The sequence below is a fragment of the Cucurbita pepo genome, chromosome 11 (genome assembly GCF_057944985.1).
Source record: "Cucurbita pepo subsp. pepo isolate OVF chromosome 11, ASM5794498v1, whole genome shotgun sequence".
In the NCBI taxonomy this organism is placed as follows: Eukaryota; Viridiplantae; Streptophyta; class Magnoliopsida; order Cucurbitales; family Cucurbitaceae; genus Cucurbita; species Cucurbita pepo.
Genome location: NC_141808.1, coordinates 9,324,675 through 9,396,763, shown reverse-complemented (window position 1 = coordinate 9,396,763; position 72,089 = coordinate 9,324,675).

Below are 72,089 nucleotides of genomic sequence, written 5' to 3'. Positions count from 1 at the left end.
CGAAAACCGAGTCACGGTCGACGTTTCTCGAAACTCTTGTGGGGAATGATTAGTCTTGAAGATCTAGAATAGAATTTCGAATAAACGGGGTGCTTCAAATAGAACCCTAATTCGGAATCCCTAATCTGGGACGTCTGAAGTACGTGCTTCGAAAACCGAGTCACGATCGACGTTTCTCGAAACTCTTTTGGGGAATGATTAGTCTTGAAGATCTAGAATAGAATTTCGAAGAAACGGGGTGCTTCAAATCGAACCCTAATTCGGAATCCATAATCTGGGACTTTTGAAGTACGTGCTTCGAAAACCGAGTCACGGTCGACGTTTCTCGAAACTCTTCTGGGGAATGATTAGTCTTGTAGATCTAGAATAGAATTTCGAAGAAACGGGGTGCTTCAAATCGAACCCTAATTCGGAATCCCTAATCTGGTACGTTTGAAGTACGTGCTTCGAAAACCGAGTCACGGTGGACGTTTCTCGAAACTCTTGTGGGGAATGATTAGTCTTGAAAATCTAGAATAGAATTTCGAAGAAACGGGGTGCTTCAAATCGAACCCTAATTCGGAATCCCTAATCTGGGACGTTTGAAGTACGTGCTTCGAAAACCGAGTCACGGTCGACGTTTCTCGAAACTCTTGTGGGGAATGATTAGTCTTGAAGATCTAGAATAGAATTTCGATGAAACGGGGTGCTTCAAATCGAACCCTAATTCGGAATCCCTAATCTGGGACGTTTGAAGTACGTGCTTCGAAAACCGAGTCACGATCGACGTTTCTCGAAACTCTTGTGGGGAATGATTAGTCTTGAAGATCTAGAATAGAATTTCGAAGAAACGAGGTGCTTGAAATCGAACCCTAATTCGGAATCCCTAATCTGGGACGTTTGAAGTACGTTCTTCGAAAACCGAGTCACGGTCGACGTTTCTCGAAACTCTTGTGGGGAATGATTAGTCTTGAAGATCTAGAATAGAATTTCGAATAAACGGGGTGCTTCAAATCGAACCCTAATTCGGAATCCATAATCTGGGACGTTTGAAGTACGTGCTTCGAAAACTGAGTCACGGTCGACGTTTCTCGAAACTCTTGTGGGGAATGATTAGTCTGAAAGATCTAGAATAGAATTTCGAAGAAATGGGGTGCTTCAAATCGAACCCTAATTCGGAATCCCTAATCTGGGACGTTTGAAGTACGTGCTTCGAAAACCGAGTCACGGTCGACGTTTCTCGAAACTCTTGTGGGGAATGATTAGTCTTGAAGATCTAGAATAGAATTTCGAAGAAACGAGGTGCTTGAAATCGAACCCTAATTCGGAATCCCTAATCTGGGACGTTTGAAGTACGTTCTTCGAAAACCGAGTCACGGTCGACGTTTCTCGAAACTCTTGTGGGGAATGATTAGTCTTGAAGATCTAGAATAGAATTTCGAATAAACGGGGTGCTTCAAATCGAACCCTAATTCGGAATCCATAATCTGGGACTTTTGAAGTACGTGCTTCGAAAACCGAGTCACGGTCGACGTTTCTCGAAACTCTTCTGGGGAATGATTAGTCTTGTAGATCTAGAATAGAATTTCGAAGAAACGGGGTGCTTCAAATCGAACCCTAATTCGGAATCCCTAATCTGGTACGTTTGAAGTACGTGCTTCGAAAACCGAGTCACGGTGGACGTTTCTCGAAACTCTTGTGGGGAATGATTAGTCTTGAAAATCTAGAATAGAATTTCGAAGAAACGGGGTGCTTCAAATCGAACCCTAATTCGGAATCCCTAATCTGGGACGTTTGAAGTACGTGCTTCGAAAACCGAGTCACGGTCGACGTTTCTCGAAACTCTTGTGGGGAATGATTAGTCTTGAAGATCTAGAATAGAATTTCGATGAAACGGGGTGCTTCAAATCGAACCCTAATTCGGAATCCCTAATCTGGGACGTTTGAAGTACGTGCTTCGAAAACCGAGTCACGATCGACGTTTCTCGAAACTCTTGTGGGGAATGATTAGTCTTGAAGATCTAGAATAGAATTTCGAAGAAACGAGGTGCTTGAAATCGAACCCTAATTCGGAATCCCTAATCTGGGACGTTTGAAGTACGTTCTTCGAAAACCGAGTCACGGTCGACGTTTCTCGAAACTCTTGTGGGGAATGATTAGTCTTGAAGATCTAGAATAGAATTTCGAATAAACGGGGTGCTTCAAATCGAACCCTAATTCGGAATCCATAATCTGGGACGTTTGAAGTACGTTCTTCGAAAACCGAGTCAGGGTCGACGTTTCTCGAAACTCTTGTGGGGAATGATTAGTCTTGAAGATCTAGAATAGAATTTCGAATAAACGGGGTGCTTCAAATAGAACCCTAATTCGGAATCCCTAATCTGGGACGTCTGAAGTACGTGCTTCGAAAACCGAGTCACGATCGACGTTTCTCGAAACTCTTTTGGGGAATGATTAGTCTTGAAGATCTAGAATAGAATTTCGAAGAAACGGGGTGATTCAAATCGAACCCTAATTCGAAATCCCTAATCTGGGATGTTTGAAGTACGTGCTTCGAAAACCGAGTCACGGTCGACGTTTCTCGAAACTCTTGTGGGGAATGATTAGTCTTGAAGATCTAGAATAGAATTTCGAATAAACGGGGTGCTTCAAATCGAACCCTAATTCGGAATCCATAATCTGGGACTTTTGAAGTACGTGCTTCGAAAACCGAGTCACGGTCGACGTTTCTCGAAACTCTTCTGGGGAATGATTAGTCTTGTAGATCTAGAATAGAATTTCGAAGAAACGGGGTGCTTCAAATCGAACCCTAATTCGGAATCCCTAATCTGGTACGTTTGAAGTACGTGCTTCGAAAACCGAGTCACGGTGGACGTTTCTCGAAACTCTTGTGGGGAATGATTAGTCTTGAAAATCTAGAATAGAATTTCGAAGAAACGGGGTGCTTCAAATCGAACCCTAATTCGGAATCCCTAATCTGGGACGTTTGAAGTACGTGCTTCGAAAACCGAGTCACGGTCGACGTTTCTCGAAACTCTTGTGGGGAATGATTAGTCTTGAAGATCTAGAATAGAATTTCGATGAAACGGGGTGCTTCAAATCGAACCCTAATTCGGAATCCCTAATCTGGGACGTTTGAAGTACGTGCTTCGAAAACCGAGTCACGATCGACGTTTCTCGAAACTCTTGTGGGGAATGATTAGTCTTGAAGATCTAGAATAGAATTTCGAAGAAACGAGGTGCTTGAAATCGAACCCTAATTCGGAATCCCTAATCTGGGACGTTTGAAGTACGTTCTTCGAAAACCGAGTCACGGTCGACGTTTCTCGAAACTCTTGTGGGGAATGATTAGTCTTGAAGATCTAGAATAGAATTTCGAATAAACGGGGTGCTTCAAATCGAACCCTAATTCGGAATCCATAATCTGGGACGTTTGAAGTACGTGCTTCGAAAACTGAGTCACGGTCGACGTTTCTCGAAACTCTTGTGGGGAATGATTAGTCTGAAAGATCTAGAATAGAATTTCGAAGAAATGGGGTGCTTCAAATCGAACCCTAATTCGGAATCCCTAATCTGGGACGTTTGAAGTACGTGCTTCGAAAACCGAGTCACGGTCGACGTTTCTCGAAACTCTTGTGGGGAATGATTAGTCTTGAAGATCTAGAATAGAATTTCGAAGAAACGGGGTGCTTCAAATCGAACCCTAATTCGGAATCCATAATCTGGGACGTTTGAAGTACGTGATTCGAAAACCGAGTCACGGTCGACGTTTTTCGAATTTCTTGTGGGGAATGATTAGTCTTGAAGATCTAGAATAGAATTTCGAAGAAACGAGGTGATATGAACCAAGAGACATCATTCATATAATATACTTCAATGAAGATGTGAAGAAAATGTTGTCAAAATTATCAAAAGAGGTTGCAATTCATGTCACATTGAAGAGGAATGAAGTTTGATGGTTATAAATTTTGGGTGGGTTGCAATATAGAGTAATTTAGAGTTATTGTATTTTAAGACTTGTTATTTAATTTCGGTTACATTTACATAATGGCTAATTATGGCCATAAAGTAGGAATGTTACAACTCTTGGAATACCTTGAGTAGTTTCATTTTTTAGGCTATATAAAGCCATGTATGTTGTATTTGTAAGGTAGACTTGGAAAATATATAGAAAGAAGCATTTGTGCTCTTCTTTAGCCAATGGCTAAGTTTCTTTGCAATTCTATGTAGTTTAGATTGCATGTAGAATCATTCGAGCTCGACATGATCAATCTTGCTTGTGGAGTGATTCGAATCTCAAACAAGTGTTTGAGATATTTGATCAACAAGAATCATTGAAGCTAGACATGATCGATCTTGCTTCTGGAGTGATTCGAATCTCAAACAAAGTGTTCTTGGCTTGAGATATTCGATCAACAAGGTAATCCGAATCTTATTCCCCTTGTATTGATTCCTTATCTTATCATTTGGTATCAGAGCTTCAGGCTCAAGATCGGATATATGTTTCCTTTGCATTTTTTTTTTCAATTTGATTTTTATTTACTTTCATGTTTTTAGATTTTAGTCGACCCAAAGTTCAAAATTCAATCTTTGCTCTATTCAAAATTTTGGGAGGTGAGATTGAGAGCTTCATTTGTGTAAATGAGTGCAAACAGAGTGGCCTAAAAAAAATCCTTGAGTGTATACACATGAGAGATTGTTGTGAGGGCCTTTGTATTTTCATATCTTATGTTTTGCAGCAAAGTTTCACAAATAGATTCGAGGACGAATCCTCTTGAAGAAGTGGAGAATGATATGAACCAAGAGACATCATTCATATAATATACTTCAATGAAGATGTGAAGAAAATGTTGTCAAAATTATCAAAAGAGGTTGCAATTCATGTCACATTGAAGAGGAATGAAGTTTGATGGTTATAAATTTTGGGTGGGTTGCAATATAGAGTAATTTAGAGTTATTGTATTTTAAGACTTGTTATTTAATTTCGGTTACATTTACATAATGGCTAATTATGGCCATAAAGTAGGAATGTTACAACTCTTGGAATACCTTGAGTAGTTTCATTTTTTAGGCTATATAAAGCCATGTATGTTGTATTTGTAAGGTAGACTTGGAAAATATATAGAAAGAAGCATTTGTGCTCTTCTTTAGCCAATGGCTAAGTTTCTTTGCAATTCTATGTAGTTTAGATTGCATGTAGAATCATTCGAGCTCGACATGATCAATCTTGCTTGTGGAGTGATTCGAATCTCAAACAAGTGTTTGAGATATTTGATCAACAAGAATCATTGAAGCTAGACATGATCGATCTTGCTTCTGGAGTGATTCGAATCTCAAACAAAGTGTTCTTGGCTTGAGATATTCGATCAACAAGGTAATCCGAATCTTATTCCCCTTGTATTGATTCCTTATCTTATCACGAGGTGCTTGAAATCGAACCCTAATTCGGAATCCATAATCTGGGACGTTTGAAGTACGTGCTTCGAAAACCGAGTCACGGTCGACGTTTCTCGAAACTCTTGTGGGGAATGATTAGTCTGGAAGATCTAGAATAGAATTTCGAAGAAACGGGGTGCTTCAAATCGAACCTTAATTCGGAATCCCTAATCTGGGACGTTTGAAGTACGTGATTCGAAAACCGAGTCTCGGTCGATGTTTTTCGAATATCTTGTGGGGAATGATTAGTCTTGAAGATCTAGAATAGAATTTCGAAGAAACGGGGTGCTTCAAATCGAACCCTAATTAAGAATCCATAATCTGGGACGTTTGAAGTACGTGCTTCGAAAACCGAGTCACGGTCAACGTTTCTCGAAACTCTTGTGGGGGATGATTAGTCTTGAAGATCTAGAATAGAATTTCGAAGAAACGGGGTGCTTCAAATCGAACCCTAATTCGGAATCCCTAATCTGGGACGTTTGAAGTACGTTCTTCGAAAACCGCGTCACGTTCGACGTTTCTCGAAACTCTTGTGGGGAATGATTAATCTTTAAGATCTAGAATAGAATTTCGAAGAAACAGGGTGCTTCAAATCGAACCATAATTCGAAATCCCTAATCTGGGACGTTTGAAGTACATTCTTCGAAAACCGCGTCACGGTCGACGTTTCTCGAAACTCTTGTGGGGAATGATTAGTCTTGAAGATCTAGAATAGAATTTCGAAGAAACGGGGTGCTTCAAATCGAACCCTAATTCGGAATCCCTAATCTGGGACGTTTGAAGTACATTCTTCGAAAACCGCGTCACGGTCGACGTTTCTCGAAACTCTTGTGGGGAATTATTAGTCTTGAAGATCTAGAATAGAATTTCGAAGAAACGGGGTGCTTCAAATCGAACCCTAATTCGGAAGCCCTAATCTGGGACGTTTGAAGTACGTGCTTCGAAAACCGAGTCACGGTCGACGTTTCTCGAAACTCTTGTGGGGAATGATTAGTCTTGAAGATCTAGAATAGAATTTCGAAGAAACGGGGTGCTTCAAATCGAACCCTAATTCGGAATCCCTAATCTGGGACGTTTGAAGTACGTGCTTCGAAAACCGAGTCACGGTCGACGTTTCTCGAAACTCTTGTGGGAAATGATTAGTCTTGTAGATCTAGAATAGAATTTCGAAGAAACGAAGTGCTTCAAATCGAACCCTAATTCGGAATCCATAATCTGGGACGTTTGAAGTACGTGCTTCGAAAACCGAGTCACGGTCGAAGTTTCTCGAAACTCTTGTGGGAAATGATTAGTCTTGTAGATCTAGAATAGAATTTCGAAGAAACGAAGTGCTTCAAATCGAACCCTAATTCGGAATCCATAATCTTGGACGTTTGAAGTACGTGCTTCGAAAACCGAGTCACGGTCGACGTTTCTCGAAACTCTTGTGGGGAATGATTAGTCTAGAAGATCTAGAATAGAATTTCGAAGAAACGCGGTGCTTGAAATCGAACCCTAATTCGGAATCCCTAATCTGGGACGTTTGAAGTACGTTCTTCGAAAACCGAGTCACGGTCGAAGTTTCTCGAAACTCTTGTGGGAAATGATTAGTCTTGTAGATCTAGAATAGAATTTCGAAGAAACGAAGTGCTTCAAATCGAACCCTAATTCGGAATCCATAATCTTGGACGTTTGAAGTACGTGCTTCGAAAACCGAGTCACGGTCGACGTTTCTCGAAACTCTTGTGGGGAATGATTAGTCTAGAAGATATAGAATAGAATTTCGAAGAAACGCGGTGCTTGAAATCGAACCCTAATTCGGAATCCCTAATCTGGGACGTTTGAATTACGTTCTTCGAAAACCGAGTCACGGTCGACGTTTCTCGAAACTCTTGTGGGGAATGATTAGTCTTGAAGATCTAGAATAGAATTTCGAATAAACGGGGTGCTTCAAATCGAACCCTAATTCGGAATCCATAATCTGGGACGTTTGAAGTACGTGCTTCGAAAACTGAGTCACGGTCGACGTTTCTCGAAACTCTTGTGGGGAATGATTAGTCTGGAAGATCTAGAATAGAATTTCGAAGAAACGGGGTGCTTCAAATCGAACCCTAATTCGGAATCCCTAATCTGGGACGTTTGAAGTACATTCTTCGAAAACCGCGTCACGGTCGACGTTTCTCGAAACTCTTGTGGGGAATTATTAGTCTTGAAGATCTAGAATAGAATTTCGAAGAAACGGGGTGCTTCAAATCGAACCCTAATTCGGAATCCCTAATCTGGGACGTTTGAAGTACGTGCTTCAAAAACCGAGTCACGGTCGACGTTTCTCGAAACTCTTGTGGGGAATGATTAGTCTTGAAGATCTAGAATAGAATTTCGAAGAAACGGGTTGCTTATAATCGAACCTTAAGTCGGAATCCCTAATCTGGGACGTTTGAAGTACGTGCTTCGAAAACCGAGTCACGGTCAACGTTTCTCGAAACTCTTGTGGGGGATGATTAGTCTTGAAGATCTAGAATAGAATTTCGAAGAAACGGGGTGCTTCAAATCGAACCCTAATTCGGAATCCCTAATCTGGGACGTTTGAAGTACGTTCTTCGAAAACCGCGTCACGGTCGACGTTTCTCAAAACTCTTGTGGGGAATGATTAATCTTGAAGATCTAGAATAGAATTTCGAAGAAACGGGGTGCTTCAAATCGAACCCTAATTCGGAATCCCTAATCTGGGACGTTTGAAGTACATTCTTCGAAAACCGAGTCACGGTCGACGTTTCTCGAAACTCTTGTGGGGAATGATTAGTCTTGAAGATCTAGAATAGAATTTCGAAGAAACGGGGTGCTTGAAATCGAACCCTAATTCGGAATCCCTAATCTGGGACGTTTTCAGTACGTGCTTCGAAAACCGAGTCACGGTCGACGTTTCTCGAAACTCTTGTGGGGAATGATTAGTCTTGAAGAACTAGAATAGAATTTCGAATAAACGGGGTGCTTCAAATCGAACCCTAATTCGGAATCCATAATCTGGGACGTTTGAAGTACGTGCTTTGAAAACCGAGTCACGGTCGACGTTTCTCGAAACTCTCGTGGGGAATGATTAGTCTTGAAGTTCTAGAATAGAATTTCGAAGAAACGGGGTGCTTGAAATCGAACCCTAATTCGGAATCCCTAATCTGGGACTTTTGAAGTACGTTCTTCGAAAACCGAGTCAGGGTCGACGTTTCTCGAAACTCCTGTGGGGAATGATTAGTCTTGAAGATCTAGAATAGAATTTCGAAGAAACGGGGTGCTTCAAATCGAACCGTAATTCGGAATCCCTAATCTGGGACGTTTAAAGTACGTGTTTCGAAAACCGAGTCACGGTCGACGTTTCTCGAAACTCTTGTGGGGAATGATTAGTCTTGAAGATCTACAATAGAATTTCGAAGAAACGGGGTGCTTCAAATCGAACCCTAATTCGGAATCCCTAATCTGGGACGTTTCAAGTACGTGCTTCGAAAACCGAGTCACGGTCGACGTGTCTCGAAACTCTTGTGGGAAATGATTAGTCTTGTAGATCTAGAATAGAATTTCGAAGAAACGAAGTGCTTAAAATAGAACCCTAATTCGGAATCCATAATCTGGGACGTTTGAAGTACGTGCTTCGAAAACCGAGTCACGGTCGACGTTTCTCGAAACTCTTGTGGGGAATGATTAGTCTTGAAGATCTAGAATAGAATTTCGAATAAACGGGGTGCTTCAAATCGAACCCTAATTCGGAATCCATAAACTGGGACGTTTAAAGTACGTGCTTCGAAAACCGAGTCACGGTCGACGTTTCTCGAAACTCTTGTGGGGAATGATTAGTCTTGAAGATCTAGAATAGAATTTCGAAGAAACGGGGTGCTTCAAATCGAACCCTAATTCGGAATCCCTAATCTGGGACGTTTGAAGTACGTGCTTCGAAAACCGAGTCACGGTCGACGTTTCTCGAAACTCTTGTGGGAAATGATTAGTCTTGTAGATCTAGAATAGAATTTCGAAGAAACGAAGTGCTTCAAATCGAACCCTAATTCGGAATCCATAATCTGGGACGTTTGAAGTACGTGCTTCGAAAACCGAGTCACGGTCGACGTTTCTCGAAACTATTGTGGGGAATGATTAGTCTTGAAGATCTAGAATAGAATTTCGAAGAAACGGGGTGCTTCAAATCGAACCGTAATTTGGAATCCCTAATCTGGGACGTTTGAAGTACGTGCTTCGAAAACCAAGTCACGGTCGACGTTTTTTGAATTTCTTGTAGGGAATGATTAGTCTTGAAGATCTAGAATAGAATTTCGAAGAAACGGGGTGCTTCAAATCGAACCCTAATTCGAAATCCCTAATCTGGGACGTTTGACGTACGTGCTTCGAAAACCGAGTCACGGTCGACGTTTCTCGAAACTCTTGTGGGGAATGATTAGTCTTGAAGATCTAGAATAGAATTTCGAAGAAACGGGGTGCTTCAAATCGAACCGTAATTCGGAATCCCTAATCTGGGACGTTTGAAGTACGTGCTTCGAAAACCAAGTCACGGTCGACGTTTTTTGAATTTCTTGTGGGGAATGATTAGTCTTGAAGATCTAGAATAGAATTTCGAAGAAACGGGGTGCTTCAAATCGAAGCCTAATTCGAAATCCCTAATCTGGGACGTTTGACGTACGTGCTTCAAAAACCGAGTCACGGTCGACGTTTCTCGAAACTCTTGTGGGGAATGATTAGTCTTGAAGATCTAGAATAGCATTTCGAAGAAACGGGGTGCTTCAAATCGAACCGTAATTCGGAATCCCTAATCTGGGACGTTTGAAGTACGTGCTTCGAAAACCAAGTCACGGTCGACGTTTTTTGAATTTCTTGTGGGGAATGATTAGTCTTGAAGATCTAGAATAGAATTTCGAAGAAACGAAGTGCTTCAAATCGAACCCTAATTCGAAATCCCTAATCTGGGACGTTTGACGTACGTGCTTCGAAAACCGAGTCACGGTCGACGTTTCTCGAAACTCTTGTGGGGAATGATTAGTCTTGAAGATCTGGAATAGAATTTCGAAGAAACGGGGTGCTTCAAATCGAACCCTAATTCGGAATCCCTAATCTGGGACGTTTGAAGTACGTGCTTCGAAAACCGAGTCACGGTCGACGTTTCTCGAAACTCTTGTGGGAAATGATTAGTCTTGTAGATCTAGGATAGAATTTCGAAGAAACGAAGTGCTTCAAATCGAACCCTAATTCGGAATCCATAATCTGGGACGTTTGAAGTACGTGCTTCGAAAACCGAGTCACGGTCGACGTTTCTCGAAACTATTGTGGGGAATGATTAGTCTTGAAGATCTAGAAAAGAATTTCGAAGAAACGGGGTGCTTCAAATAGAACCCTAATTCGGAATCCCTAATCTGTGACGTCTGAAGTACGTGCTTCGAAAATCGAGTCACGGTGGACGTTTCTCGAAACTCTTGTGGGGAATGATTAGTCTTGAAGATCTAGAATAGAATTTCGAAGAAACGGGGTGCTTCAAATCGAACCCTAATTCGGAATCCCTAATCTGGGACGTTTGAAGTACGTGCTTCGAAAACCGAGTCTCGGTCGACGTTTTTCGAATAACTTGTGGGGAATGATTAGTCTTGAAGATCTAGAATAGAATTTCGAAGAAACGGGGTTCTTCAAATCGAACCCTAATTCGGAATCCCTAATCTGGGACGTTTGAAGTACGTGCTTCGAAAACCGAGTCACGGTCGACGTTTCTTGAAACTCTTGTGGGGAATGATTAGTCTAGAAGATCTAGAATAGAATTTCGAAGAAACGGGGTGCTTCAAATCGAACCTTAATTCGGAATCCCTAATCTGGGACGTTTGAAGTACGTGCTTCGAAAACCAAGTCACGGTCGACGTTTTTTGAATTTCTTGTGGGGAATGATTAGTCTTGAAGATCTAGAATAGAATTTCGAAGAAACAGGGTGCTTGAAATCGAACCCTAATTCGGAATCCCTAATCTGGGACGTTTGAAGTACGTTCTTCGAAAACCGAGTCACGGTCGACATTTTTCGAATTTCTTGTGGGGAATGATTAGTCTTGAAGATCTAGAATAGAATTTCGAAGAAACGGGGTGCTTCAAATCGAACCCGAATTCGGAATCCCTATACTGGGACGTTTAAAGTACGTGCTTCGAAAACCGAGTCACGGTCGACGTTTCTCGAAACTCTTGTGGGGAATGATTAGTCTTGAAGATCTAGAATAGAATTTCGAATAAACGGGGTGCTTCAAATCGAACCCTAATTCGGAATCCCTAATCTGGGACGTTTCAAGTACGTGCTTCGAAAACCGAGTCACGGTCGACGTGTCTCGAAACTCTTGTGGGAAATGATTAGTCTTGTAGATCTAGAATAGAATTTCGAAGAAACGAAGTGCTTCAAATAGAACCCTAATTCGGAATCCATAATCTGGGACGTTTGAAGTACGTGCTTCGAAAACCGAGTCACGGTCGACGTTTCTCGAAACTCTTGTGGCGAATGATTAGTCTTGAAGATCTAGAATAGAATTTCGAAGAAACGGGGTGCTTCAAATCGAACCCTAATTCGGAATCCATAAACTGGGTTGTTTAAAGTACGTGCTTCGAAAACCGAGTCACGGTCGACGTTTCTCGAAACTCTTGTGGGGAATGATTAGTCTTGAAGATCTAGAATAGAATTTCGAAGAAACGGGGTGCTTCAAATCGAACCCTACCTCGGAATCCCTAATCTGGGACGTTTAAAGTACGTGTTTCGAAAACCGAGTCACGGTCGACGTTTCTCGAAACTCTTGTGGGGAATGATTAGTCTTGAAGATCTAGAATAGAATTTCGAAGAAACGGGGTGCTTCAAATCGAACCCTAATTCGGAATCACTAATCTGGGACGTTTCAAGTACGTGTTTCGAAAATCGAGTCACGGTCGACGTTTCTCGAAACTCTTGTGTGGAATGATTAGTCTTGAAGATCTAGAATAGAATTTCGAAGAAACGGGGTGCTTCAAATCGAACCCTAATTCGGAATCCCTAATCTGGGACGTTTGAAGTACGTGCTTCGAAAACCGAGTCACGGTCGACGTTTCTCGAAACTCTTGTGGGGAATGATTAGTCTTGAAGATCTAGAATAGAATTTCGAAGAAACGGGGTGCTTCAAATCGAAGCCTAATTCGAAATCCCTAATCTGGGACGTTTGACGTACGTGCTTCGAAAACCGAGTCACGGTCGACGTTTCTAGAAACTCTTGTGGGGAATGATTAGTCTTGAAGATCTAGAATAGAATTTCGAAGAAACGGGGTGCTTCAAATCGAACCCTAATTCGGAATCCCTAATCTGGGACGTCTGAAGTACGTGCTTCGAAAACCGAGTCACGGTGGACGTTTCTCGAAACTCTTGTGGGGAATGATTAGTCTTGAAGATCTAGAATAGAATTTCGAAGAAACGAGGTGCTTCAAATAGAACCCTAATTCGGAATCCCTAATCTGGGACGTCTGAAGTACGTGCTTCGAAAATCGAGTCACGGTCGACGTTTCTCGAAACTCTTGTGGGGAATGATTAGTCTTGAAGATCTAGAATAGAATTTCGAAGAAACGGGGTGCTTCAAATAGAACCCTAATTCGGAATCCCTAATCTGGGACGTCTGAAGTACGTGCTTCGAAAACCGAGTCACGGTCGACGTTTCTCGAAACTCTTGTGGCGAATGATTAGTCTTGAAGATCTAGAATAGAATTTCGAAGAAACGGGGAGCTTCAAATCGAACCCTAATTTGGAATCCATAATCTGGGACGGTTGAAGTACGTGCTTCGAAAACCGAGTCACGGTCGACGTTTCTCGAAACTCTTGTGGGGAATGATTAGTCTTGAAGATCTAGAATAGAATTTCGAAGAAACGGGGTGCTTCAAATCGAACCCTAATTCGGAATCCCTAATCTGGGACGTTTGAAGTACGTGCTTCGAAAACCGAGTCACGGTCGACGTTTCTCGAAACTCTTGTGGGGAATGATTAGTCTTGAAGATCAAGAATAGAATTTCGAAGAAACGGGGTGCTTCAAATCGAACCCTAATTCGGAATCCCTAATCTGGGACGTTTTCAGTACGTGCTTCGAAAACCGAGTCACGGTCGACGTTTCTCGAAACTCTTGTGGGGAATGATTAGTCTTGAAGAACTAGAATAGAATTTCGAATAAACGGGGTGCTTCAAATCGAACCCTAATTCGGAATCCATAATCTGGGACGTTTGAAGTACGTGCTTTGAAAACCGAGTGACGGTCGACGTTTCTCGAAACTATCGTGGGGAATGATTAGTCTTGAAGATTTAGAATAGAATTTCGAAGAAACGGGGTGTTTGAAATCGAACCCTAATTCGGAATCCCTAATCTGGAACGTTTGAAGTACGTTCTTCGAAAACCGAGTCAGGGTCTACGTTTCTTGAAACTCTTGTGGGGAATGATTAGTCTTGAAGATCTAGAATAGAATTTCGAAGAAACGGGGTGCTTCAAATCGAACCCTAATTCGGAATCCCTAATCTGGGACGTTTAAAGTACGTGTTTCGAAAATCGAGTCACGGTCGACGTTTCTCGAAACTCTTGTGTGGAATGATTAGTCTTGAAGATCTAGAATAGAATTTCGAAGAAACGGGGTGCTTCAAATCGAACCCTAATTCGGAATCCCTAATCTGGGACGTTTGAAGTACGTGCTTCGAAAACCGAGTCACGGTCGACGTTTCTCGAAACTCTTGTGGGGAATGATTAGTCTTGAAGATCTAGAATAGAATTTCGAAGAAACGGGGTGCTTCAAATCGAAGCCTAATTCGAAATCCCTAATCTGGGACGTTTGACGTACGTGCTTCGAAAACCGAGTCACGGTCGACGTTTCTAGAAACTCTTGTGGGGAATGATTAGTCTTGAAGATCTAGAATAGAATTTCGAAGAAACGGGGTGCTTCAAATCGAACCCTAATTCGGAATCCCTAATCTGGGACGTCTGAAGTACGTGCTTCGAAAACCGAGTCACGGTGGACGTTTCTCGAAACTCTTGTGGGGAATGATTAGTCTTGAAGATCTAGAATAGAATTTCGAAGAAACGGGGTGCTTCAAATAGAACCCTAATTCGGAATCCCTAATCTGGGACGTCTGAAGTACGTGCTTCGAAAATCGAGTCACGGTCGACGTTTCTCGAAACTCTTGTGGGCAATGATTAGTCTTGAAGATCTAGAATAGAATTTCGAAGAAACGGGGTGCTTCAAATAGAACCCTAATTCGGAATCCCTAATCTGGGACGTCTGAAGTACGTGCTTCGAAAACCGAGTCACGGTCGACGTTTCTCGAAACTCTTGTGGCGAATGATTAGTCTTGAAGATCTAGAATAGAATTTCGAAGAAACGGGGAGCTTCAAATCGAACCCTAATTTGGAATCCATAATCTGGGACGTTTGAAGTACGTGCTTCGAAAACCGAGTCACGGTCGACATTTCTCGAAACTCTTGTGGGGAATGATTAGTCTTGAAGATCTAGAATAGAATTTCGAAGAAACGGGGTGCTTCAAATCGAACCCTAATTCGGAATCCCTAATCTGGGATGTCTGAAGTACGTGCTTCGAAAACCGAGTCACGGTCGACGTTTCTCTAAACTCTTGTGGGGAATGATTAGTCTTGAAGATCTAGAATAGAATTTCGAAGAAACGGGGTGCTTCAAATCGAACCCTAATTCGGAATCCCTAATCTGGGATGTCTGAAGTACGTGCTTCGAAAACCGAGTCACGGTCGACGTTTCTCTAAACTCTTGTGGGGAATGATTAGTCTTGAAGATCTAGAATAGAATTTCGAAGAAACGGGGTGCTTCAAATCGAACCCTAATTCGGAATCCCTAATCTGTGATGTCTGAAGTACGTGCTTCGAAAACCGAGTCACGGTCGACGTTTCTCTAAACTCTTGTGGGGAATGATTAGTCTTGAAGATCTAGAATAGAATTTCGAAGAAACGGGGTGCTTCAAATCGAACCCTAATTCGGAATCCCTAATCTGGGACGTTTGAAGTACGTTCTTCGAAAACCGAGTCACGGTCGACGTTTCTCGAAACTCTTGTGGGGAATGATTAGTCTTGAAGATCTAGAATAGAATTTCGAATAAACGGGGTTCTTCAAATCGAACCCTAATTCGGAATCCATAATCTGGGACGTTTGAAGTACGTGCTTCGAAAACCAATCACGGTCGACGTTTATAGAAACTCTTGTGGGGAATGATTAGTCTTGAAGATCTAGAATAGAATTTCGAAGAAACGGGGTGCTTCAAATCGAACCCTAATTCGGAATCCCTAATCTGGAACGTTTGAAGTACGTGCTTCGATAACTGAGTCACGGTCGACGTTTCTCGAAACTCTTGTGGGGAATGATTAGTCTTGAAGATCTAGAATAGAATTTCGAAGAAACGGGGTGCTTCAAATCGAACCCTAATTCGGAATCCCTAATCTGGGACGTTTAAAGTACGTGTTTCGAAAACCGAGTCACGGTCGACGTTTCGCGAAACTCTTGTGGGGAATGATTAGTCTTGAAGATCTAGAATAGAATTTCGAAGAAACGGGGTGCTTCAAATCGAACCCTAATTCGGAATCCCTAATCTGGGACGTTTGAAGTACGTGCTTCGAAAACCGAGTCACGGTCGACGTTTCTCGAAACTCTTGTGGGGAATGATTAGTCTTGAAGATCTAGAATAGAATTTCGAAGAAACGGGGTGCTTCAAATCGAACCCTAATTCGGAATCCCTAATCTGGGACGTTTGAAGTACGTGTTTCGAAAACCGAGTCACGGTCGACGTTTCTCGAAACTCTTGTGGGGAATGATTAGTCTTGAAGATCTAGAATAGAATTTCGAAGAAACGGGGTGCTTCAAATCGAACCCTAATTTGGAATCCCTAATCTGGATCGTTTGAAGTACGTGCTTCGAAAACCGAGTCACGGTCGACGTTTCTAGAAACTCTTGTGGGGAATGATTAGTCTTGAAGATCTAGAATAGAATTTCGAAGAAACGGGGTGCTTCAAATCGAACCCTAATTCGGAATCCCTAATCTGGGACGTTTGAAGTACGTGCTTCGAAAACCGAGTCACGGTCGACGTTTCTTGAAACTCTTGTGGGGAATGATTAGTCTTGAAGATCTAGAATAGAATTTCGAAGAAACGGGGTGCTTCAAATCGAACCCTAATTCGGAATCCCTAATCTGGGACGTTTGAAGTACGTGCTTTGAAAACCGAGTCACGGTCGACGTTTCTCGAAACTCTTGTGGGGAATGATTAGTCTTGAAGATCTAGAATAGAATTTCGAAGAAACGGGGTGCTTCAAATCGAACCCTAATTCGGAATCCCTAATCTGGGACGTTTGAAGTACGTGCTTCGAAAACCGAGTCACGGTCGACGTTTTTCGAATTTCTTGTGGGGAATGATTAGTCTTGAAGATCTAGAATAGAATTTCGAAGAAACGGGGTGCTTCAAATCGAAGCCTAATTCGAAATCCCTAATCTGGGACGTTTGAAGTACGTGCTTTGAAAACCGAGTCACGGTCGACGTTTCTCGAAACTCTTGTGGGGAATGATCAGTCTAGAAGATCTAGAATAGAATTTCGAAGAAACGGGGTGCTTCAAATCGAACCCTAATTCGGAATCCCTAATCTGGGACGTTTGAAGTACGTGCTTCGAAAACCGAGTCACGGTCGACGTTTCTCGAAACTCTTGTGGGGAATGATTAGTCTTGAAGATCTAGAATAGAATTTCGAAGAAATGGGGTGCTTCAAATCGAACCCTAATTCGGAATCCCTAATCTGGGACGTTTGAAGTACGTGCTTCGAAAACTGAGTCATGGTCGACGTTTTTCGAATTTCTTGTGGGGAATGATTAGTCTTGAAGATCTAGAATAGAATTTCGAAGAAACGGGGTGCTTCAAATCGAAGCCTAATTCGAAATCCCTAATCTGGGACGTTTGACGTACGTGCTTCGAAAACCGAGTCACGGTCGACGTTTCTCGAAACTCTTGTGGGGAATGATTAGTCTTGAAGATCTAGAATAGAATTTCGAAGAAACGGGGTGCTTCAAATCGAACCCTAATTCGGAATCCCTAATCTGGGACGTTTGAAGTACGTGCTTCGAAAACCGAGTCACGGTCGACGTTTTTCGAATTTCTTGTGGGGAATGATTAGTCTTGAAGATCTAGAATAGAATTTCGAAGAAACGGGGTTCTTCAAATCGAACCCTAATTCGGAATCCCTAATCTGGGACGTTTGAAGTACGTGCTTCGAAAACCGTGTCACGGTCGACGTTTCTCGAAACTCTTGTGGGGAATGATTAGTCTAGAAGATCTAGAATAGAATTTCGAAGAAACGGGGTGCTTCAAATCGAACCCTAATTCGAAATCCCTAATCTGGGACGTTTAAAGTACGTGTTTCGAAAACCGAGTCACGGTCGACGTTACGCGAAACTCTTGTGGGGAATGATTAGTCTTGAAGATCTAGAATAGAATTTCGAAGAAACGGGGTGCTTCAAATCGAACCCTAATTCGGAATCCCTAATCTGGGACGTTTGAAGTACGTGCTTCGAAAATCGAGTCACGGTCGACGTTTCTCGAAACTCTTGTGGGGAATGATTAGTCTTGAAGATCTAGAATAGAATTTCGAAGAAACGGGGTGCTTCAAATCGAACCCTAATTCGGAATCCCTAATCTGGGACGTTTGAAGTACGTGCTTCGAAAACTGAGTAACGGTCGACGTTTTTCGAATTTCTTGTGGGGAATGATTAGTCTTGAAGATCTAGAATAGAATTTCGAAGAAACGGGGTGCTTCAAATCGAAGCCTAATTCGAAATCCCTAATCTGGGACGTTTGACGTACGTGCTTCGAAAATCGAGTCACGGTCGACGTTTCTCGAAACTCTTGTGGGGAATGATTAGTCTTGAAGATCTAGAATAGAATTTCGAAGAAACGGGGTGCTTCAAATCGAACCGTAATTCGGAATCCCTAATCTGGGACGTTTGAAGTACGTGCTTCGAAAACCAAGTCACGGTCGACGTTTTTTGAATTTCTTGTGGGGAATGATTAGTCTTGAAGATCTAGAATAGAATTTCGAAGAAACGGGGTGCTTCAAATAGAACCCTAATTCGGAATCCCTAATCTGGGACGTCTGAAGTACGTGCTTCGAAAACCGAGTCACGGTCGACGTTTCTCGAAACTCTTGTGGCGAATGATTAGTCTTGAAGATCTAGAATAGAATTTCGAAGAAACGGGGAGCTTCAAATCGAACCCTAATTCGGAATCCATAATCTGGGACGTTTGAAGTACGTGCTTCGAAAACCGAGTCACGGTCGACGTTTCTCGAAACTCTTGAGGGGAATGATTAGTCTTGAAGATCTAGAATAGAATTTCGAAGAAACGGGGTGCTTCAAATCGAACCCTAATTCGGAATCCCTAATCTGGGACGTTTAAAGTACGTGTTTCGAAAACCGAGTCACGGTCGACGTTTCTCGAAACTCTTGTGGGGAATGATTAGTCTTGAAGATCTAGAATAGAATTTCGAAGAAACGGGGTGCTTCAAATCGAACCCTAATTCGGAATCCCTAATCTGGGACGTTTAAAGTACGTGTTTCGAAAACCGAGTCACGGTCGACGTTTCTCGAAACTCTTGTGGGGAATGATTAGTCTTGAAGATCTAGAATAGAATTTCGAAGAAACGGGGTGCTTCAAATCGAACCCTAATTCGGAATCCCTAATCTGGGATTTCTGAAGTACGTGCTTCGAAAACCGAGTCACGGTCGACGTTTCTCGAAACTCTTGTGGGGAATGATTAGTCTTGAAGATCTAGAATAGAATTTCGAAGAAACGGGGTGCTTCAAATCGAACCCTAATTCGGAATCCCTAATCTGGGACGTTTGAAGTACGTGCTTCGAAAACCGAGTCACGGTCGACATTTCTCGAGACTCTTGTGGGGAATTTTTAGTCTTGAAGATCTAGAATAGAATTTCGAAGAAACGGGGTTCTTGAAATCGAACCCTAATTCGGAATCGCTAATCTGGGACGTTTGAAGTACGTTCTTCGAAAACCGAGTCAGGGTCGACGTTTCTCGAAACTCTTGTGGGGAATGATTAGTCTTGAAGATCTAGAATAGAATTTCGAAGAAACGGGGTGCTTCAAATCGAAGCCTAATTCGAAATCCCTAATCTGGGACGTTTGACGTACGTGCTTCGAAAACCGAGTCACGGTCGACGTTTCTCGAAACTCTTGTGGGGAATGATTAGTCTTGAAGATCTAGAATAGAATTTCGAAGAAACGGGGTGCTTCAAATCGAACCGTAATTCGGAATCCCTAATCTGGGACGTTTGAAGTACGTGCTTCGAAAACCAAGTCACGGTCGACGTTTTTTGAATTTCTTGTGGGGAATGATTAGTCTTGAAGATCTAGAATAGAATTTCGAAGAAACGGGGTGCTTCAAATAGAACCCTAATTCGGAATCCCTAATCTGGGACGTCTGAAGTACGTGCTTCGAAAACCGAGTCACGGTCGACGTTTCTCGAAACTCTTGTGGCGAATGATTAGTCTTGAAGATCTAGAATAGAATTTCGAAGAAACGGGGAGCTTCAAATCGAACCCTAATTCGGAATCCATAATCTGGGACGTTTGAAGTACGTGCTTCGAAAACCGAGTCACGGTCGACGTTTCTCGAAACTCTTGTGGGGAATGATTAGTCTTGAAGATCTAGAATAGAATTTCGAAGAAACGGGGTGCTTCAAATCGAACCCTAATTCGGAATCCCTAATCTGGGACGTTTAAAGTACGTGTTTCGAAAACCGAGTCACGGTCGACGTTTCTCGAAACTCTTGTGGGGAATGATTAGTCTTGAAGATCTAGAATAGAATTTCGAAGAAACGGGGTGCTTCAAATCGAACCCTAATTCGGAATCCCTAATCTGGGACGTTTCAAGTACGTGCTTCGAAAACCGAGTCACGGTCGAAGTTTCTCGAAACTCTTGTGGGAAATGATTAGTCTTGTAGATCTAGAGTAGAATTTCGAAGAAACGAAGTGCTTCAAATAGAACCCTAATTCGGAATCCATAATCTGGGACGTTTGAAGTACGTGCTTCGAAAACCGAGTCACGGTCGACGTTTCTCGAAACTCTTGTGGCGAATGATTAGTCTTGAAGATCTAGAATAGAATTTCGAAGAAACGGGGTGCTTCAAATCGAACCCTAATTCGGAATCCATAAACTGGGACGTTTAAAGTACGTGCTTCGAAAACCGAGTCACGGTCGACGTTTCTCGAAACTCTTGTGGGGAATGATTAGTCTTGAAGATCTAGAATAGAATTTCGAAGAAACGGGGTGCTTCAAATCGAACCCTAATTCGGAATCCCTAATCTGGGACGTTTTCAGTACGTGCTTCGAAAACCGAGTCACGGTCGACGTTTCTTGAAACTCTTGTGGGGAATGATTAGTCTTGAAGAACTAGAATAGAATTTCGAATAAACGGGGTGCTTCAAATCGAACCCTAATTCGGAATCCATAATCTGGGACGTTTGAAGTACGTGCTTTGAAAACCGAGTGACGGTCGACGTTTCTCGAAACTATCGTGGGGAATGATTAGTCTTGAAGATTTAGAATAGAATTTCGAAGAAACGGGGTGCTTGAAATCGAACCCTAATTCGGAATCCCTAATCTGGAACGTTTGAAGTACGTTCTTCGAAAACCGAGTCAGGGTCTACGTTTCTTGAAACTCTTGTGGGGAATGATTAGTCTTGAAGATCTAGAATAGAATTTCGAAGAAACGGGGTGCTTCAAATCGAACCCTAATTCGGAATCCCTAATCTGGGACGTTTAAAGTACGTGTTTCGAAAATCGAGTCACGGTCGACGTTTCTCGAAACTCTTGTGGGGAATGATTAGTCTTGAAGATCTAGAATAGAATTTCGAAGAAACGGGGTGCTTCAAATCGAACCGTAATTCGGAATCCCTAATCTGGGACGTTTGAAGTACGTGCTTCGAAAACCAAGTCACGGTCGACGTTTTTTGAATTTCTTGTGGGGAATGATTAGTCTTGAAGATCTAGAATAGAATTTCGAAGAAACGGGGTGCTTCAAATAGAACCCTAATTCGGAATCCCTAATCTGGGACGTCTGAAGTACGTGCTTCGAAAACCGAGTCACGGTCGACGTTTCTCGAAACTCTTGTGGCGAATGATTAGTCTTGAAGATCTAGAATAGAATTTCGAAGAAACGGGGAGCTTCAAATCGAACCCTAATTTGGAATCCATTATCTGGGACGTTTGAAGTACGTGCTTCGAAAACCGAGTCACGGTCGACGTTTCTCGAAACTCTTGTGGGGAATGATTAGTCTTGAAGATCTAGAATAGAATTTCGAAGAAACGGGGTGCTTCAAATCGAACCCTAATTCGGAATCCCTAATATGGGACGTTTAAAGTACGTGTTTCGAAAACCGAGTCACGGTCGACGTTTCTCGAAACTCTTGTGGGGAATGATTAGTCTTGAAGATCTAGAATAGAATTTCGAAGAAACGGGGTGCTTCAAATCGAACCCTAATTCGAAATCCCTAATCTGGGACGTTTGACGTACGTGCTTCGAAAACCGAGTCACGGTCGACGTTTCTCGAAACTCTTGTGGGGAATGATTAGTCTTGAAGATCTAGAATAGAATTTCGAAGAAACGGGGTGCTTCAAATCGAACCGTAATTCGGAATCCCTAATTTGGGACGTTTGAAGTACGTGCTTCGAAAACCGAGTCACGGTCGACGTTTTTCGAATTTCTTGTGGGGAATGATTAGTCTTGAAGATCTAGAATAGAATTTCGAAGAAACGGGGTGCTTCAAATCGAACCGTAATTCGGAATCCCAAATCTGGGACGTTCGAAGTACGTGCTTCGAAAACCGAGTCACGGTCGACGTTTTTCGAATTTCTTGTGGGGAATGATTAGTCCTGAAGATCTAGAATAGAATTTCGAAGAAACGGGGTGCTTCACATCGAAGCCTAATTCGAAATCCCTAATCTGGGACGTTTGACGTACGTGCTTCGAAAACCGAGTCACGGTCGACGTTTCTCGAAACTCTTGTGGGGAATGATTAGTCTTGAAGATCTAGAATAGAATTTCGAAGAAACGGGGTGCTTCAAATCGAACCCTAATTCGGAATCCCTAATCTGGGACGTTTGAAGTACGTGCTTCGAAAACCGAGTCACGGTCGACGTTTCTCGAAACTCTTGTGGGGAATGATTAGTCTTGAAGATCTAGAATGGAATTTCGAATAAACGGGGTGCTTCAAATCGAACCCTAATTCGAAATCCATAATCTGGGACGTTTGAAGTACGTGCTTCGAAAACCGAGTCACGGTCGACGTTTTTTGAAACTCTCGTGGGGAATGATTAGTCTTGAAGATCTAGAATAGAATTTCGAATAAACGGGGTGCTTCAAATCGAACCCTAATTCGGAATCCCTAATCTGGGACGTTTGAAGTACGTTCTTCGAAAACCGAGTCACGGTCGACATTTCTCGAAACTCTTGTGGGGAATGATTAGTCTTGAAGATCTAGAATGGAATTTCGAATAAACGGGGTGCTTCAAATCCAACCCTAATTCGGAATCCCTAATCTGGGACGTTTGAAGTACGTGCTTCGAAATCCGAGTCACGGTCGACGTTTCTCGAAACTCTAGTGGGGAATGATTAGTCTTGAAGATCTAGAATAGAATTTCGAAGAAACGGGGTGCTTCAAATCGAACCCTAATTCGGAATCCCTAATCTGGGACGTTTAAAGTACGTGCTTCGAAAACCGAGTCACGGTCGACGTTTCTCGAAACTCTTGTGGGGAATGATTAGTCTTGAAGATCTAGAATAGAATTTCGAAGAAACGGGGTGCTTCAAATCGAACCCTAATTCGGAATCCCTAATCTGGGACGTTTGAAGTACGTGCTTCGAAAACCGAGTCACGGTCGACGTTTCTCGAAACTCTTGTGGGGAATGATTAGTCTTGAAGATCTAGTATAGAATTTCGAAGAAACGGGGTGCTTCAAATCGAACCCTAATTCGGAATCCCTAATCTGGGACGTTTGAAGTACGTGCTTCGAAAACCGAGTCACGGTAGACGTTTCTCAAAACTCTTGTGGGGAATGATTAGTCTTGAAGATCTAGAATAGAATTTCGAAGAAACGGGGTGCTTCAAATCGAGCCCTAATTCGGAATCCCTAATCTCGGACGTTTGAAGTACGTGCTTCGAAAACCGAGTCACGGTCGACGTTTTTCGAATTTATTGTGGGGAATGATTAGTCTTGAAGATCTAGAATAGATTTTCGAAGAAACGGGGTGCTTCAAATCGAACCTTAATTCGGAATCCATAATCTGGGACGTTTGAAGTACGTGTTTCGAAAATCGAGTCACGGTCGACGTTTCTCGAAACTCTTGTGGGGAATGATTAGTCTTGAAGAACTAGAATAGAATTTCGAATAAACGGGGTGCTTCAAATCGAACCCTAATTCGGAATCCCTAATCTGGGACGTTTGAAGTACGTGCTTCGAAAACCGAGTCACGGTCGACGTTTCTCGAAACTCTTGTGGGGAATGATTAGTCTTGAAGATCTAGAATAGAATTTCGAATAAACGGGGTGCTTCAAATCGAACCCTATTTCAGAATCCATAATCTGGGACGTTTGAAGTACGTGCTTCGAAAACCGAGTCACGGTCGACGTTTCTCGAAACTCTTGTGGGGAATGATTAGTCTTGAAGATCTAGAATAGAATTTCGAAGAAACGGGGTGCTTCAAATCGAACCCTAATTCGGAATCCCTAATCTGGGACGTTTGAAGTACGTGCTTCGAAAACCGAGTCACGGTCGACGTTTCTCGAAACTCTTGTGGGGAATGATTAGTCTTGAAGATCTAGAATAGAATTTCGAAGAGACGGGGTGCTTCAAATCGAACCGTAATTCGGAATCCCTAATCTGGGACGTTTGAAGTACGTGCTTCGAAAACCGAGTCACGGACGACGTTTCTTGAAACTCGTGTGGGAAATGATTAGTCTTGTAGATCTAGAATAGAATTTCGAAGAAACGAAGTGCTTCAAATCGAACCCTAATTCAGAATCCATAATCTTGGACGTTTGAAGTACGTGCTTCGAAAACCGAGTCACGGTCGACGTTTCTCGAAACTCTTGTGGGGAATGATTAGTCTAGAAGATCTAGAATAGAATTTCGAAGAAACGGGGTGCTTCAAATCGAACCTTAATTCGGAATCCCTAATCTGGGACGTTTGAAGTACGTGCTTCGACAACCGAGTCACGGTCGACATTTTTCGAATTTCTTGTGGGGAATGATTAGTCTTGAAGATCTAGAATAGAATTTCGAAGAAACGGGGTGCTTCAAATCGAACTCTAATTCGGAATCCCTAAACTGGGACGTTTAAAGTACGTGCTTCGAAAACCGAGTCACGGTCGACGTTTCTCGAAACTCTTGTGGGGAATGATTAGTCTTGAAGATCTAGAATAGAATTTCGAATAAACGGGGTGCTTCAAATCGAACCCTAATTCAGAATCCATAATCTAGGACATTTGAAGTACGTGCTTCGAAAACCGAGTCACGGTCGACGTTTCTCGAAACTCTTGTGGGGAATGATTAGTCTTGAACATCTAGAATAGAATTTCGAAGAAACGGGGTGCTTCAAATCGAACCTTAATTCGGAATCCCGAATCTTGGACGTTTGAAGTACGTGCTTCGAAAACCGAGTCACGGTCGACGTTTCTCGAAACTCTTGTGGGGAATGATTAGTCTTGAAGATCTAGAATAGAATTTCGAATAAACGGGGTGCTTCAAATAGAACCCTAATTCGGAATCCCTAATCTGGGACGTTTGAAGTACGTTCTTCGAAAACCGAGTCAGGGTCGACGTTTCTCGAAACTCTTTTGGGGAATGATTAGTCTTGAAGATCTAGAATAGAATTTCAAATAAACGGGGTTCTTCAAATCGAACCCTAATTCGGAATCCATAATCTGGGACGTTTGTAGTACGTGCTTCGAAAACTGAGTCACGGTCGACGTTTCTCGAAACTCTTGTGGGGAATGATTAGTCTTGAAGATCTAGAATAGAATTTCGAATAAACGGGGTGCTTCAAATAGAACCCTAATTTGGAATCCCTAATCTGGGACGTCTGAAGTACGTGCTTCGAAAACCGAGTCACGGTCAACGTTTCTCGAAACTCTTGTGGGGAATGATTAGTCTTGAAGATCTAGAATAGAATTTCGAAGAAACGGGGTGCTTCAAATCGAACCCTAATTCGGAATCCCTAATCTGGGACGTTTGAAGTACGTTCTTCGAAAACCGAGTCACGGTCGACGTTTCTCGAAACTCTTGTGGGGAATGATTAGTCTTGAAGATCTAGAATAGAATTTCGAAGAAACGGGGTGCTTCAAATCGAACCCTAATTCGGAATCCCTAATCTGGGACGTTTGAAGTACGTGCTTCGAAAACCGAGTCACGGTCGACGTTTTTCGAATTTCTTGTGGGGAATGATTAGTCTTGAAGATCTAGAATAGATTTTCGAAGAAACGGGGTGCTTCAAATCGAACCTTAATTCGGAATCCATAATTTGGGACGTTTGAAGTACGTGTTTCGAAAACCAAGTCACGGTCGACGTTTCTCGAAACTCTTGTGGGAAATGATTAGTCTTGAAGATCTAGAATAGAATTTCGAATAAACGGGGTGCTTCAAATCGAACCCTAATTCGGAATCCCTAATCTGGGACGTTTGAAGTACGTTCTTCGAAAACCGAGTCACGGTCGACGTTTCTCGAAACTCTTGTGGGGAATGATTAGTCTTGAAGATCTAGAATGAAATTTCGAATAAACGGGGTGCTTCAAATCGAACCCTAATTCGGAATCCATAATCTGGGACGTTTGAAGTACGTGCTTCGAAAACCGAGTCACGGTCGACGTTTCTCGAAACTCTTGTGGGGAATGATTAGTCTTGAAGAACTAGAATAGAATTTCGAATAAACGGGGTGCTTCAAATCGAACCCTAATTCGAAATCCCTAATCTGGGACGTCTGAAGTACGTGCTTCGAAAACCGAGTCCCGGTCGACGTTTCTCGAAACTCTTGTGGGGAATGATTAGTCTTGAAGATCTAGAATAGAATTTCGAAGAAACGGGGTGCTTCAAATCGAACCGTAATTCGGAATCCCTAATCTGGGACGTTTGAAGTACGTGCTTCGAAAACCGAGTCACGGTCGACGTTTTTCGAATTTCTTGTGGGGAATGATTAGTCTTGAAGATCTAGAATAGAATTTCGAAGAAACGGGGTGCTTCACATCGAAGCCTAATTCAAAATCCCTAATCTGGGACGTTTGACGTACGTGCTTCGAAAACCGAGTCACGGTCGACGTTTCTCGAAACTCTTGTGGGGAATGATTAGTCTTGAAGATCTAGAATAGAATTTCGAAGAAACGGGGTGCTTCAAATCGAACCCTAATTCGGAATCCCTAATCTGGGACGTTTGAAGTACGTGCTTCGAAAACCGAGTCACGGTCGACGTTTCTCGAAACTCTTGTGGGAAATGATTAGTCTTGTAGATCTAGAATAGAATTTCGAAGAAACGAAGTGCTTCAAATCGAACCCTAATTCGGAATCCATAATCTGGGACGTTTGAAGTACGTGCTTCGAAAACCGAGTCACGGTCGACGTTTCTCGAAACTCTTGTGGGGAATGATTAGTCTTGAAGATCTAGAATAGAATTTCGAAGAAACGGGGTGCTTCAAATAGAACCCTAATTCGGAATCCCTAATCTGGGACGTCTGAAGTACGTGCTTCGAAAACCGAGTCACGGTGGACGTTTCTCGAAACTCTTGTGGGGAATGATTAGTCTTGAAGATCTAGAATAGAATTTCGAATAAACGGGGTGCTTCAAATCGAACCGTAATTCGGAATCCCTAATCTGGGACGTTTGAAGTACGTGCTTCGAAAACCGAGTCACGGTCAACGTTTTTCGAATTTCTTGTGGGGAATGATTAGTCTTGAAGATCTAGAATAGAATTTCGAAGAAACGGGGTGCTTCAAATCGAAGCCTAATTCGAAATCCCTAATCTGGGACGTTTGACGTACGTGCTTCGAAAACCGAGTCACGGTCGACGTTTCTCGAAACTCTTGTGGGGAATGATTAGTCTTGAAGATCTAGAATAGAATTTCGAAGAAACGGGGTGCTTCAAATCGAACCCTAATTCGGAATCCCTAATCTGGGACGTTTGAAGTACGTGCTTCGAAAACCGAGTCACGGTCGACGTTTCTCGAAACTCTTGTGGGGAATGATTAGTCTTGAAGATCTAGAATAGAATTTCGAATAAACGGGGTGCTTCAAATCGAACCCTAATTCGGAATCCCTAATCTGGGACGTTTGAAGTACGTGCTTCGAAAACCGAGTCACGGTCGACGTTTCTCGAAACTCTTGTGGGGAATGATTAGTCTTGAAGATCTAGAATAGAATTTCGAATAAACGGGGTGCTTCAAATCGAACCCTAATTCGGAATCCCTAATCTGGGACGTTTGAAGTACGTGCTTCGAAAATCAAGTCACGGTCGACGTTTTTTGAATTTCTTGTGGGGAATGATTAGTCTTGAAGATCTAGAATAGAATTTCGAAGAAACGGGGTGCTTCAAATCGAACCCTAATTCGAAATCCCTAATCTGGGACGTCTGAAGTACGTGCTTCGAAAACCGAGTCCCGGTCGACGTTTCTCGAAACTCTTGTGGGGAATGATTAGTCTTGAAGATCTAGAATAGAATTTCGAAGAAACGGGGTGCTTCAAATCGAACCGTAATTCGGAATCCCTAATCTGGGACGTTTGAAGTACGTGCTTCGAAAACCGAGTCACGGTCGACGTTTTTCGAATTTCTTGTGGGGAATGATTAGTCTTGAAGATCTAGAATAGAATTTCGAAGAAACGGGGTGCTTCACATCGAAGCCTAATTCAAAATCCCTAATCTGGGACGTTTGACGTACGTGCTTCGAAAACCGAGTCACGGTCGACGTTTCTCGAAACTCTTGTGGGGAATGATTAGTCTTGAAGATCTAGAATAGAATTTCGAAGAAACGGGGTGCTTCAAATCGAACCCTAATTCGGAATCCCTAATCTGGGACGTTTGAAGTACGTGCTTCGAAAACCGAGTCACGGTCGACGTTTCTCGAAACTCTTGTGGGGAATGATTAGTCTAGAAGATCTAGAATAGAATTTCGAATAAACGGGGTGCTTCAAATCGAACCCTAATTCGGAATCCCTAATCTGGGACGTTTGAAGTACGTGCTTCGAAAATCAAGTCACGGTCGACGTTTTTTGAATTTCTTGTGGGGAATGATTAGTCTTGAAGATCTAGAATAGAATTTCGAAGAAACGGGGTGCTTCAAATCGAAGCCTAATTCGAAATCCCTAATCTGGGACGTTTGACGTACGTGCTTCGAAAACCGAGTCACGGTCGACGTTTCTCGAAAATCTTGTGGGGAATGATTAGTCTTGAAGAACTAGAATAGAATTTCGAATAAACGGGGTGCTTCAAATCGAACCCTAATTCGGAATCCCTAATCTGGGACGTTTGAACGTGCTTCGAAAACCGAGTCACGGTCGACGTTTCTCGAAACTCTTGTGGGGAATGATTAGTCTTGAAGATCTAGAATAGAATTTCGAAGAAACGGGGTGCTTCAAATCGAACCCTAATTCGAAATCCCTAATCTGGGACGTCTGAAGTACGTGCTTCGAAAACCGAGTCCCGGTCGACGTTTCTCGAAACTCTTGTGGGGAATGATTAGTCTTGAAGATCTAGAATAGAATTTCGAAGAAACGGGGTGCTTCAAATAGAACCCTAATTCGGAATCCCTAATCTGGGACGTTTGACGTACGTGCTTCGAAAACCGAGTCACGGTCGACGTTTCTCGAAACTCTTGTGGGGAATGATTAGTCTTGAAGATCTAGAATAGAATTTCGAAGAAACGGGGTGCTTCAAATCGAACCCTAATTCGAAATCCCTAATCTGGGACGTCTGAAGTACGTGCTTCGAAAACCGAGTCCCGGTCGACGTTTCTCGAAACTCTTGTGGGGAATGATTAGTCTTGAAGATCTAGAATAGAATTTCGAAGAAACGGGGTGCTTCAAATCGAACCCTAATTCAGAATCCATAATCTAGGACATTTGAAGTACGTGCTTCGAAAACCGAGTCACGGTCGACGTTTCTCGAAACTCTTGTGGGGAATGATTAGTCTTGAACATCTAGAATAGAATTTCGAAGAAACGGGGTGCTTCAAATCGAACCCTAATTCGGAATCCCTAATCTGGGACGTTTGAACGTGCTTCGAAAACTGAGTCACGGTCGACGTTTCTCGAAACTCTTGTGGGGAATGATTAGTCTTGAAGATCTAGAATAGAATTTCGAAGAAACGGGGTGCTTCAAATCGAACCCTAATTCGAAATCCCTAATCTGGGACGTCTGAAGTACGTGCTTCGAAAACCGAGTCCCGGTCGACGTTTCTCGAAACTCTTGTGGGGAATGATTAGTCTTGAAGATCTAGAATAGAATTTCGAAGAAACGGGGTGCTTCAAATCGAACCGTAATTCGGAATCCCTAATCTGGGACGTTTGAAGTACGTGCTTCGAAAACCGAGTCACGGTCGACGTTTCTCGAAACTCTTGTGGGAAATGATTAGTCTTGTAGATCTAGAATAGAATTTCGAAGAAACGAAGTGCTTCAAATCGAACCCTAATTCGGAATCCATAATCTGGGACGTTTGAAGTACGTGCTTCGAAAACCGAGTCACGGTCGACGTTTCTCGAAACTCTTGTGGGGAATGATTAGTCTTGAAGATCTAGAATAGAATTTCGAAGAAACGGGGTGCTTCAAATCGAACCCTAATTCGAAATCCCTAATCTGGGACGTCTGAAGTACGTGCTTCGAAAACCGAGTCCCGGTCGACGTTTCTCGAAACTCTTGTGGGGAATGATTAGTCTTGAAGATCTAGAATAGAATTTCGAAGAAACGGGGTGCTTCAAATCGAACCCTAATTCGGAATCCCTAATCTGGGACGTTTGACGTACGTGCTTCGAAAACCGAGTCACGGTCGACATTTCTCGAAACTCTTGTGGGGAATGATTAGTCTTGAAGAACTAGAATAGAATTTCGAATAAACGGGGTGCTTCAAATCGAACCCTAATTCGGAATCCCTAATCTGGGACGTTTGAACGTGCTTCGAAAACCGAGTCACGGTCGACGTTTCTCGAAACTCTTGTGGGGAATGATTAGTCTTGAAGATCTAGAATAGAATTTCGAAGAAACGGGGTGCTTCAAATCGAACCCTAATTCGAAATCCCTAATCTGGGACGTCTGAAGTACGTGCTTCGAAAACCGAGTCACGGTCGACGTTTCTCGAAACTCTTGTGGGGAATGATTAGTCTTGAAGATCTAGAATAGAATTTCGAAGAAACGGGGTGCTTCAAATCGAACCCCAATTCGAAATCCATAATCTGGGACGTTTGAAGTACGTATTTCGAAAACCGAGTCACGGTCGACGTTTCTCGAAACTCTTGTGGGGAATGATTAGTCTTGAAGATCTAGAATAGAATTTCGAAGAAACGGGGTGCTTCAAATCGAACCCTAATTCAGAATCCCTAATCTGGGACGTTTGAAGTACGTGCTTCGAAAACCGAGTCACGGTCGACGTTTCTCGAAACTCTTGTGGGGAATGATTAGTCTTGAAGATCTAGAATAGAATTTCGAAGAAACGGGGTGCTTCAAATCGAACCCTAATTCGAAATCCCTAATCTGGGACGTCTGAAGTACGTGCTTCGAAAACCGAGTCCCGGTCGACGTTTCTCGAAACTCTTGTGGGGAATGATTAGTCTTGAAGATCTAGAATAGAATTTCGAAGAAACGGGGTGCTTCAAATCGAACCCTAATTCAGAATCCATAATCTAGGACATTTGAAGTACGTGCTTCGAAAACCGAGTCACGGTCGACGTTTCTCGAAACTCTTGTGGGGAATGATTAGTCTTGAACATCTAGAATAGAATTTCGAAGAAACGGGGTGCTTCAAATCGAACCCTAATTCGGAATCCCTAATCTGGGACGTTTGAACGTGCTTCGAAAACTGAGTCACGGTCGACGTTTCTCGAAACTCTTGTGGGGAATGATTAGTCTTGAAGATCTAGAATAGAATTTCGAAGAAACGGGGTGCTTCAAATCGAACCCTAATTCGAAATCCCTAATCTGGGACGTCTGAAGTACATGCTTCGAAAACCGAGTCCCGGTCGACGTTTCTCGAAACTCTTGTGGGGAATGATTAGTCTTGAAGATCTAGAATAGAATTTCGAAGAAACGGGGTGCTTCAAATCGAACCGTAATTCGGAATCCCTAATCTGGGACGTTTGAAGTACGTGCTTCGAAAACCGAGTCACGGTCGACGTTTCTCGAAACTCTTGTGGGAAATGATTAGTCTTGTAGATCTAGAATAGAATTTCGAAGAAACGAAGTGCTTCAAATCGAACCCTAATTCGGAATCCATAATCTGGGACGTTTGAAGTACGTGCTTCGAAAACCGAGTCACGGTCGACGTTTCTCGAAACTCTTGTGGGGAATGATTAGTCTTGAAGATCTAGAATAGAATTTCGAAGAAACGGGGTGCTTCAAATCGAACCCTAATTCGAAATCCCTAATCTGGGACGTCTGAAGTACGTGCTTCGAAAACCGAGTCCCGGTCGACGTTTCTCGAAACTCTTGTGGGGAATGATTAGTCTTGAAGATCTAGAATAGAATTTCGAAGAAACGGGGTGCTTCAAATCGAACCCTAATTCGGAATCCCTAATCTGGGACGTTTGACGTACGTGCTTCGAAAACCGAGTCACGGTCGACGTTTCTCGAAACTCTTGTGGGGAATGATTAGTCTTGAAGAACTAGAATAGAATTTCGAATAAACGGGGTGCTTCAAATCGAACCCTAATTCGGAATCCCTAATCTGGGACGTTTGAACGTGCTTCGAAAACCGAGTCACGGTCGACGTTTCTCGAAACTCTTGTGGGGAATGATTAGTCTTGAAGATCTAGAATAGAATTTCGAAGAAACGGGGTGCTTCAAATCGAACCCTAATTCGAAATCCCTAATCTGGGACGTCTGAAGTACGTGCTTCGAAAACCGAGTCCCGGTCGACGTTTCTCGAAACTCTTGTGGGGAATGATTAGTCTTGAAGATCTAGAATAGAATTTCGAAGAAACGGGGTGCTTCAAATCGAAGCCTAATTCGAAATCCCTAATCTGGGACGTTTGAAGTACGTGCTTTGAAAACCGAGTCACGGTCGACGTTTCTCGAAACTCTTGTGGGGAATGATCAGTCTAGAAGATCTAGAATAGAATTTCGAAGAAACGGGGTGCTTCAAATCGAACCCTAATTCGGAATCCCTAATCTGGGACGTTTGAAGTACGTGCTTCGAAAACCGAGTCACGGTCGACGTTTCTCGAAACTCTTGTGGGGAATGATTAGTCTTGAAGATCTAGAATAGAATTTCGAAGAAACGGGGTGCTTCAAATCGAACCCTAATTCGGAATCCCTAATCTGGGACGTTTGAAGTACGTGCTTCGAAAACTGAGTCATGGTCGACGTTTTTCGAATTTCTTGTGGGGAATGATTAGTCTTGAAGATCTAGAATAGAATTTCGAAGAAACGGGGTGCTTCAAATCGAAGCCTAATTCGAAATCCCTAATCTGGGACGTTTGACGTACGTGCTTCGAAAACCGAGTCACGGTCGACGTTTCTCGAAACTCTTGTGGGGAATGATTAGTCTTGAAGATCTAGAATAGAATTTCGAAGAAACGGGGTGCTTCAAATCGAACCCTAATTCGGAATCCCTAATCTGGGACGTTTGAAGTACGTGCTTCGAAAACCGAGTCACGGTCGACGTTTCTCGAAACTCTTGTGGGAAATGATTAGTCTTGTAGATCTAGAATAGAATTTCGAAGAAACGAAGTGCTTCAAATCGAACCCTAATTCGGAATCCATAATCTGGGACGTTTGAAGTACGTGCTTCGAAAACCGAGTCACGGTCGACGTTTCTCGAAACTCTTGTGGGGAATGATTAGTCTTGAAGATCTAGAATAGAATTTCGAAGAAACGGGGTGCTTCAAATCGAACCCTAATTCGGAATCCCTAATCTGGGACGTTTGAAGTACGTGCTTCGAAAACCGAGTCACGGTCGACGTTTCTCGAAACTCTTGTGGGGAATGATTAGTCTAGAAGATCTAGAATAGAATTTCGAATAAACGGGGTGCTTCAAATCGAACCCTAATTCGGAATCCCTAATCTGGGACGTTTGAAGTACGTGCTTCGAAAATCAAGTCACGGTCGACGTTTTTTGAATTTCTTGTGGGGAATGATTAGTCTTGAAGATCTAGAATAGAATTTCGAAGAAACGGGGTGCTTCAAATCGAAGCCTAATTCGAAATCCCTAATCTGGGACGTTTGACGTACGTGCTTCGAAAACCGAGTCACGGTCGACGTTTCTCGAAAATCTTGTGGGGAATGATTAGTCTTGAAGAACTAGAATAGAATTTCGAATAAACGGGGTGCTTCAAATCGAACCCTAATTCGGAATCCCTAATCTGGGACGTTTGAACGTGCTTCGAAAACCGAGTCACGGTCGACGTTTCTCGAAACTCTTGTGGGGAATGATTAGTCTTGAAGATCTAGAATAGAATTTCGAAGAAACGGGGTGCTTCAAATCGAACCCTAATTCGAAATCCCTAATCTGGGACGTCTGAAGTACGTGCTTCGAAAACCGAGTCCCGGTCGACGTTTCTCGAAACTCTTGTGGGGAATGATTAGTCTTGAAGATCTAGAATAGAATTTCGAAGAAACGGGGTGCTTCAAATAGAACCCTAATTCGGAATCCCTAATCTGGGACGTTTGACGTACGTGCTTCGAAAACCGAGTCACGGTCGACGTTTCTCGAAACTCTTGTGGGGAATGATTAGTCTTGAAGAACTAGAATAGAATTTCGAATAAACGGGGTGCTTCAAATCGAACCCTAATTCGGAATCCCTAATCTGGGACGTTTGAACGTGCTTCGAAAACTGAGTCACGGTCGACGTTTCTCGAAACTCTTGTGGGGAATGATTAGTCTTGAAGATCTAGAATAGAATTTCGAAGAAACGGGGTGCTTCAAATCGAACCCTAATTCGGAATCCCTAATCTGGGACGTTTGAAGTACGTTCTTCGAAAACCGAGTCAGGGTCGACGTTTCTCGAAACTCTTGTGGGGAATGATTAGTCTTGAAGATCTAGAATAGAATTTCGAATAAACGGGGTGCTTCAAATCGAACCGTAATTCGGAATCCCTAATCTGGGACGTTTGAAGTACGTGCTTCGAAAACCGAGTCACGGTCGTCGTTTCTCGAATTTCTTGTGGGGAATGACGGGGTGCTTCAAATCGAACCCTAATTCGGAATCCATAATCTGGGACGTTTGAAGTACGTGCTTTGAAAACCGAGTCACGGTCGACGTTTCTCGAAACTCTCGTGGGGAATGATTAGTCTTGAAGATCTAGAATAGAATTCCGAAGAAACGGGGTGCTTGAAATCGAACCCTAATTCGGAATCCCTAATCTGGGAAGTTTGAAGTACGTTCTTCGAAAACCGAGTCAGGGTCGACGTTTCTCGAAACTCTTGTGGGGAATGATTAGTCTTGAAGATCTAGAATAGAATTTCGAATAAACGGGGTGCTTCAAATCGAACCGTAATTCGGAATCCCTAATCTGGGACGTTTGAAGTACGTGCTTCGAAAACCGAGTCACGGTCGTCGTTTCTCGAATTTCTTGTGGGGAATGATTAGTCTTGAAGATCTAGAATAGAATTTCGAAGAAACGGGGTGCTTCAAATCGAAGCCTAATTCGAAATCCCTAATCTGGGACGTTTGACGTACGTGCTTCGAAAACCGAGTCACGGTCGACGTTTCTCGAAACTCTTGTGGGGAATGATTAGTCTTGAAGATCTAGAATAGAATTTCGAAGAAACGGGGTGCTTCAGATCGAACCCTAATTCGGAATCCATAATCTGGGACGTTTAAAGTACGTGCTTCGAAAACCGAGTCACGGTCGACGTTTCTCGAAACTCTTGTGGGGAATGATTAGTCTTGAAGATCTAGAATAGAATTTCGAAGAAACGGGGTGCTTCAAATCGCACCCTAATTCGGAATCCCTAATCTGGGACGTTTAAAGTACGTGTTTCGAAAACCGAGTCACGGTCGACGTTTCGCGAAACTCTTGTGGGGAGTGATTAGTCTTGAAGATCTAGAATAGAATTTCGAAGAAACGGGGTGCTTCAAATCGAACCTTAATTCGGAATCCCTAATCTGGGACGTTTGAAGTACGTGCTTCGAAAACCGAGTCACGGTCGACGTTTCTCGAAACTCTTGTGGGGAATGATTAGTCTTGAAGATCTAGAATAGAATTTCGAAGAAACGGGGTGCTTCAAATCGAACCCTAATTCGGAATCCCTAATCTGGGACGTTTGAAGTACGTGCTTCGAAAACCGAGTCACAGTCGACGTTTCTCGAAACTCTTGTGGGGAATGATTAGTCTTGAAGATCTAGAATAGAATTTCGAAGAAACGGGGTGCTTCAAATCGATACTTAATTCGGAATCCATAATCTGGGACGTTTAAAGTACGTGATTCGAAAACCGAGTCACGGTCGACGTTTCTCGAAACTCTTGTGGGGAATGATTAGTCTTGAAGATCTAGAATAGAATTTCGAAGAAACGGGGTGCTTCAAATCGAACCCTAATTCGGAATCCCTAATCTGGGACGTTTGAAGTACGTGCTTCGAAAACCGAGTCACGGTCGACGTTTCTCGAAACTCTTGTGGGGAATGATTAGTCTTGAAGATCTAGAATAGAATTTCGAAGAAACGGGGTGCTTCAGATCGAACCCTAATTCGGAATCCATAATCTGGGACGTTTAAAGTACGTGCTTCGAAAACCGAGTCACGGTCGACGTCTCTCGAAACTCTTGTGGGGAATGATTAGTCTTGAAGATCTAGAATAGAATTTCGAATAAACGGGGTGCTTCAAATCGAACCCTAATTCAGAATCCATAATCTGGGACGTTTGAAGTACGTTCTTCGAAAACCGAGTCAGGGTCGACGTTTCTCGAAACTCTTGTGGGGAGTGATTAGTCTTGAAGATCTAGAATAGAATTTCGAAGAAACGGGGTGCTTCAAATCGAACCCTAATTCGGAATCCCTAATCTGGGACGTTTAAAGTACGTGCTTCGAAAACCGAGTCACGGTCGACGTTTCTCGAAACTCTTGTGGGGAATGATTAGTCTTGAAGATCTAGAATAGAATTTCGAAGAAACGGGGTGCTTCAAATCGAACCCTAATTCGGAATCCCTAATCTGGGACGTTTGAAGTACGTGATTCGAAAACCGAGTCACGGTCGACGCTTTTCGAATTTCTTTGTGGGGAATGATTAGTCTTGAAGATCTAGAATAGAATTTCGAAGAAACGGGGTGCTTCAAATCGAACCCTAATTCGGAATCCCTAATCTGGAACGTTTGAAGTACGTGCTTCGAAAACCGAGTCACGGTCGACGTTTCTCGAAACTCTTGTGGGGAATGATTAGTCTTGAAGATCTAGAATATAATTTCGAAGAAACGGGGTGCTTCAAATCGAACCCTAATTCGGAATCCCTAATCTGGGACGTTTGAAGTACGTGCTTCGAAAACCGAGTCACAGTCGACGTTTCTCGAAACTCTTGTGGGGAATGATTAGTCTTGAAGATCTAGAATAGAATTTCGAAGAAACGGGGTGCTTCAAATCGATCCTTAATTCGGAATCCCTAATCTGGGACGTTTGAAGTACGTGATTCGAAAACCGAGTCACGGTCGACGCTTTTCGAATTTCTTTGTGGGGAATGATTAGTCTTGAAGATCTAGAATAGAATTTCGAAGAAACGGGGTGCTTCAAATCGAACCCTAATTCGGAATCCCTAATCTGGAACGTTTGAAGTACGTGCTTCGAAAACCGAGTCACGGTCGACGTTTCTCGAAACTCTTGTGGGGAATGATTAGTCTTGAAGATCTAGATTAGAATTTCGAAGAAACGGGGTGCTTCAAATCGAACCCTAATTCGGAATCCCTAATCTGGGACGTTTGAAGTACGTGCTTCGAAAACCGAGTCACGGTCGACGTTTCTTGAAACTCTTGTGGGGAATGATTATTCTTGAAGATCTAGAAAAGAATTTCGAGAAACGGGGTGCTTCAAATCGAACCCTAATTCGGAATCCATAATCTGGGACGTTTAAAGTACGTGCTTCGAAAACCGAGTCACGGTCGACGTTTCTCGAAACTCTGGTGGGGAATGATTAGTCTTGAAGATCTAGAATAGAATTTCGAAGAAACGGGGTGCTTCAAATCGAACCCTAATTCGAAATCCCTAATCTTGGACGTCTGAAGTACGTGCTTCGAAAACCGAGTCCCGGTCGACGTTTCTCGAAACTCTTGTGGGGAATGATTAGTCTTGAAGATCTAGAATAGAATTTCGAAGAAACGGGGTGCTTCACATCGAAGCCTAATTCGAAATCCCTAATCTGGGACGTTTGACGTACGTGCTTCGAAAACCGAGTCACGGTCGACGTTTCTCGAAACTCTTGTGGGGAATGATTAGTCTTGAAGATCTAGAATAGAATTTCGAAGAAACGGGGTGCTTGAAATCGAACCCTAATTCGGAATCCCTAATCTGGGAGGTTTGAAGTACGTGCTTCGAAAACCGAGTCACGGTCGACGTTTCTCGAAACTCTTGTGGGGAATGACGGGGTGCTTCAAATCGAACCCTAATTCGGAATCCCTAATCTGGGACGTTTGAAGTACGTGCTTCGAAAATCAAGTCACGGTCGACGTTTTTTGAATTTCTTGTGGGGAATGATTAGTCTTGAAGATCTAGAATAGAATTTCGAAGAAACGGGGTGCTTCAAATCGAAGCCTAATTCGAAATCCCTAATCTGGTACGTTTGACGTACGTGCTTCGAAAACCGAGTCACGGTCGACGTTTCTCGAAACTCTTGTGGGGAATGATTAGTCTTGAAGAACTAGAATAGAATTTCGAATAAACGGGGTGCTTCAAATCGAACCCTAATTCGGAATCCCTAATCTGGGACGTTTGAACGTGCTTCGAAAACCGAGTCACGGTCGACGTTTCTCGAAACTCTTGTGGGGAATGATTAGTCTTGAAGATCTAGAATAGAATTTCGAAGAAACGGGGTGCTTCAAATCGAACCCTAATTCGGAATCCCTAATCTGGGACGTCTGAAGTACGTGCTTCGAAAACCGAGTCCCGGTCGACGTTTCTCGAAACTCTTGTGGGGAATGATTAGTCTTGAAGATCTAGAATAGAATTTCGAAGAAACGGGGTGCTTCAAATCGAACCGTAATTCGGAATCCCTAATCTGGGACGTTTGAAGTACGTGCTTCGAAAACCGAGTCACGGTCGACGTTTTTCGAATTTCTTGTGGGGAATGAGTAGTCTTGAAGATCTAGAATAGAATTTCGAAGAAACGGGGTGCTTCACATCGAAGCCTAATTCGAAATCCCTAATCTGGGACGTTTGACGTACGTGCTTCGAAAACCGAGTCACGGTCGACGTTTCTCGAAACTCTTGTGGGGAATGATTAGTCTTGAAGAACTAGAATAGAATTTCGAATAAACGGGGTGCTTCAAATCGAACCCTAATTCGGAATCCCTAATCTGGGACGTTTGAACGTGCTTCGAAAACCGAGTCACGGTCGACGTTTCTCGAAACTCTTGTGGGGAATGATTAGTCTTGAAGATCTAGAATAGAATTTCGAAGAAACGGGGTGCTTCAAATCGAACCCTAATTCGAAATCCCTAATCTGGGACGTCTGAAGTACGTGCTTCGAAAACCGAGTCCCGGTCGACGTTTCTCGAAACTCTTGTGGGGAATGATTAGTCTTGAAGATCTAGAATAGAATTTCGAAGAAACGGGGTGCTTCAAATCGAACCGTAATTCGGAATCCCTAATCTGGGACGTTTGAAGTACGTGCTTCGAAAACCGAGTCACGGTCGACGTTTTTCGAATTTCTTGTGGGGAATGATTAGTCTTGAAGATCTAGAATAGAATTTCGAAGAAACGGGGTGCTTCACATCGAAGCCTAATTCGAAATCCCTAATCTGGGACGTTTGACGTACGTGCTTCGAAAACCGAGTCACGGTCGACGTTTCTCGAAACTCTTGTGGGGAATGATTAGTCTTGAAGAACTAGAATAGAATTTCGAATAAACGGGGTGCTTCAAATCGAACCCTAATTCGGAATCCCTAATCTGGGACGTTTGAACGTGCTTCGAAAACCGAGTCACGGTCGACGTTTCTCGAAACTCTTGTGGGGAATGATTAGTCTTGAAGATCTAGAATAGAATTTCGAAGAAACGGGGTGCTTCAAATCGAACCCTAATTCGAAATCCCTAATCTGGGACGTCTGAAGTACGTGCTTCGAAAACCGAGTTCCGGTCGACGTTTCTCGAAACTCTTGTGGGGAATGATTAGTCTTGAAGATCTAGAATAGAATTTCGAAGAAACGGGGTGCTTCAAATCGAACCGTAATTCGGAATCCCTAATCTGGGACGTTTGAAGTACGTGCTTCGAAAACCGAGTCACGGTCGACGTTTTTCGAATTTCTTGTGTGGAATGATTAGTCTTGAAGATCTAGAATAGAATTTCGAAGAAACGGGGTGCTTCACATCGAAGCCTAATTCGAAATCCCTAATCTGGGACGTTTAACGTACGTGCTTCGAAAACCGAGTCACGGTCGACGTTTCTCGAAACTCTTGTGGGGAATGATTAGTCTTGAAGAACTAGAATAGAATTTCGAATAAACGGGGTGCTTCAAATCGAACCCTAATTCGGAATCCCTAATCTGGGACGTTTGAACGTGCTTCGAAAACCGAGTCACGGTCGACGTTTCTCGAAACTCTTGTGGGGAATGATTAGTCTTGAAGATCTAGAATAGAATTTCGAAGAAACGGGGTGCTTCAAATCGAACCCTAATTCGAAATCCCTAATCTGGGACGTCTGAAGTACGTGCTTCGAAAACCGAGTCCCGGTCGACGTTTCTCGAAACTCTTGTGGGGAATGATTAGTCTTGAAGATCTAGAATAGAATTTCGAAGAAACGGGGTGCTTCAAATCGAACCGTAATTCGGAATCCCTAATCTGGGACGTTTGAAGTACGTGCTTCGAAAACCGAGTCACGGTCGACGTTTTTCGAATTTCTTGTGGGGAATGATTAGTCTTGAAGATCTAGAATAGAATTTCGAAGAAACGGGGTGCTTCACATCGAAGCCTAATTCGAAATCCCTAATCTGGGACGTTTGACGTACGTGCTTCGAAAACCGAGTCACGGTCGACGTTTCTCGAAACTCTTGTGGGGAATGATTAGTCTTGAAGAACTAGAATAGAATTTCGAATAAACGGGGTGCTTCAAATCGAACCCTAATTCGGAATCCCTAATCTGGGACGTTTGAACGTGCTTCGAAAACCGAGTCACGGTCGACGTTTCTCGAAACTCTTGTGGGGAATGATTAGTCTTGAAGATCTAGAATAGAATTTCGAAGAAACGGGGTGCTTCAAATCGAACCCTAATTCGAAATCCCTAATCTGGGACGTCTGAAGTACGTGCTTCGAAAACCGAGTCCCGGTCGACGTTTCTCGAAACTCTTGTGGGGAATGATTAGTCTTGAAGAACTAGAATAGAATTTCGAATAAACGGGGTGCTTCAAATCGAACCCTAATTCGGAATCCCTAATCTGGGACGTTTGAAGTACGTGCTTCGAAAACCGAGTCACGGTCGACGTTTCTCGAAACTCTTGTGGGGAATGATTATTCTTGAAGATCTAGAAAAGAATTTCGAGAAACGGGGTGCTTCAAATCGAACCCTAATTCGGAATCCATAATCTGGGACGTTTAAAGTACGTGCTTCGAAAACCGAGTCACGGTCGACGTTTCTCGAAACTCTGGTGGGGAATGATTAGTCTTGAAGATCTAGAATAGAATTTCGAAGAAACGGGGTGCTTCAAATCGAACCGTAATTCGGAATCCCTAATCTGGGACGTTTGAAGTACGTGCTTCGAAAACCGAGTCACGGTCGACGTTTTTCGAATTTCTTGTGGGGAATGATTAGTCTTGAAGATCTAGAATAGAATTTCGAAGAAACGGGGTGCTTCACATCGAAGCCTAATTCGAAATCCCTAATCTGGGACGTTTGACGTACGTGCTTCGAAAACCGAGTCACGGTCGACGTTTCTCGAAACTCTTGTGGGGAATGATTAGTCTTGAAGAACTAGAATAGAATTTCGAATAAACGGGGTGCTTCAAATCGAACCCTAATTCGGAATCCCTAATCTGGGACGTTTGAACGTGCTTCGAAAACCGAGTCACGGTCGACGTTTCTCGAAACTCTTGTGGGGAATGATTAGTCTTGAAGATCTAGAATAGAATTTCGAAGAAACGGGGTGCTTCAAATCGAACCCTAATTCGAAATCCCTAATCTGGGACGTCTGAAGTACGTGCTTCGAAAACCGAGTTCCGGTCGACGTTTCTCGAAACTCTTGTGGGGAATGATTAGTCTTGAAGATCTAGAATAGAATTTCGAAGAAACGGGGTGCTTCAAATCGAACCGTAATTCGGAATCCCTAATCTGGGACGTTTGAAGTACGTGCTTCGAAAACCGAGTCACGGTCGACGTTTTTCGAATTTCTTGTGTGGAATGATTAGTCTTGAAGATCTAGAATAGAATTTCGAAGAAACGGGGTGCTTCACATCGAAGCCTAATTCGAAATCCCTAATCTGGGACGTTTAACGTACGTGCTTCGAAAACCGAGTCACGGTCGACGTTTCTCGAAACTCTTGTGGGGAATGATTAGTCTTGAAGAACTAGAATAGAATTTCGAATAAACGGGGTGCTTCAAATCGAACCCTAATTCGGAATCCCTAATCTGGGACGTTTGAACGTGCTTCGAAAACCGAGTCACGGTCGACGTTTCTCGAAACTCTTGTGGGGAATGATTAGTCTTGAAGATCTAGAATAGAATTTCGAAGAAACGGGGTGCTTCAAATCGAACCCTAATTCGAAATCCCTAATCTGGGACGTCTGAAGTACGTGCTTCGAAAACCGAGTCCCGGTCGACGTTTCTCGAAACTCTTGTGGGGAATGATTAGTCTTGAAGATCTAGAATAGAATTTCGAAGAAACGGGGTGCTTCAAATCGAACCGTAATTCGGAATCCCTAATCTGGGACGTTTGAAGTACGTGCTTCGAAAACCGAGTCACGGTCGACGTTTTTCGAATTTCTTGTGGGGAATGATTAGTCTTGAAGATCTAGAATAGAATTTCGAAGAAACGGGGTGCTTCACATCGAAGCCTAATTCGAAATCCCTAATCTGGGACGTTTGACGTACGTGCTTCGAAAACCGAGTCACGGTCGACGTTTCTCGAAACTCTTGTGGGGAATGATTAGTCTTGAAGAACTAGAATAGAATTTCGAATAAACGGGGTGCTTCAAATCGAACCCTAATTCGGAATCCCTAATCTGGGACGTTTGAACGTGCTTCGAAAACCGAGTCACGGTCGACGTTTCTCGAAACTCTTGTGGGGAATGATTAGTCTTGAAGATCTAGAATAGAATTTCGAAGAAACGGGGTGCTTCAAATCGAACCCTAATTCGAAATCCCTAATCTGGGACGTCTGAAGTACGTGCTTCGAAAACCGAGTCCCGGTCGACGTTTCTCGAAACTCTTGTGGGGAATGATTAGTCTTGAAGAACTAGAATAGAATTTCGAATAAACGGGGTGCTTCAAATCGAACCCTAATTCGGAATCCCTAATCTGGGACGTTTGAAGTACGTGCTTCGAAAACCGAGTCACGGTCGACGTTTCTCGAAACTCTTGTGGGGAATGATTATTCTTGAAGATCTAGAAAAGAATTTCGAGAAACGGGGTGCTTCAAATCGAACCCTAATTCGGAATCCATAATCTGGGACGTTTAAAGTACGTGCTTCGAAAACCGAGTCACGGTCGACGTTTCTCGAAACTCTGGTGGGGAATGATTAGTCTTGAAGATCTAGAATAGAATTTCGAAGAAACGGGGTGCTTCAAATCGAACCGTAATTCGGAATCCCTAATCTGGGACGTTTGAAGTACGTGCTTCGAAAACCGAGTCACGGTCGACGTTTTTCGAATTTCTTGTGGGGAATGATTAGTCTTGAAGATCTAGAATAGAATTTCGAAGAAACGGGGTGCTTCACATCGAAGCCTAATTCGAAATCCCTAATCTGGGACGTTTGACGTACGTGCTTCGAAAACCGAGTCACGGTCGACGTTTCTCGAAACTCTTGTGGGGAATGATTAGTCTTGAAGAACTAGAATAGAATTTCGAATAAACGGGGTGCTTCAAATCGAACCCTAATTCGGAATCCCTAATCTGGGACGTTTGAACGTGCTTCGAAAACCGAGTCACGGTCGACGTTTCTCGAAACTCTTGTGGGGAATGATTAGTCTTGAAGATCTAGAATAGAATTTCGAAGAAACGGGGTGCTTCAAATCGAACCCTAATTCGAAATCCCTAATCTGGGACGTCTGAAGTACGTGCTTCGAAAACCGAGTTCCGGTCGACGTTTCTCGAAACTCTTGTGGGGAATGATTAGTCTTGAAGATCTAGAATAGAATTTCGAAGAAACGGGGTGCTTCAAATCGAACCGTAATTCGGAATCCCTAATCTGGGACGTTTGAAGTACGTGCTTCGAAAACCGAGTCACGGTCGACGTTTTTCGAATTTCTTGTGTGGAATGATTAGTCTTGAAGATCTAGAATAGAATTTCGAAGAAACGGGGTGCTTCACATCGAAGCCTAATTCGAAATCCCTAATCTGGGACGTTTAACGTACGTGCTTCGAAAACCGAGTCACGGTCGACGTTTCTCGAAACTCTTGTGGGGAATGATTAGTCTTGAAGAACTAGAATAGAATTTCGAATAAACGGGGTGCTTCAAATCGAACCCTAATTCGGAATCCCTAATCTGGGACGTTTGAACGTGCTTCGAAAACCGAGTCACGGTCGACGTTTCTCGAAACTCTTGTGGGGAATGATTAGTCTTGAAGATCTAGAATAGAATTTCGAAGAAACGGGGTGCTTCAAATCGAACCCTAATTCGAAATCCCTAATCTGGGACGTCTGAAGTACGTGCTTCGAAAACCGAGTCCCGGTCGACGTTTCTCGAAACTCTTGTGGGGAATGATTAGTCTTGAAGATCTAGAATAGAATTTCGAAGAAACGGGGTGCTTCAAATCGAACCGTAATTCGGAATCCCTAATCTGGGACGTTTGAAGTACGTGCTTCGAAAACCGAGTCACGGTCGACGTTTTTCGAATTTCTTGTGGGGAATGATTAGTCTTGAAGATCTAGAATAGAATTTCGAAGAAACGGGGTGCTTCACATCGAAGCCTAATTCGAAATCCCTAATCTGGGACGTTTGACGTACGTGCTTCGAAAACCGAGTCACGGTCGACGTTTCTCGAAACTCTTGTGGGGAATGATTAGTCTTGAAGAACTAGAATAGAATTTCGAATAAACGGGGTGCTTCAAATCGAACCCTAATTCGGAATCCCTAATCTGGGACGTTTGAACGTGCTTCGAAAACCGAGTCACGGTCGACGTTTCTCGAAACTCTTGTGGGGAATGATTAGTCTTGAAGATCTAGAATAGAATTTCGAAGAAACGGGGTGCTTCAAATCGAACCCTAATTCGAAATCCCTAATCTGGGACGTCTGAAGTACGTGCTTCGAAAACCGAGTCCCGGTCGACGTTTCTCGAAACTCTTGTGGGGAATGATTAGTCTTGAAGAACTAGAATAGAATTTCGAATAAACGGGGTGCTTCAAATCGAACCCTAATTCGGAATCCCTAATCTGGGACGTTTGAAGTACGTGCTTCGAAAACCGAGTCACGGTCGACGTTTCTCGAAACTCTTGTGGGGAATGATTATTCTTGAAGATCTAGAAAAGAATTTCGAGAAACGGGGTGCTTCAAATCGAACCCTAATTCGGAATCCATAATCTGGGACGTTTAAAGTACGTGCTTCGAAAACCGAGTCACGGTCGACGTTTCTCGAAACTCTGGTGGGGAATGATTAGTCTTGAAGATCTAGAATAGAATTTCGAAGAAACGGGGTGCTTCAAATCGAACCCTAATTCGGAATCCCTAATCTGGGGCGTTTGAAGTACGTTCTTCGAAAACCGAGCCACGGTCGACGTTTCTCGAAACTCTTGTGGGGAATGACGGGGTGCTTCAAATCGAACCCTAATTCGGAATCCATAATCTGGGACGTTTGAAGTACGTGCTTTGAAAACCGAGTCACGGTCGACGTTTCTCGAAACTCTCGTGGGGAATGATTAGTCTTGAAGATCTAGAATAGAATTCCGAAGAAACGGGGTGCTTGAAATCGAACCCTAATTCGGAATCCCTAATCTGGGAAGTTTGAAGTACGTTCTTCGAAAACCGAGTCAGGGTCGACGTTTCTCGAAAATCTAGTGGGGAATGATTAGTCTTGAAGATCTAGAATAGAATTTCGAAGAAACGGGGTGCTTCAAATCGAACCCTAATTCGGAATCCCTAATCTGGGACGTTTGAAGTACGTGCTTCGAAAACCGAGTCACGGTCGACGTTTCTCGAAACTCTTGTGGGGAATGATTAGTCTTGAAGATCTAGAATAGAATTTCGAAGAAACGGGGTGCTTCAAATCGAACCCTAATTCGGAATCCCTAATCTGGGACGTTTGAAGTACGTGCTTCGAAAACCGAGTCACGGTCGACGTTTCTCGAAACTCTTGTGGGGAATGACGGGGTGCTTCAAATCGAACCCTAATTCGGAATCCATAATCTGGGACGTTTGAAGTACGTGCTTTGAAAACCGAGTCACGGTCGACGCTTCTCGAAACTCTCGTGGGGAATGATTAGTCTTGAAGATCTAGAATAGAATTCCGAAGAAACGGGGTGCTTGAAATCGAACCCTAATTCGGAATCCCTAATCTGGGAAGTTTGAAGTACGTTCTTCGAAAACCGAGTCAGGGTCGACGTTTCTCGAAAATCTAGTGGGGAATGATTAGTCTTGAAGATCTAGAATAGAATTTCGAAGAAACGGGGTGCTTCAAATCGAACCCTAATTCGGAATCCCTAATCTGGGACGTTTAAAGTACGTGTTTCGAAAACCGAGTCACGGTCGACATTTCTCGAAACTCTTGTGGGGAATGATTAGTCTTGAAGATCTAGAATAGAATTTCGAAGAAATGGGGTGCTTCAAATCGAACCCTAATTCGGAATCCCTAATCTGGGACGTTTGAAGTACGTGCTTCGAAAACCGAGTCACGGTCGACGTTTCTCGAAACTCTTGTGGGGAATGATTACTCTTGAAGATCTAGAATAGAATTTCGAAGAAACGGGGTGCTTCAAATCGAACCCTAATTCGGAATCCATAATCTGGGACGTTTAAAGTACGTGCTTCGAAAACCGAGTCCCGGTCGACGTTTCTCGAAACTCTTGTGGGGAATGATAAGTCTTGAAGATCTAGAATAGAATTTCGAAGAAACGGGGTGCTTCAAATCGAACCTTAATTCGGAATCCCTAATCTGGGACGTTTGAAGTACGTGCTTCGAAAACCGAGTCACGGTCGACGTTTCTCGAAACTCTTGTGGGGAATGATTAGTCTTGAAGATCTAGAATAGAATTTCGAAGAAACGGGGTGCTTCAAATCGAACCCTAATTCGGAATCCCTAATCTGGGACGTTTGAAGTACGTGCTTCGAAAACCGAGTCACAGTCGACGTTTCTCGAAACTCTTGTGGGGAATGATTAGTCTTGAAGATCTAGAATAGAATTTCGAAGAAACGGGGTGCTTCAAATCGATACTTAATTCGGAATCCCTAATCTGGGACGTTTGAAGTACGTGATTCGAAAACCGAGTCACGGTCGACGCTTTTCGAATTTCTTTGTGGGGAATGATTAGTCTTGAAGATCTAGAATAGAATTTCGAAGAAACGGGGTGCTTCAAATCGAACCCTAATTCGGAATCCCTAATCTGGAACGTTTGAAGTACGTGCTTCGAAAACCGAGTCACGGTCGACGTTTCTCGAAACTCTTGTGGGGAATGATTAGTCTTGAAGATCTAGAATATAATTTCGAAGAAACGGGGTGCTTCAAATCGAACCCTAATTTCGAATCCATAATCTGGGACGTTTAAAGTACGTGCTTCGAAAACCGAGTCACGGTCGACGTTTCTCGAAACTCTTGTGGGGAATGATTAGTCTTGAAGATCTAGAATAGAATTTCGAAGAAACGGGGTGCTTCAAATCGAACCCTAATTCGGAATCCATAATCTGGGACGTTTAAAGTACGTGCTTCGAAAACCGAGTCCCGGTCGACGTTTCTCGAAACTCTTGTGGGGAATGATTAGTCTTGAAGATCTAGAATAGAATTTCGAAGAAATGGGGTGCTTCAAATCGAACCCTAATTCGGAATCCCTAATCTGGGACGTTTGAAGTACGTGCTTCAAAAACCAAGTCACGGTCGACGTTTCTCGAAACTCTTGTGGGGAATGATTAGTCTTGAAGATCTAGAATAGAATTTCGTAGAAACGGGGTGCTTCAAATCGGACCCTAATTCGGAATCCCTAATCTGGGACGTTTGAAGCACGTGCTTCGAAAACCGAGTCACGGTCGACGTTTCTCGAAACTCTTGTGGGGAATGATTAGTCTTGAAGATCTAGAATAGAATTTCGAAGAAACGGGGTGCTTGAAATCGAACCCTAATTCGGAATCCCTAATCTGGGAGGTTTGAAGTACGTGCTTCGAAAACCGAGTCACGGTCGACGTTTCTCGAAACTCTTGTGGGGAATGACGGGGTGCTTCAAATCGAACCCTAATTCGGAATCCATAATCTGGGACGTTTGAAGTACGTGCTTTGAAAACCGAGTCACGGTCGACGTTTCTCGAAACTCTCGTGGGGAATGATTAGTCTTGAAGATCTAGAATAGAATTTCGAAGAAACGGGGTGCTTGAAATCGAACCCTAATTCGGAATCCCTAATCTGGGACGTTTGAAGTACGTTCTTCGAAAACCGAGTCAGGGTCGACGTTTCTCGAAACTCTTTTGGGGAATGATTAGTCTTGAAGATCTAGAATAGAATTTCGAAGAAACGGGGTGCTTCAAATCGAACCCTAATTCGGAATCCCTAATCTGGGACGTTTGAAGTACGTGCTTCGAAAACCGAGTCACGGTCGACGTTTTTCGAATTTCTTGTGGGGAATGATTAGTCTTGAAGATCTAGAATAGAATTTCGAAGAAACGGGGTGCTTCAAATCGAACCCTAATTCGGAATCCCTAATCTGGGACGTTTAAAGTACGTGTTTCGAGAACCGAGTCACGGTCGACGTTTCTCGAAACTCTTTTGGGGAATGATTAGTCTTGAAGATCTAGAATAGAATTTCGAATAAACGGGGTGCTTCAAATCGAACCCTAATTCAGAATCCATAATCTGGGACGTTTGAAGTACGTGCTTCGAAAACCGAGTCCCGGTCGACGTTTCTCGAAACTCTTGTGGGGAATGATTAGTCTTGAAGATCTAGAATAGAATTTCGAAGAAATGGGGTGCTTCAAATCGAACCCTAATTCGGAATCCCTAATCTGGGACGTTTGAAGTACGTGCTTCGAAAACCGAGTCACGGTCGACGTTTCTCGAAACTCTTGTGGGGAATGATTAGTCTTGAAGATCTAGAATAGAATTTCGAAGAAACGGGGTGCTTCAAATCGTACACTAATTCGGAATCCATAATCTGGGACGTTTAAAGTACGTGCTTCGAAAACCGAGTCACGGTCGACGTTTCTCGAAACTCTTGTGGGGAATGATTAGTCTTGAAGATCTAGAAGAGAATTTCGAAGAAACGGGGTGCTTCAAATCGAACCCTAATTCGGAATCCATAATCTTGGACGTTTAAAGTACGTGCTTTGAAAACCGAGTCACGGTCGACGTTTCTCGAAACTCTTGTGGGGAATGATTAGTCTTGAAGATCTAGAATAGAATTTCGAAGAAACGGGCTGCTTCAAATCGAACCCTAATTCGGAATCCCTAATCTGGGACGTTTGAAGTACGTGCTTCGAAAACCGAGTCACGGTCGACGTTTCTCGAAACTCTTGAGGGGAATGATTAGTCTTGAAGATCTAGAATAGAATTTCGAAGAAATGGGGTGCTTCAAATCGAACCCTAATTCGGAATCCCTAATCTGGGACGTTTGAAGTACGTGCTTCGAAAACCGAGTCACAGTCGACGTTTCTCGAAACTCTTGTGGGGAATGATTAGTCTTGAAGATCTAGAATAGAATTTCGAAGAAACGGGGTGCTTCAAATCGATCCTTAATTCGGAATCCCTAATCTGGGACGTTTGAAGTACGTGATTCGAAAACCGAGTCACGGTCGACGCTTTTCGAATTTCTTTGTGGGGAATGATTAGTCTTGAAGATCTAGAATAGAATTTCGAAGAAACGGGGTGCTTCAAATCGAACCCTAATTCGGAATCCCTAATCTGGAACGTTTGAAGTACGTGCTTCGAAAACCGAGTCACGGTCGACGTTTCTCGAAACTCTTGTGGGGAATGATTAGTCTTGACGATCTAGAATAGAATTTCGAAGAAACGGGGTGCTTCAAATCGAACCCTAATTCGGAATCCGTAATCTGGGACGTTTGAAGTACGTGCTTCGAAAACCGAGTCACGTTCGACGTTTCTCGAAACTCTTGTGGGGAATGATTATTCTTGAAGATCTAGAAAAGAATTTCGAGAAACGGGGTGCTTCAAATCGAACCCTAATTCGGAATCCATAATCTGGGACGTTTAAAGTACGTGCTTCGAAAACCGAGTCACGGTCGACGTTTCTCGAAACTCTGGTGGGGAATGATTAGTCTTGAAGATCTAGAATAGAATTTCGAAGAAACGGGGTGCTTCAAATCGAACCCTAATTCGGAATCCCTAATCTGGGGCGTTTGAAGTACGTTCTTCGAAAACCGAGCCACGGTCGACGTTTCTCGAAACTCTTGTGGGGAATGATTAGTCTTGAAGATCTAGAATAGAATTTCGAAGAAACGGGGTGCTTCAAATCGAACTTTAATTCGGAATCCCTAATCTGGGACGTTTGAAGTATGTGCTTCTAAAACCGAGTCACGGTCGACGTTTCTCGAATCTCTTGTGGGGAATGATTAGTCTTGAAGATCTAGAATAGAATTTCGTAGAAACGGGGTGCTTCAAATCGGACCCTAATTCGGAATCCCTAATCTGGGACGTTTGAAGCACGTGCTTCGAAAACCGAGTCACGGTCGACGTTTCTCGAAACTCTTGTGGGGAATGATTAGTCTTGAAGATCTAGAATAGAATTTCGAAGAAACGGGGTGCTTGAAATCGAACCCTAATTCGGAATCCCTAATCTGGGAGGTTTGAAGTACGTGCTTCGAAAACCGAGTCACGGTCGACGTTTCTCGAAACTCTTGTGGGGAATGACGGGGTGCTTCAAATCGAACCCTAATTCGGAATCCATAATCTGGGACGTTTGAAGTACGTGCTTTGAAAACCGAGTCACGGTCGACGTTTCTCGAAACTCTCGTGGGGAATGATTAGTCTTGAAGATCTAGAATAGAATTTCGAAGAAACGGAGTGCTTGAAATCGAACCCTAATTCGGAATCCCTAATCTGGGACGTTTGAAGTACGTTCTTCGAAAACCGAGTCAGGGTCGACGTTTCTCGAAACTCTTTTGGGGAATGATTAGTCTTGAAGATCTAGAATAGAATTTCGAAGAAACGGGGTGCTTCAAATCGAACCCTAATTCGGAATCCCTAATCTGGGACGTTTGAAGTACGTGCTTCGAAAACCGAGTCACGGTCGACGTTTTTCGAATTTCTTGTGGGGAATGATTAGTCTTGAAGATCTAGAATAGAATTTCGAAGAAACGGGGTGCTTCAAATCGAACCCTAATTCGGAATCCCTAATCTGGGACGTTTAAAGTACGTGTTTCGAGAACCGAGTCACGGTCGACGTTTCTCGAAACTCTTTTGGGGAATGATTAGTCTTGAAGATCTAGAATAGAATTTCGAATAAACGGGGTGCTTCAAATCGAACCCTAATTCAGAATCCATAATCTGGGACGTTTGAAGTACGTTCTTCGAAAACCGAGTCAGGGTCGACGTTTCTCGAAACTCTTGTGGGGAATGATTAGTCTTGAAGATCTAGAATAGAATTTCGAAGAAACGGGGTGCTTCAAATCGAACCCTAATTCGGAATCCCTAATCTGGGACGTTTAAAGTACGTGCTTCGAAAACCGAGTCACGGTCGACGTTTCTCGAAACTCTTGTGGGGAATGATTAGTCTTGAAGATCTAGAATAGAATTTCGAAGAAACGGGGTGCTTCAAATCGAACACTAATTCGGAATCCATAATCTGGGACGTTTAAAGTACGTGCTTCGAAAACCGAGTCACGGTCGACGTTTCTCGAAACTCTTGTGGGGAATGATTAGTCTTGAAGATCTAGAAGAGAATTTCGAAGAAACGGGGTGCTTCAAATCGAACCCTAATTCGGAATCCATAATCTGGGACGTTTAAAGTACGTGCTTCGAAAACCGAGTCACGGTCGACGTTTCTCGAAACTCTTGTGGGGAATGATTAGTCTTGAAGATCTAGAATAGAATTTCGAAGAAACGGGGTGCTTCAAATCGAACCCTAATTCGGAATCCCTAATCTGGGACGTTTGAAGTACGTGCTTCGAAAACCGAGTCACGGTCGACGTTTCTCGAATCTCTTGTGGGGAATGATTAGTCTTGAAGATCTAGAATAGAATTTCGTAGAAACGGGGTGCTTCAAATCGGACCCTAATTCGGAATCCCTAATCTGGGACGTTTGAAGCACGTGCTTCGAAAACCGAGTCACGGTCGACGTTTCTCGAAACTCTTGTGGGAAATGATTAGTCTTGTAGATCTAGAATAGAATTTCGAAGAAACGAAGTGCTTCAAATCGAACCCTAATTCGGAATCCATAATCTGGGACGTTTGAAGTACGTGCTTCGAAAACCGAGTCACGGTCGACGTTTCTCGAAACTCTTGTGGGGAATGATTAGTCTTGAAGATCTAGAATAGAATTTCGAAGAAACGGGGTGCTTCAAATCGAACCCTAATTCGGAATCCCTAATCTGGGACGTTTGAAGTACGTTCTTCGAAAACGGAGTCACGGTCGACGTTTCTCGAAACTCTTGTGGGGAATGATTAGTCTTGAAGATCTAGAATAGAATTTCGAAGAAACGGGGTGCTTGAAATCGAACCCTAATTCGGAATCCCTAATCTGGGACGTTTGAAGTACGTTCTTCGAAAACCGAGTCACGGTCGACGTTTCTCGAAACTCTTGTGGAAATGATTAGTCTTGTAGATCTAGAATAGAATTTCGAAGAAACGAAGTGCTTCAAATCGAACCCTAATTCGGAATCCATAATCTGGGACGTTTGAAGTACGTGCTTCGAAAACCGAGTCACGGTCGACGTTTCTCGAAACTCTTGTGGGAAATGATTAGTCTTGTAGATCTAGAATAGAATTTCGAAGAAACGAAGTGCTTCAAATCGAACCCTAATTCGGAATCCATAATCTGGGACGTTTGAAGTACGTGCTTCGAAAACCGAGTCACGGTCGACGTTTCTCGAAACTCTTGTGGGGAATGATTAGTCTTGAAGATCTAGAATAGAATTTCGAAGAAACGGGGTGCTTCAAATCGAACCGTAATTCGGAATCCCTAATCTGGGACGTTTGAAGTACGTGCTTCGAAAACCGAGTCACGGTCGACGTTTTTCGAATTTCTTGTGGGGAATGATTAGTCTTGAAGATCTAGAATAGAATTTCGAAGAAACGGGGTGCTTCAAATCGAACCTTAATTCGGAATCCATAATCTGGGACGTTTGAAGTACGTGCTTCGAAAACCGAGTCACGGTCGACGTTTCTCGAAACTGCTGTGGGGAATGATTAGTCTTGAAGATCTAGAATAGAATTTCGAAGAAACGGGGTGCTTCAAATCGAACCGTAATTCGGAATCCCTTATCTGGGACGTTTGAAGTACGTGCTTCGAAAACCGAGTCACGGTCGACGTTTTTCGAATTTCTTGTGGGGAATGATTAGTCTTGAAGATCTAGCATAGAATTTCGAAGAAACGGGGTGCTTCACATCGAAGCCTAATTCGAAATCCCTAATCTGGGACGTTTGACGTACGTGCTTCGAAAACCGAGTCACGGTCGACGTATCTCGAAACTCTTGTGGGGAATGATTAGTCTTGAAGATCTAGAATAGAATTTCGAAGAAACGGGGTGCTTCAAATCGAACCGTAATTCGGAATCCCTAATCTGGGACGTTTGAAGTACGTGCTTTGAAAACCGAGTCACGGTCGACGTTTCTCGAAACTCTTGTGGGGAATGATTAGTCTTGAAGATCTAGAATAGAATTTCGAAGAAACGGGGTGCTTGAAATCGAACCCTAATTCAGAATCCCTAATCTGGGACGTTTGAAGTACGTGCTTCGAAAACCGAGTCACGGTCGACGTTTTTCGAATTTCTTGTGGGGAATGATTAGTCTTGAAGATCTAGAATAGAATTTCGAAGAAACGGGGTGCTTCAAATCGAACCGTAATTCGGAATACATAATCTGGGACGTTTGAAGTACGTGCTTCGAAAACCGAGTCACGGTCGACGTTTTTCGAATTTCTTGTGGGGAATGATTAGTCTTGAAGATCTAGAATAGAATTTCGAAGAAACGGGGTGCTTCACATCGAAGCCTAATTCGAAATCCCTAATCTGGGACGTTTGACGTACGTGCTTCGAAAACCGAGTCACGGTCGACGTTTCTCGAAACTCTTGTGGGGAATGATTAGTCTTGAAGATCTAGAATAGAATTTCGAAGAAACGGGGTGCTTCAAATCGAACCGTAATTCGGAATCCCTAATCTGGGACGTTTGAAGTACGTGCTTTGAAAACCGAGTCACGGTCGACGTTTCTCGAAACTCTTGTGGGGAATGATTAGTCTTGAAGATCTAGAATAGAATTTCGAAGAAACGGGGTGCTTCAAATCGAACCTTAATTCGGAATCCATAATCTGGGACGTTTGAAGTACGTGCTTCGAAAACCGAGTCACGGTCGACGTTTCTCGAAACTCTTGTGGGGAATGATTAGTCTTGAAGATCTAGAATAGAATTTCGAAGAAACGGGGTGCTTCAAATCGAACCGTAATTCGGAATCCCTAATCTGGGACGTTTGAAGTACGTGCTTTGAAAACCGAGTCACGGTCGACGTTTCTCGAAACTGTTGTGGGGAATGATTAGTCTTGAAGATCTAGAATAGAATTTCGAAGAAACGGGGTGCTTCAAATCGAACCCTAATTCGGAATCCATAATCTGGGACGTTTGACGTACGTGCTTCGAAAACCGAGTCACGGTCGACGTTTCTCGAAACTCTTGTGGGGAATGATTAGTCTTGAAGATCTAGAATAGAATTTCGAAGAAACGGGGTGCTTCAAATCGAACCGTAATTCGGAATCCCTAATCTGGGACGTTTGAAGTACGTGCTTTGAAAACCGAGTCACGGTCGACGTTTCTCGAAACTGTTGTGGGGAATGATTAGTCTTGAAGATCTAGAATAGAATTTCGAAGAAACGGGGTGCTTCAAATCGAACCCTAATTCGGAATCCCTAATCTGGGACGTTTGAAGTACGTTCTTCGAAAACCGAGCCACGGTCGACGTTTCTCGAAACTCTTGTGGGGAATGATTAGTCTTGAAGATCTAGAATAGAATTTCGAAGAAACGGGGTGCTTCAAATCGAACCGTAATTCGGAATCCCTAATCTGGGACGTTTGAAGTACGTGCTTCGAAAACCGAGTCACGGTCGACGTTTTTCGAATTTCTTGTGGGGAATGATTAGTCTTGAAGATCTAGAATAGAATTTCGAAGAAACGGGGTGCTTCAAATCGAACCTTAATTCGGAATCCATAATCTGGGACGTTTGAAGTACGTGCTTCGAAAACCGAGTCACGGTCGACGTTTCTCGAAACTCCTCTGGGGAATGATTAGTCTTGAAGATCTAGAATAGAATTTCGAAGAAACGGGGTGCTTCAAATCGAACCGTAATTCGGAATCCCTTATCTGGGACGTTTGAAGTACGTGCTTCGAAAACCGAGTCACGGTCGACGTTTTTCGAATTTCTTGTGGGGAATGATTAGTCTTGAAGATCTAGAATAGAATTTCGAAGAAACGGGGTGCTTCACATCGAAGCCTAATTCGAAATCCCTAATCTGGGACGTTTGACGTACGTGCTTCGAAAACCGAGTCACGGTCGACGTTTCTCGAAACTCTTGTGGGGAATGATTAGTCTTGAAGATCTAGAATAGAATTTCGAAGAAACGGGGTGCTTCAAATCGAACCCTAATTCGGAATCCCTAATCTGGGACGTTTGAAGTACGTGCTTTGAAAACCGAGTCACGGTCGACGTTTCTCGAAACTCTTGTTGGGAATGATTAGTCTTGAAGATCTAGAATAGAATTTCGAAGAAACGGGGTGCTTGAAATCGAACCCTAATTCGGAATCCCTAATCTGGGATGTTTGAAGTACGTTCTTCGAAAACCGAATCAGGGTCGACGTTTCTCGAAACTCTTGTGGGGAATGATTAGTCTTGAAGATCTAGAATAGAATTTCGAAGAAACGGGGTGCTTCAAATCGAACCCTAATTCAGAATCCCTAATCTGGGACGTTTGAAGTACGTTCTTCGAAAACCGAGCCACGGTCGACGTTTCTCGAAACTCTTGTGGGGAATGATTAGTCTTGAAGATCTAGAATAGAATTTCGAAGAAACGGGGTGCTTCAAATCGAACCGTAATTCGGAATCCCTAATCTGGGACGTTTGAAGTACGTGCTTTGAAAACCGAGTCACGGTCGACGTTTCTCGAAACTGTTGTGGGGAATGATTAGTCTTGAAGATCTAGAATAGAATTTCGAAGAAACGGGGTGCTTCAAATCGAACCGTAATTCGGAATCCCTTATCTGGGACGTTTGAAGTACGTGCTTCGAAAACCGAGTCACGGTCGACGTTTTTCGAATTTCTTGTGGGGAATGATTAGTCTTGAAGATCTAGCATAGAATTTCGAAGAAACGGGGTGCTTCACATCGAAGCCTAATTCGAAATCCCTAATCTGGGACGTTTGACGTACGTGCTTCGAAAACCGAGTCACGGTCGACGTTTCTCGAAACTCTTGTGGGGAATGATTAGTCTTGAAGATCTAGAATAGAATTTCGAAGAAACGGGGTGCTTCAAATCGAACCCTAATTCAGAATCCCTAATCTGGGACGTTTGAAGTACGTTCTTCGAAAACCGAGCCACGGTCGACGTTTCTCGAAACTCTTGTGGGGAATGATTAGTCTTGAAGATCTAGAATAGAATTTCGAAGAAACGGGGTGCTTCAAATCGAACCGTAATTCGGAATCCCTAATCTGGGACGTTTGAAGTACGTGCTTTGAAAACCGAGTCACGGTCGACGTTTCTCGAAACTCTTGTGGGGAATGATTAGTCTTGAAGATCTAGAATAGAATTTCGAAGAAACGGGGTGCTTGAAATCGAACCCTAATTCGGAATCCCTAATCTGGGATGTTTGAAGTACGTTCTTCGAAAACCGAATCAGGGTCGACGTTTCTCGAAACTCTTGTGGGGAATGATTAGTCTTGAAGATCTAGAATAGAATTTCGAAGAAACGGGGTGCTTCAAATCGAACCGTAATTCGGAATCCCTTATCTGGGACGTTTGAAGTACGTGCTTCGAAAACCGAGTCACGGTCGACGTTTTTCGAATTTCTTGTGGGGAATGATTAGTCTTGAAGATCTAGAATAGAATTTCGAAGAAACGGGGTGCTTCAAATCGAACCCTAATTCGGAATCCCTAATCTGGGACGTTTGAAGTACGTGTTTCGAAAACCGAGTCACGGTCGACGTTTCTCGAAACTCTTGTTGGGAATGATTAGTCTTGAAGATCTAGAATAGAATTTCGAAGAAATGGGGTGCTTCAAATCGAACCCTAATTCGGAATCCCTAATCTGGGACGTTTGAAGTACGTGCTTCGAAAACCGAGTCACGGTCGACGTTTCTGGAAACTCTTGTGGGGAATGATTAGTCTTGAAGATCTAGAATAGAATTTTGAAGAAACGGGGTGCTTTAAATCGAACCCTAATTCGGAATCCATAATCTGGGACGTTTGAAGTACGTGCTTTAAAACCGAGTCACGGTCGACGTTTCTCGAAACTCTTGTGGGGAATGATTAGTCTTGAAGATCTAGAATAGAATTTCGAAGAAACGGAGTGCTTCAAATCGAACCCTAATTCTGAATCCCTAATCTGGGACGTTTGAAGTACGTGATTCGAAAACCGAGTCACGGTCGACGTTTCTCGAACTCTTGTGGGGAATGATTAGTCTTGAAGATCTAGAATAGAATTTCGAAGAAACGGGGTGCTTCAAATCGAACCCTAATTCTGAATCCCTAATCTGGGACGTTTGAAGTACGTGCTTCAAAAACCGAGTCACGGTCGACGTTTCTCGAAACTCTTGTGGGGAATGATTAGACTTGAAGATCTAGAATAGAATTTTGAAGAAACGGGGTGCTTCAAATCGAACCCTAATTCGGAATCCCTAATCTGGGACGTTTGAAGTACGTGCTTCGAAAACCGAGTCACGGTCGACGTTTTTCGAATTTCTTGTGGGGAATGATTAGTCTTGAAGATCTAGAATAGAATTTCGAAGAAACGGGGTGCTTCAAATCGAACCTTAATTCGGAATCCATAATCTGGGACGTTTGAAGTACGTGCTTCGAAAACCGAGTCACGGTCGACGTTTCACGAAACTCCTGTGGGGAATGATTAGTCTTGAAGATCTAGAATAGAATTTCGAAGAAACGGGGTGCTTCAAATCGAACCGTAATTCGGAATCCCTTATCTGGGACGTTTGAAGTACGTGCTTCGAAAACCGAGTCACGGTCGACGTTTTTCGAATTTCTTGTGGGGAATGATTAGTCTTGAAGATCTAGAATAGAATTTTGAAGAAACGGGGTGCTTCAAATCGAACCCTAATTCGGAATCCCTAATCTGGGACGTTTGACGTATGTGCTTCGAAAACCGAGTCACGGTCGACGTTTCTCGAAACTCTTGTGGGGAATGATTAGTCTTGAAGATCTAGAATAGAATTTCGAAGAAACGGGGTGCTTCAAATCGAACCTTAATTCGGAATCCATAATCTGGGACGTTTGAAGTACGTGCTTCGAAAACCGAGTCACGGTCGACGTTTCTCGAAACTCCTGTGGGGAATGATTAGTCTTGAAGATCTAGAATAGAATTTCGAAGAAACGGGGTGCTTCAAATCGAACCGTAATTCGGAATCCCTAATTTGGGACGTTTGAAGTACGTGCTTCGAAAACCGAGTCACGGTCGACGTTTTTCGAATTTCTTGTGGGGAATGATTAGTCTTGAAGATCTAGAATAGAATTTCGAAGAAACGGGGTGCTTCACATCGAAGCCTAATTCGAAATCCCTAATCTGGGACGTTTGACGTACGTGCTTCGAAAACTGAGTCACGGTCGACGTTTCTCGAAACTCTTGTGGGGAATGATTAGTCTTGAAGATCTAGAATAGAATTTCGAAGAAACGGGGTGCTTCAAATCGAACCGTAATTCGGAATCCCTAATCTGGGACGTTTGAAGTACGTGCTTTGAAAACCGAGTCACGGTCGACGTTTCTCGAAACTGTTGTGGGGAATGATTAGTCTTGAAGATCTAGAATAGAATTTCGAAGAAACGGGGTGCTTCAAATCGAACCGTAATTCGGAATCCCTAATCTGGGACGTTTGAAGTACGTGCTTCGAAAACCGAGTCACGGTCGACGTTTTTCGAATTTCTTGTGGGGAATGATTAGTCTTGAAGATCTAGAATAGAATTTCGAAGAAACGGGGTGCTTCAAATCGAACCCTAATTCGGAATCCCTAATCTGGGACGTTTGAAGTACGTGTTTCGAAAACCGAGTCACGGTCGACGTTTCTCGAAACTCTTGTTGGGAATGATTAGTCTTGAAGATCTAGAATAGAATTTCGAAGAAATGGGGTGCTTCAAATCGAACCCTAATTCGGAATCCCTAATCTGGGACGTTTGAAGTACGTGCTTCGAAAACCGAGTCACGGTCGACGTTTCTGGAAACTCTTGTGGGGAATGATTAGTCTTGAAGATCTAGAATAGAATTTTGAAGAAACGGGGTGCTTTAAATCGAACCCTAATTCGGAATCCATAATCTGGGACGTTTGAAGTACGTGCTTTAAAACCGAGTCACGGTCGACGTTTCTCGAAACTCTTGTGGGGAATGATTAGTCTTGAAGATCTAGAATAGAATTTCGAAGAAACGGAGTGCTTCAAATCGAACCCTAATTCTGAATCCCTAATCTGGGACGTTTGAAGTACGTGATTCGAAAACCGAGTCACGGTCGACGTTTCTCGAACTCTTGTGGGGAATGATTAGTCTTGAAGATCTAGAATAGAATTTCGAAGAAACGGGGTGCTTCAAATCGAACCCTAATTCTGAATCCCTAATCTGGGACGTTTGAAGTACGTGCTTCAAAAACCGAGTCACGGTCGACGTTTCTCGAAACTCTTGTGGGGAATGATTAGACTTGAAGATCTAGAATAGAATTTTGAAGAAACGGGGTGCTTCAAATCGAACCCTAATTCGGAATCCCTAATCTGGGACGTTTGAAGTACGTGCTTCGAAAACCGAGTCACGGTCGACGTTTTTCGAATTTCTTGTGGGGAATGATTAGTCTTGAAGATCTAGAATAGAATTTCGAAGAAACGGGGTGCTTCAAATCGAACCTTAATTCGGAATCCATAATCTGGGACGTTTGAAGTACGTGCTTCGAAAACCGAGTCACGGTCGACGTTTCACGAAACTCCTGTGGGGAATGATTAGTCTTGAAGATCTAGAATAGAATTTCGAAGAAACGGGGTGCTTCAAATCGAACCGTAATTCGGAATCCCTTATCTGGGACGTTTGAAGTACGTGCTTCGAAAACCGAGTCACGGTCGACGTTTTTCGAATTTCTTGTGGGGAATGATTAGTCTTGAAGATCTAGAATAGAATTTTGAAGAAACGGGGTGCTTCAAATCGAACCCTAATTCGGAATCCCTAATCTGGGACGTTTGACGTATGTGCTTCGAAAACCGAGTCACGGTCGACGTTTCTCGAAACTCTTGTGGGGAATGATTAGTCTTGAAGATCTAGAATAGAATTTCGAAGAAACGGGGTGCTTCAAATCGAACCTTAATTCGGAATCCATAATCTGGGACGTTTGAAGTACGTGCTTCGAAAACCGAGTCACGGTCGACGTTTCTCGAAACTCCTGTGGGGAATGATTAGTCTTGAAGATCTAGAATAGAATTTCGAAGAAACGGGGTGCTTCAAATCGAACCGTAATTCGGAATCCCTAATTTGGGACGTTTGAAGTACGTGCTTCGAAAACCGAGTCACGGTCGACGTTTTTCGAATTTCTTGTGGGGAATGATTAGTCTTGAAGATCTAGAATAGAATTTCGAAGAAACGGGGTGCTTCACATCGAAGCCTAATTCGAAATCCCTAATCTGGGACGTTTGACGTACGTGCTTCGAAAACTGAGTCACGGTCGACGTTTCTCGAAACTCTTGTGGGGAATGATTAGTCTTGAAGATCTAGAATAGAATTTCGAAGAAACGGGGTGCTTCAAATCGAACCGTAATTCGGAATCCCTAATCTGGGACGTTTGAAGTACGTGCTTTGAAAACCGAGTCACGGTCGACGTTTCTCGAAACTGTTGTGGGGAATGATTAGTCTTGAAGATCTAGAATAGAATTTCGAAGAAACGGGGTGCTTCAAATCGAACCGTAATTCGGAATCCCTAATCTGGGACGTTTGAAGTACGTGCTTCGAAAACCGAGTCACGGTCGACGTTTTTCGAATTTCTTGTGGGGAATGATTAGTCTTGAAGATCTAGAATAGAATTTCGAAGAAACGGGGTGCTTCAAATCGAACCTTAATTCGGAATCCATAATCTGGGACGTTTGAAGTACGTGCTTCGAAAACCGAGTCACGGTCGACGTTTCTCGAAACTCCTCTGGGGAATGATTAGTCTTGAAGATCTAGAATAGAATTTCGAAGAAACGGGGTGCTTCAAATCGAACCGTAATTCGGAATCCCTTATCTGGGACGTTTGAAGTACGTGCTTCGAAAACCGAGTCACGGTCGACGTTTTTCGAATTTCTTGTGGGGAATGATTAGTCTTGAAGATCTAGAATAGAATTTCGAAGAAACGGGGTGCTTCACATCGAAGCCTAATTCAAAATCCCTAATCTGGGACGTTTGACGTACGTGCTTCGAAAACCGAGTCACGGTCGACGTTTCTCGAAACTCTTGTGGGGAATGATTAGTCTTGAAGATCTAGAATAGAATTTCGAAGAAACGGGGTGCTTCAAATCGAACCCTAATTCGGAATCCCTAATCTGGGACGTTTGAAGTACGTGCTTTGAAAACCGAGTCACGGTCGACGTTTCTCGAAACTCTTGTGGGGAATGATTAGTCTTGAAGATCTAGAATAGAATTTCGAAGAAACGGGGTGCTTGAAATCGAACCCTAATTCGGAATCCCTAATCTGGGATGTTTGAAGTACGTTCTTCGAAAACCGAATCAGGGTCGACGTTTCTCGAAACTCTTGTGGGGAATGATTAGTCTTGAAGATCTAGAATAGAATTTCGAAGAAACGGGGTGCTTCAAATCGAACCCTAATTCGGAATCCCTAATCTTGGACGTTTGAAGTACGTTCTTCGAAAACCGAGCCACGGTCGACGTTTCTCGAAACTCTTGTGGGGAATGATTAGTCTTGAAGATCTAGAATAGAATTTCGAAGAAACGGGGTGCTTCAAATCGAACCGTAATTCGGAATCCCTAATCTGGGACGTTTGAAGTACGTGCTTTGAAAACCGAGTCACGATCGACGTTTCTCGAAACTCTTGTGGGGAATGATTAGTCTTGAAGATCTAGAATAGAATTTCGAAGAAACGGGGTGCTTGAAATCGAACCCTAATTCGGAATCCCTAATCTGGGATGTTTGAAGTACGTTCTTCGAAAACCGAATCAGGGTCGACGTTTCTCGAAACTCTTGTGGGGAATGATTAGTCTTGAAGATCTAGAATAGAATTTCGAAGAAACGGGGTGCTTCAAATCGAACCGTAATTCGGAATCCCTTATCTGGGACGTTTGAAGTACGTGCTTCGAAAACCGAGTCACGGTCGACGTTTTTCGAATTTCTTGTGGGGAATGATTAGTCTTGAAGATCTAGAATAGAATTTCGAAGAAACGGGGTGCTTCAAATCGAACCCTAATTCGGAATCCCTAATCTGGGACGTTTGAAGTACGTGCTTCGAAAACCGAGTCACGGTCGACGTTTCTCGAAACTCTTGTTGGGAATGATTAGTCTTGAAGATCTAGAATAGAATTTCGAAGAAATGGGGTGCTTCAAATCGAACCCTAATTCGGAATCCCTAATCTGGGACGTTTGAAGTACGTGCTTCGAAAACCGAGTCACGGTCGACGTTTCTGGAAACTCTTGTGGGGAATGATTAGTCTTGAAGATCTAGAATAGAATTTTGAAGAAACGGGGTGCTTTAAATCGAACCCTAATTCAGAATCCATAATCTAGGACGTTTGAAGTACGTGCTTTAAAAACCGAGTCACGGTCGACGTTTCTCGAAACTCTTGTGGGGAATGAATAGTCTTGAAGATCTAGAATAGAATTTCGAAGAAACGGGGTGCTTCAAATCGAACCCTAATTCTGAATCCCTAATCTGGGACGTTTGAAGTACGTGCTTTAAAACCGAGTCACGGTCGACGTTTCTCGAAACTCTTGTGGGGAATGATTAGTCTTGAAGATCTAGAATAGAATTTCGAAGAAACGGGGTGCTTCAAATCGAACCCTAATTCTGAATCCCTAATCTGGGACGTTTGAAGTACGTGCTTCGAAAACCGAGTCACGGTCGACGTTTCTCGAACTCTTGTGGGGAATGATTAGTCTTGAAGATCTAGAATAGAATTTCGAAGAAACGGGGTGCTTCAAATCGAACCCTAATTCTGAATCCCTAATCTGGGACGTTTGAAGTACGTGCTTCAAAAACCGAGTCACGGTCGACGTTTCTCGAAACTCTTGTGGGGAATGATTAGACTTGAAGATCTAGAATAGAATTTTGAAGAAACGGGGTGCTTCAAATCGAACCCTAATTCGGAATCCCTAATCTGGGACGTTTGAAGTACGTGCTTCGAAAACCGAGTCACGGTCGACGTTTTTCGAATTTCTTGTGGGGAATGATTAGTCTTGAAGATCTAGAATAGAATTTCGAAGAAACGGGGTGCTTCAAATCGAACCCTAATTCGGAATCCCTAATCTGGGACGTTTGAAGTACGTGCTTCGAAAACCGAGTCACGGTCGACGTTTCTCGAAACTCTTGTGGGGAATGATTAGTCTTGAAGATCTAGAATAGAATTTCGAAGAAACGGGGTTCTTCAAATCGAAGCCTAATTCGGAATCCCTAATCTGGGACGTTTGAAGTACGTGCTTCGAAAACCGAGTCACGGTCGACGTTTCTCGAAACTCTTGTTGGGAATGATTAGTCTTGAAGATCTAGAATAGAATTTCGAAGAAACGGGGTGCTTCAAATCGAACCCTAATTCGGAATCCCTAATCTGGGACGTTTGAAGTACGTGCTTCGAAAACCGAGTCACGGACGACGTTTTTCGAATTTCTTGTGAGGAATGATTAGTCTTGAAGATCTAGAATAGAATTTCGAAGAAACGGGGTTCTTCAAATCGAACCCTAATTCGGAATCCCTAATCTTGGACGTTTGAAGTACGTGCTTCGAAAACCGAGTCACGGTCGACGTTTCTCGAAACTCTTGTGGGGAATGATTAGTCTAGAATATCTAGAATAGAATTTCGAAGAAACGGGGTGCTTCAAATCGAACCCTAATTCGGAATCCCTAATCTGGGACGTTTGAAGTACGTGCTTCGAAAACCGAGTCACGGTCGACGTTTCTCGAAACTCTTGTGGGGAATGATTAGTCTTGAAGATCTAGAATAGAATTTTGAAGAAACGGGGTGCTTTAAATCGAACCCTAATTCGGAATCCATAATCTGGGACGTTTGAAGTACGTGCTTTAAAAACCGAGTCACGGTCGACGTTTCTCGAAACTCTTGTGGGGAATGATTAGTCTTGAAGATCTAGAATAGAATTTCGAAGAAACGGGGTGCTTCAAATCGAACCCTAATTCTGAATCCCTAATCTGGAACGTTTGAAGTACGTGCTTCGAAAACCGAGTCACGGTCGACGTTTCTCGAACTCTTGTGGGGAATGATTAGTCTTGAAGATCTAGAATAGAATTTCGAAGAAACGGGGTGCTTCAAATCGAACCCTAATTCTGAATCCCTAATCTGGGACGTTTGAAGTACGTGCTTCAAAAACCGAGTCACGGTCGACGTTTCTCGAAACTCTTGTGGGGAATGATTAGTCTTGAAGATCTAGAATAGAATTTCGAAGAAACGGGGTGCTTCAAATCGAACCCTAATTCGGAATCCCTAATCTGGGACGTTTGAAGTACGTGCTTCGAAAACCGAGTCACGGTCGACGTTTTTCGAATTTCTTGTGGGGAATGATTAGTCTTGAAGATCTAGAATAGAATTTCGAAGAAACGGGGTGCTTCAAATCGAACCCTAATTCGGAATCCCTAATCTGGGACGTTTGAAGTACGTGCTTCAAAAACCGAGTCACGGTCGACGTTTCTCGAAACTCTTGTGGGGAATGATTAGTCTTGAAGATCTAGAATAGAATTTCGAAGAAACGGGGTGCTTCACATCGAAGCCTAATTCGAAATCTCTAATCTGGGACGTTTAAAGTACGTGCTTCGAAAACCGAGTCACGGTCGACGTTTCTCGAAACTCTTGTGGGGAATGATTAGTCTTGAAGATCTAGAATAGAATTTCGAAGAAATGGGGTGCTTCAAATCGAACCCTAATTCGGAATCCCTAATCTGGGACGTTTGAAGTACGTGCTTCGAAAACCGAGTCACGGTCGACGTTTCTCGAAACTCTTGTGGGGAATGATTAGTCTTGAAGATCTAGAATAGAATTTTGAAGAAACGGGGTGCTTTAAATCGAACCCTAATTCAGAATCCATAATCTAGGACGTTTGAAGTACGTGCTTTAAAAACCGAGTCACGGTCGACGTTTCTCGAAACTCTTGTGGGGAATGAATAGTCTTGAAGATCTAGAATAGAATTGCGAAGAAACGGGGTGCTTCAAATCGAACCCTAATTCTGAATCCCTAATCTGGGACGTTTGAAGTACGTGCTTCGAAAACCGAGTCACGGTCGACGTTTCTCGAACTCTTGTGGGGAATGATTAGTCTTGAAGATCTAGAATAGAATTTCGAAGAAACGGGGTGCTTCAAATCGAACCCTAATTCTGAATCCCTAATCTGGGACGTTTGAAGTACGTGCTTAAAAAACCGAGTCACGGTCGACGTTTCTCGAAACTCTTGTGGGGAATGATTAGTCTTGAAGATCTAGAATAGAATTTCGAAGAAACGGGGTGCTTCAAATCGAACCCTAATTCGGAATCCCTAATCTGGGACGTTTGAAGTACGTGCTTCGAAAACCGAGTCACGGTCGACGTTTTTCGAATTTCTTGTGGGGAATGATTAGTCTTGAAGATCTAGAATAGAATTTCGAAGAAACGGGGTGCTTCAAATCGAACCCTAATTCGGAATCCCTAATCTGGGATGTTTGAAGTACGTGCTTCGAAAACCGAGTCACGGTCGACGTTTTTCGAATTTCTTGTGGGGAATGATTAGTCTTGAAGATCTAGTATAGAATTTCGAAGAAACGGGGTGCTTCAAATCGAACCCTAATTCGGAATCCCTAATCTGGGACGTTTGAAGTACGTGCTTCGAAAACCGAGTCACGGTCGACGTTTCTCGAAACTCTTGTGGGAAATGATTAGTCTTGTAGATCTAGAATAGAATTTCGAAGAAACGAAGTGCTTCAAATCGAACCCTAATTCGGAATCCATAATCTGGGACGTTTGAAGTATGTGCTTCGAAAACCGAGTCACGGTCGACGTTTCTCGAAACTCCTGTGGGGAATGATTAGTCTTGAAGATCTAGAATAGAATTTCGAAGAAACGGGGTGCTTCAAATAGAACCCTAATTCGGAATCCCTAATCTGGGACGTCTGAAGTACGTGCTTCGAAAACCGAGTCACGGTGGACGTTTCTCGAAAATCTTGTGGGGAATGATTAGTCTTGAAGATCTAGAATAGAATTTCGAAGAAACGGGGTGCTTCAAATAGAACCCTAATTCGGAATCCCTAATCTTGGACGTTTGAAGTACGTGCTTCGAAAACCGAGTCACGGTCGACGTTTTTCGAATTTCTTGTGAGGAATGATTAGTCTTGAAGATCTAGAATAGAATTTCGAAGAAACGGGGTGCTTCAAATCGAAGCCTAATTCGAAATCCTTAATCTGGGACGTTTGACGTACGTGCTTCGAAAACCGAGTCACGGTCGACGTTTCTCGAAACTCTTGTGGGGAATGATTAGTCTTGAAGATCTAGAATAGAATTTCGAAGAAACGGGGTGCTTCAAATCGAACCCTAATTCGGAATCCCTAATCTGGGACGTTTGAAGTACGTGCTTCGAAAACCGAGTCACGGTCGACGTTTCTCGAAACTCTTGTGGGGAATGATTAGTCTTGAAGATCTAGAATAGAATTTCGAAGAAACGGGGTGCTTCAAATCGAACCCTAATTCGGAATCCCTAATCTGGGACGTTTGACGTACGTGCTTCGAAAACCGAGTCACGGTCGACGTTTCTCGAAACTCTTGTGGGGAATGATTAGTCTTGAAGATCTAGAATAGAATTTCGAAGAAACGGGGTGCTTCAAATCGAACCCTAATTCGGAATCCCTAATCTGGGACGTTTGAAGTATGTGCTTCGAAAACCGAGTCACGTTGGACGTTTCTCGAAACTCTTGTGGGGAATGATTAGTCTTGAAGATCTAGAATAGAATTTCGAAGAAACGGGGTGCTTCAAATAGAACCCTAATTCGGAATCCATAATCTGGGACGTCTGAAGTACGTGCTTCGAAAACCGAGTCACGGTCGACGTTTCTCGAAACTCTTGTGGCGAATGATTAGTCTTGAAGATCTAGAATAGAATTTCGAAGAAACGGGGTGCTTCAAATCGAACCCTAATTCGGAATCCCTAATCAGGGACGTCTGAAGTACGTGCTTCGAAAACCGAGTCACGGTCGACGTTTCTCGAAACTCTTGTGGGGAATGATTAGTCTTGAAGATCTAGAATAGAATTTCGAAGAAACGGGGTGCTTCAAATCGAACCGTAATTCGGAATCCATAATCTGGGACGTTTGAAGTACGTGCTTCGAAAACCGAGTCACGGTCGACGTTTTTCGAATTTCTTGTGGGGAATGATTAGTCTTGAAGATCTAGAATAGAATTTCGAAGAAATGGGGTGCTTGAAATCGAACCTTAATTCGGAATCCCTATCTGGGACGTGTGAAGTACGTTCTTCGAAAACCGAGTCACGGTCGACGTTTCTCGAAACTCTTGTGGGGAATGATTAGTCTTGAAGATCTAGAATAGAATTTCGAAGAAACGGGGTGCTTCAAATCGAACCCTAATTCGGAATCCCTAATCTGGGACGTTTGAAGTACGTGCTTCGAAAACCGAGTCACGGTCGACGTTTCTCGAAACTCTTGTGGGAAATGATTAGTCTTGAAGATCTAGAATAGAATTTCGAAGAAACGGGGTGCTTCAAATCGAACCCTAATTCGGAATCCCTAATCTGGGACGTCTGAAGTACGTGCTTCGAAAACCGAGTCACGGTGGACGTTTCTCGAAACTTTTGTGGGGAATGATTAGTCTAGAAGATCTAGAATAGAATTTCGAAGAAACGAGGTACTTCAAATCGAACCTTAATTCGGAATCCCTAATCGGGACGTTTGAAGTACGTGCTTTGAAAACCGAGTCACGGTCGACGTTTCTCGAAACTCTTGTGGGGAATGATTAGTCTTGAAGATCTAGAATAGAATTTCGAAGAAATGGGGTGCTTGAAATCGAACCTTAATTCGGAATCCCTAATCTGGGACGTTTGAAGTACGTTCTTCGAAAACCGAATCACGGTCGACGTTTCTCGAAACTCTTGTGGGGAATGATTAGTCTTGAAGATCTAGAATAGAATTTCGAACAAACGGGGTTCTTCAAATCGAACCCTAATTCGGAATCCATAATCTGGGACGTTTGAAGTACGTGCTTCGAAAACCGAGTCACGGTCGACGTTTCTCAAAACTCTTGTGGGGAATGATTAGTCTTGAAGATCTAGAATAGAATTTCGAAGAAACGGGGTGCTTCAAATCGAACCTTAATTCGGAATCCCTAATCTAGGACGTTTGAAGTACGTGCTTCGAAAATCGAGTCACGGTCGTCGTTTCTCGAAACTCTTGTGGGGAATGATTAGTCTTGAAGATCTAGAATAGAATTTCGAAGAAACGGGGTGCTTCAAATCGAACCCTAATTCGGAATCCCTAATCTGGGACGTTTGAAGTACGTACTTCGAAAACCGAGTCACGGTCGACGTTTCTCGAAACTCTTGTGGGGAATGATTAGTCTTGAAGATCTAGAATAGAATTTCGAAGAAACGGGGTGCTTCAAATCGAACCCTAATTCGGAATCCCTAATCTTGGACGTTTGAAGTACGTGCTTTGAAAACCGAGTCACGGTCGACGTTTTTCGAATTTCTTGTGGGGAATGATTAGTCTTGAAGATCTAGAATAGAATTTCGAAGAAACGGGGTGCTTCAAATCGAACCCTAATTCGGAATCCCTAATCTCGGACGTTTAAAGTACGTGTTTCGAGAACCGAGTCACGGTCGACATTTCTCGAAACTCTTTTGGGGAATGATTAGTCTTGAAGATCTAGAATAGAATTTCGAATAAACGGGGTACTTCAAATCGAACACTAATTCAGAATCCATAATCTGGGACGTTTGAAGTACGTGCTTCGAAAACCGAGTCACGGTCGACGTTTCTCGAAACTCTTGTGGGGAATGATTAGTCTTGAAGATCTAGAATAGAATTTCGAAGAAATGGGGTGCTTGAAATCGAACCTTAATTCGGAATCCCTAATCTGGGACGTGTGAAGTACGTTCTTCGAAAACCGAGTCACGGTCGACGTTTCTCGAAACTCTTGTGGGGAATGATTAGTCTTGAAGATCTAGAATAGAATTTCGAACAAACGGGGTTCTTCAAATCGAACCCTAATTCGGAATCCATAATCTGGGACGTTTGAAGTACGTGCTTCGAAAACCGAGTCACGGTCGACGTTTCTCGAAACTCTTGTGGGGAATGATTAGTCTTGAAGATCTAGAATAGAATTTCGAACAAACGGGGTTCTTCAAATCGAACCCTAATTCGGAATCCATAATCTGGGACGTTTGAAGTACGTGCTTCGAAAACCGAGTCACGGTCGACGTTTCTCAAAACTCTTGTGGGGAATGATTAGTCTTGAAAATCTAGAATAGAATTTCGAAGAAACGGGGTGCTTCAAATCGAACCTTAATTCGGAATCCCTAATCTAGGACGTTTGAAGTACGTGCTTCGAAAACCGAGTCACGGTCGTCGTTTCTCGAAACTCTTGTGGGGAATGATTAGTCTTGAAGATCTAGAATAGAATTTCGAAGAAACGGGGTGCTTCAAATCGAACCCTAATTCGGAATCCCTAATCTGGGACGTTTGAAGTACGTACTTCGAAAACCGAGTCACGGTCGACGTTTCTCGAAACTCTTGTGGGGAATGATTAGTCTTGAAGATCTAGAATAGAATTTCGAAGAAACGGGGTGCTTCAAATCGAACCGTAATTCGGAATCCATAATCTGGGACGTTTGAAGTACGTGCTTCGAAAACCGAGTCACGGTCGACGTTTTTCGAATTTCTTGTGGGGAATGATTAGTCTTGAAGATCTAGAATAGAATTTCGAAGAAACGGGGTGCTTCACATCGAAGCCTAATTCGAAATCCCTAATCTGGGACGTTTGACGTACGTGCTTCGAAAACCGAGTCACGGTCGACGTTTCTCGAAACTCTTGTGGGGAATGATTAGTCTTGAAGATCTAGAATAGAATTTCGAAGAAACGGGGTGCTTCAAATCGAACCCTAATTCGGAATCCCTAATCTGGGACGTTTGAAGTACGTGCTTCGAAAACCGAGTCACGGTCGACGTTTCTCGAAACTCTTGTGGGAAATGATTAGTCTTGAAGATCTAGAATAGAATTTCGAAGAAACGGGGTGCTTCAAATCGAACCCTAATTCGAAATCCCTAATCTGGGACGTCTGAAGTACGTGCTTCGAAAACCGAGTCACGGTGGACGTTTCTCGAAACTTTTGTGGGGAATGATTAGTCTAGAAGATCTAGAATAGAATTTCGAAGAAACGAGGTACTTCAAATCGAACCTTAATTCGGAATCCCTAATCGGGACGTTTGAAGTACGTGCTTCGAAAACCGAGTCACGGTCGACGTTTCTCGAAACTCTTGTGGGGAATGATTAGTCTTGAAGATCTAGAATAGAATTTCGAAGAAATGGGGTGCTTGAAATCGAACCTTAATTCGGAATCCCTAATCTGGGACGTTTGAAGTACGTTCTTCGAAAACCGAATCACGGTCGACGTTTCTCGAAACTCTTGTGGGGAATGATTAGTCTTGAAGATCTAGAATAGAATTTCGAACAAACGGGGTTCTTCAAATCGAACCCTAATTCGGAATCCATAATCTGGGACGTTTGAAGTACGTGCTTCGAAAACCGAGTCACGGTCGACGTTTCTCAAAACTCTTGTGGGGAATGATTAGTCTTGAAGATCTAGAATAGAATTTCGAAGAAACGGGGTGCTTCAAATCGAACCTTAATTCGGAATCCATAATCTAGGACGTTTGAAGTACGTGCTTCGAAAATCGAGTCACGGTCGTCGTTTCTCGAAACTCTTGTGGGGAATGATTAGTCTTGAAGATCTAGAATAGAATTTCGAAGAAACGGGGTGCTTCAAATCGAACCCTAATTCGGAATCCCTAATCTGGGACGTTTGAAGTACGTACTTCGAAAACCGAGTCACGGTCGACGTTTCTCGAAACTCTTGTGGGGAATGATTAGTCTTGAAGATCTAGAATAGAATTTCGAAGAAACGGGGTGCTTCAAATCGAACCCTAATTCGGAATCCCTAATCTTGGACGTTTGAAGTACGTGCTTTGAAAACCGAGTCACGGTCGACGTTTTTCGAATTTCTTGTGGGGAATGATTAGTCATGAAGATCTAGAATAGAATTTCGAAGAAACGGGGTGCTTCAAATCGAACCCTAATTCGGAATCCCTAATCTCGGACGTTTAAAGTACGTGTTTCGAGAACCGA